The sequence below is a fragment of the Mya arenaria genome, chromosome 9 (genome assembly GCF_026914265.1).
Source record: "Mya arenaria isolate MELC-2E11 chromosome 9, ASM2691426v1".
Taxonomy (NCBI): Eukaryota; Metazoa; Mollusca; class Bivalvia; order Myida; family Myidae; genus Mya; species Mya arenaria.
In genome coordinates this window covers 69,008,111-69,080,199 of record NC_069130.1, presented here as the reverse complement: position 1 = coordinate 69,080,199, position 72,089 = coordinate 69,008,111, and the positions used below count along the sequence as shown (strand labels likewise).

Sequence of the window (72,089 nt, the reverse complement as noted above, 5' to 3'; positions counted from 1 at the left end):
CAAATTCTTAACTAGTTACGACAGAAACAAGTAACAATAATCGCAAACGTTGCTTTTTAATACATTATTGAAATGCTTTGGTTTTGATATTTGCATCGGATTCCCAGAAGGATACACGTATCAGTGCGAAGAATGATCGCCGAAATTGATAATTAATCACTGTTTGAAGTGCGGAGCGATAAGTAATAAAATATTGTAGTAACTCGGATTTAAGGCGAAATATTTATTTTTATATTGTATATGGATTTGCAATAAATATTAAACTGACACAACGACTATGATACAGGAATGTATATGTCGAAGACGTAACATGTATTTAAAAAAGACGGTTCTATGGCTGGATTGGTTGATTATTGAAGGTATTATAGTTTTTCGTTAGATATATTAATAAAAAATTATTAAGAACGTATATATAATTGTACGTGCAGTGATTATTTTTAATACAATTTGAGTTTAACATGGTCTTGTTTATCATTCGAATCTCTCTCTCTATATGTGATGTTTTCACCAATTAAAATTAACTTGTTTCATATATGTTTCCATGGCAACTGACACTCAAAGTTAGAAAATTTACAAAGGACAGATGTATTTTGCCTTTAAGATCCGCGCAAAAATGAAAAAAAAGAGATTTGTTAGTTTCTACAAACTTACAATAAGTCGTTTTGTAAATACATATTTGCATTTAAAATTAATTTGAAGATAAGTTTATACATACGTAGAGACGTCAAAAAATGTTTCAGTAGATATATGTTTATAATGTCTAGGTGAACAAACATGTGTGTTGATATATGTATATTTAACATCAACAAAATATGAATACTTTACTCAAATGTTCAGGGTTTATGCCAAAAAACGTTTTTAATAAATAACTTTCTCATGATTTTTTAAGGCAGTAATTATAGAGCTTTTGCACGGGACCGCTTAAATTAACATGTTAATAAACCGTGAAAGAAAACAAAGCATATAATTTATTATACGTTTATGATAAAAACTGCAATACATTATTTCAATTTGAAATCAAGAGCTGATAGATAGCAACCAGAGATGCATAATGTTTAAGTAAGATTTAAATACAAAATTATATAAATACAAAATTATATAAATAAACAATTTAAGATTCTTTTTTCTTTTATTTTACTTTATATGTCGCCTTCCAGCATTTCAAGCATAACGAGTAATGTATTATGGCGTGGGCATCGTGTTTTGTCGTCTCCTGTCGACTGCAGAGTTACTGCAGTTGCATGTCGATTCATAACTTCAACATTTCAATTAAAATCTTTACCACCCCGAAAGCTCTTCGTTTCCTTTTAAACGCTAAATTGAAATATATTTATCAATTTAACGTTAAACTTTACTTAAGGGTCTGCAGCGATGCAAAAGTCGAGTGAAGGAACAAAGTTTAAAATGTTTAAAAAAATCAATTTCTATTTAGTTTTGAGGTTTAATATATAACAATCATGATTCATATATCCGTTGCAACATGAAAATCTGTAATAAGGAATGAGCATTTTTTACGAAAGAATATTTTATCAGATTTCCAATAAAAAAACATTTAGGTTTTCCCGGAAATTTCTTAATGAAAAAATAATATGTTTGTGAGTCAAATTTATCAGAACTGCCAAATCGACTTGGGGCTTTATGTTGATTGCAGCTATTTAAAAAATATATTTGCATTTTTTGTAACCCGGAAATAAATTTCATCCACTACATTTCATTACTTTTCTGAATAACTTTCTTATTTGACCAGATATCATCAAGAACTATCAAGACATTGTTGAATAGATAGTCTGTGGGCATTTGGACATAAAAAAGAAATAATAATGTCGACAGACTTTTACAAAATAATGTGAATCATTTTTGATCCAAAATTCGATAAAATCTTCTTTTGTAAAATTTGTTTAACTCCTTACTTCCCCAAAACATTTGGCCAAGAATATATGTTACACTCCCCAAAAAGATCGTTCCTCAAAACTAAATAATTTGATTTCCCCACCCACTTTTGCATCGCTGCCGGCCCTTAAACCTGTTAGCAGATGAACGACAATAACCTAAAGCTTCAATAAACAGCGGTTAGTACAGCGACAAACCCTGTAGCCAAATGGTGCAATGATATATTTGATCCTCATTTTCTACCGTTTAAAGCTGGTAATCCACCTTGGGCGAACAGTCTCAAGTAGACTGACATTTAGCGTAATTAAAGCAAAGTAAAGACACTTATTCAGAGAGTGCATGTTGAAACAATTTCAGTAACTTTTTGGTTTCGTTTGGCGGCAGAAAAAAACAATTTGACTATTTAAATCTCTGTAGACAAAATATGTAAATTGAATATTAAAATACAACACTTTTGTTCTATGTCTGTTTGCTATCTATTTTAGCTCTCTTACGTTATTGCTATAACAATGCATTTTAGTCATATCCAAAAAACAAAATTCATTCAGAGCCAGAAAATTCTCGAGGTTAATATGGATATTTTACTTCGGGAATGAGTGTATTAGGTTGTAATTTGTAAGGTTCGATATATGTTTAAATCATATTTGGTTATTTGCTTTGAATAGAAATATTAAAAACCCTTTAAATTTAAAAAATAAAAACACACACTGACATATCGTAAACATTTATGGATGAAAAGGATTTACCAATTTTCTATTTTCCCGAAGTAGTTTTGTCTTAAACTATTCGGTACAAAACATCATTTGCGTGATCTATTTTTTTTAAACTACCTTACTTACATTTGACATTGAATTATGTTTTTAGTATATCACTTTGTTGTGGCATAAATAATGTAATCACGGACGAACAAATGATGGAATTGGAACATTAAACGATTTTAATCCATTAGCAAATGTTTTACTAAAGTAAATGTTGATTTATTTCAGTGTAATGCACAGACAAATCGTGAAGATCTTCTTCAAGAAAAACACATAGTTCATTCGGACTTATTTGCACAACGGTCTTGACTTTAAACTAACATGGAATCATTATCGGTATGACAACAAACGTTGCGATGCGACGATTAAATGCCATGTTTACAGAATTGTTATGGCACTTGACTATTTGGCAAGTACAAACATACCACTCATCCATTAACCTAGGTACTTGAAACTTAATTACCCAAACCGGCTTTGGTATCGTACTGGTTTTATTCCATAGTAGACGTTGTCACGATAGGATCCGGAAATTAGCCAAGAAGTAGAACAAAGGGATCCAGAATAGCGGGACTACTTGACTAACAAATCAGTGTAAAGTAAATGGGAGTCGACTGGACGCATGGATTTCATTTTAAACATGAACACAACGGCGCCAACAACGACAGTGGCTGTTCTTTCACAGCGCTCCATTCACCCACTCGACTCGTTCAGTACGTGGTATAGCCATATTCATGGATATGTTAGTCTTATAATTTGTGCGTTTGGAATATCACTCAACGTTTTTAACATTGTTGTTCTCACTAGAAAAAAGCTGCAAACACCAATAAATTTTATACTAACATCCTTAGCAGCTTCGGATATAGCTACAATGATATCTTATGTGCCATTTGCATTCCATTTTTATTGCCATTATTCAGCAAATTCCATTTCTGCAGAAAAGAACAGCTGGGCTTGGATGAATTTTCTTCTTGTTTATCTCAATTTCTCGGCTACTGCACACACCATATCAATATGGTTGGGTGTAGCCTTAGCTATTTTTAGACATAACCACGTACACTCACCTGCGAAAGGCAACTTGACACGAATACGGCGTCTTATACGCGCCAGAATAACAGTGTTTTTGATATTCATTTCATCTGTTATAATAATGATTCCGTATTATTTAAGCCATAAATTAATAGAACTGAAATTTAGTCCAACGCAATCTGGATATATATTTCAAGACTGGAAACTAGGCACGGGCAAAGAAAAACCTATAATTCTAATAAGTCTGATACTGTACAGTTGCTTTTTAAAGTTATTACCGTGTGTCCTGATCATAATCTATGGAGGATTGCTTCTCATTACTATAAATAACACACGACTCAAGAGTAAAAGAAGATTATGCCAACACGGATCTCTAACATCCAACTCCTCCCAACGAATTACAGACATGTCAAGAACTACAATAATGTTACTGATCGTAATTGTTCTTTTTTTGTTCACAGAATTGCCCCAAGGGGCTTTGATATTATGCTGTCTGTTTCTCAAAGACTTTTTCGAGAAGATCTACATCCCTCTCGGCGATGCAATGGATATCATAGCACTGATAAACAGTAGTGTTAACTTTGTGTTATATTGCACAATGAGTCAAGAGTTTAGAAGAACTTTTATTCGTTTAGTTTGTGCTTTCTTCCGCGTTAAACAACAGCAGCAGCGGACATCCCTTCATACCCATGCATTACCACAACGACGGGATGACCACAGACACACGATTGAAACAGACGTATGACAAAAGTAACAAAACATTCATACGTTTTAAAAAAAAAATGTAAATAACTGTTTAACACGTTGAAATGTAAAATAAAATATATATCTTAAATTATCAGCATTTATGTCGATCATATGTAGAGTCAATACTTTAATAGATTTAATTTTATGTGAAGTGATAATAAATTATAAGGTTACAAATGTTTGGTGCCTAAAAACTATTATCACGCGAACTTATTCAATTCCAAACTTCTTAGGCTGTTTTGTGCGTGTCTTAGAAATATTTCATTATCCTTGTATACGGTTTAGTAAGTGAGAAACATGCAGTCATTGAAAAAGATGCTTTTACACATTGAAAATGACAACGATGTCTGTTTCTTTTTGACAATTCAATTGCAAAAGCAGTCATGTGTTATCAGCATGGCTGGTGTCGTCACTTTATCTCCTTGATAAAGAGTTAAGCAAAAACGGCTTACGTACTTTGTTATTGCGTACCATAAACCATCGTGTATTTGTAGTTTAAACACTGTTATTTGCTATTGATGTTAAATTGATAAAGTGCATATTAATAATTTATTTCAATTCCGGTCTTATATCGATTGTCAAAGCGTGTGTGATAGATCGACGACTGGTCTCTGATTAGGTTTTATTAAAAATACGATGCAACACAATAATACTTTTAATAAAATATTTAAATAAACTAATGTCTTGCGTTAATTGAGTTTAACAGTCCACGTATTATGTCGACAACTACCTTGTGCTTAAATATAGTGCGGACGTCAAATAATAGCAAATTTCTACGTTAATTAACGCATGCCGTCTGCAGCCGGGGTTACAACACAAATGACCACAACTGTATGTCAGAATCTAACATTTACGTTTAGACATCAATGAGATAGGTTGTGATAACTCATGACAATTTAAGTTCTTTAACATTTGAAAGGAGGATGTCAATGACATTCTGATGACAGCATATATTTGTAAGTTGACACATATACACAGAACAAAAAAACCCTAATGATTACTAGCTAGGAATTACTAGTATTATAAAATGACTCAGGGGCGGCCATGAACCGTAATAATGTTAACAAGATGTGTTACCTATGTTAGACACTATCAAATTAGGATTCCATGCACTACAAACGGATAAAACGGTGATTTGTATACGAAAATAGAAAAGAAATAACATAACAAAAGTCTTTCTGAATTCAACAACTCAGTCTATCTAAACATACATGGACGCGTATGATTAAATCTTACTATCTATATAGTTCTTAGTTCTATATAGGTCGCATTCAATCAAGCAATGGCATACATTTTATAATATAAAACAAAATGTGCAAATTCATTGTAAAGAAGATGTTATTTCACGTTCCAACTTGTATGTTAAACATATGTGATAAGAATCTCAACCGACTTAAAGCATTTATAGTTTTCGTAAAGTTACACATTTAATACGAAGTTGAAATCCAAAACACAATTAATATGTTTCTATAAAATAACGCTCTTGATGAAACCAATGATTTACTTTCCAGATTTCGAACAAAAATGTCTTTTTTTGCCTAATAACTAACATAAACATGAATAATCACCTTGTACTTGTGCGATCCACACATGGTAAAACCCCAAATTACCAAATATGGTTTTTAAACATATGACTTCAAACCTGTTTTTAATAATATTGATTGTACAATGCGACACTAAATCTTATCTTCCAGTCTCTGCATAAATAAAGTCATTTTGTGTAGTATTTGCTACCCAAATACAGTTTTTTATGAATTAAGTTTGTATCCTTTTAATGGTCAATTGTTTGGAAGTCCCAAAACTTCTGAACTATAAAACTAAGCAGGCCTTTTAGGTTAAATCAAACTTCAAATGCAGGTGGTATATTACTGAATGTATCAACGCAATTCCATAATCGTTATTTATGGCCTTGAGGTATGTTGAAAAGTATTGACACTATTTTTTTAAAATTTATATGAGTATTTCATCCTTTAATTATTTCCAGTACTCGTTTGCATGTTATGAAATTTAAGCTTTTTTAATGTATTTGCTGCAAAGTCTGGAGCAAAAGTGAGACTTTCAAATCGGGCTCACATAAGTAACATCCCGAACATACAGAACTTTTGTGGCGTATTCGTGGTCTGGTGGTAGCACATCACTATCAATCCCTCCCGCACTTCTAAAACAAATATTAATCGTTTTCTGGGAGGGTGTTAAATGGGGCTTTCCGGTGTGACAGTACAATACACTCGTGCACGATAAATAACCAGGGTTTAATTCTGCCTGTGAGCTATGCTCCAAAAACTTGATTGACTAAAGATCATATCGGAGCCCTTGTTACACTTTTGCTTTTGGAGTATTTAGTACTAATAGAAAATGTTTATCAAATTTGAAAATTAAGATACATGACCTAAATTAAACTTTATTAAATCTAGTGTCCGCGTTTGGTTGGATTTGGTAAACATGACTTTTAATTAAGCAACAGTAGGGAATGGCAGTACGCTGTGGAATACCATGTAAATAGGAAACATGTGCCATTTTTAGCCGCAGAGGTTTCAAAAGTTGACAACCTGATGAAACGAGTTGGTCACACGAGGTGGTCACATACTGTGATCCTTTTCGTATATAACCCATACCTTTTTGAGACTGGGCGACAGAGGATTTTACCATCAGAGGATTTTGCTAAAAACCTTTTTTTTAAATTGCTTAGCGTAATACTAAAGAAGGGACACTCTGTTGATAACTTATTTTCTATTTGTATCAAGGATTGTTGTTTCCCCCTTATTATTGACTTGATCTGAAAATACGGAAAGGTGTTGAAATATAATGTAAACTGTAACACAAAAAATAATTTATAACTTACCTAGTAAAGACATATTATGTTGTAAATAAAAGCAACTTATTTCAAAGAGACATTAATAAATTCTGTATTAATCGTATTTAATGTTGCTATAAAAGTAAAAGTGAAAACGGTAGAACTTTGAAGAACTTTAGAAATAAACGTACACGTTATAACGTAATAAGATTTAAAGCCGTAGGGCGACACACTCGCCGAATCGGCTTTGCCAGAGTGCGAGTATAAAACCCCCCTCAAAAACCCGACGGAGCCTTAAGCAATCAAAAATCTAGACGCTAGACAGCTGGCGCATCCGGATATATACTTCTTTTTTTGAATACTATTATTGATTTGTTTTAATACGCATGTCACACATTATTGAATATCAAGGTATATGCTGCATGCTTTCTATACGATGTCGTTTCATGAACCGCAAGCTGTTACGATAACTAGTTCAGGTCATGGCCAAATAAAATCGCTTTCTTTCCGAAGTGTAAATTATATTATCGCATGCTGTGTTAATGAATAAATATTGACAAACTGTATGCGTGCAATTTTTTTTTTAAACACAGCAGCAAAGTACTTCTTTTTAACGTTATTAGTAGTCAAATAAGAAAACTCAACATGTATTCATGTTTTTGCCATAGCATTTAAATTAATTGTCAGTTTTCATAACAAAAAATCCATTTTTCTGTAAGTGTCTAGCTTTTGCGGTTATGTCAAAAAGTGAGATATCAAATTAAAGTAGATGGAAAAAGATGTTTGATAAACTGCGTTTTTTTAGTGCTGTCACATCTTTTCATAATACTGTTTGTCTCAATAATCAAATTAGTAATGAACAACTTTGTGAATATCGAATATTTTATTTAGTTTTGTTCTGTTTACTGAGTATCGAATAATCCCTTAAAACAGATTTTAAATCGCGTAACCAAAAATACGCCTTCTAAAGGTATCGCTACAATGCGTTTTGCATTTGTATACAGGAAGTGAATTAAAGTGACTAATTTTTCAATAACCCTCAGTTTTGAAAATATTATCAAAATTTACAAAACATTGTTGAATGGATAGTCTGGAAGTTTTTGATGAGTTTTTATATATTTATAACGGAATATATTTTTGTTTTGGATACAACAGTCATTCCTTCAAAAATGCTTAATTTTTGTAAACGCCACAACAAAGCAGCATCAAATGTCATTTGTCGCTTGTAAAAGATTACAATCATCCTCAACCTAAACTAAACTAATGATGCTTGATAAAAAATCTTAATCTTCGGCCATCAGCACTCACATGCGTATTGATGAAGGCCCTTAACATTATGATATGATGTCATCAATGCATCTTCGTAATAATTTGCATTGTTGGGGACAGTCCATGCTCGAAACTAAGGATTTCACACTAATTGAACATGTTTCTCTAATTCAATAAACGGTACCCATGTATATATATTGACTCATATACATCACAATATCAAAGCATGATGTCTTTTTTTATGCAATAGAGTTATTCGAACATAGTTACCGCGACACAATTAAACCATGACATTCATAAAGCATGTCTGTATGATTGAATTGCTTCAAAAACTCAACAGTCAAGACATTTCAAGATGGGAGCAAGTATTTACTCCATGCAATGAATATTCTAGTTATAGAACCTGGGCAAGCCACTGCAAGCAGTGGGGAATCACAAGAGGATAATTAAATTCAGAAATTTATTGTTAAACAAACTATAGCTTACGCCAAAATAAAACGAAACTACTCTTGCGACCATTGGTCTGCTACGCTTATTGGTACTTAATATTTATTTTCTAACCTTTCCTTAACAAACCGCTACCTGCGGAAAAGAACTGAATGATGTTCTAATAATTGTTTTCAAATTTCGGAGCATATAATTAAAAATGTTCCCGCGTTGTTTATTTTATCCCATAATGAATAAGCTGTTTCACGGTTGTTTGTTTACGTTTAAAACCATTTTTTACAAAACTATTGAAACTATTTATTCCAACATCATACTATATTAAATTTCATTGGAAATAGTTACTATACTTTATTAAACTAATGTATCGCGTTTGTAAATTGGCTTCCATTGCATCCGGTATTGAAATTGCGGCATTTTATTAACATCTATTTACCATGATATAGCATTGATATTGATATAATAATGGCCATGGTCTCTATTCATTTATAACATTGTCATGCCATTAAATGTTTTTTCGTCATGGATATACCTTGATATGGTTATGTTAGAACAATTTATTGACAACAATATAATTTTTCATATGCAAATAACGACACCTGATTACAACAAAAGACCGATGACTGATTATACTATATCACCGTAGAGCACTTTTGATGTATAAAGAAATAATTGATATAAAATATTAACAATTAATACAACTCTGAGACAGCAGCCAAAACTGTCTGCTTATATTATGCCTGCGAAATTCACAGAAATGAACTGAATAATTTTCAAATCTCTATTGGTCATTATCAACCTGAACGAGAAATCCCATTGGTCAATGCAAAAAAAGTCCATCAAAATAACGGAGTATCGGAAACGAGTCTTCTTAGAGCTCTGATTGTTAAAAAGCTTTAGACATTTATTTCCCCGCAAGCGATATTCTCCATGAAAGTACGATCATTTTTAAGGGTAAGCAAAAGGTGTAAAACGCTTATATAGTATACACATTGATTTCGGATTGTTTTTTTTCATTACGGTCGTGCTTTGTTTCATTTCTTTAAGACCTTCTTAACAAAGGCGTCATTTCGAGTCGTGCTAAAGTTGTGACCAATACGCTGACGATATAGAAATAGAGTGATACTGCTGTGCAATTGCTAACCATAGATAAAGAAGGGAATTCGCAGGAGTGAAATGAGAGTACTATGAAGAGTTATTGTATGTTTGATTATGTTCTTTTAGTTTGTTAAATATTTATAATTTATAGTGATATATTTTAAAGATGATTTGTTTATGTTTTATGAGATTGTTAAGTTACAAGCCACAAGGAAACTGGTTTACTACCCTTGAGGTCGATCATAATCTTAAGTCTGATCGAATGTTTTCAAGAACTTGGTTCCTGTTGGAGATATATATTGAAGCCCTACAATAAATCAAATAGTACAGCAAATGGCGTTTTGTGGATTGTTATAAACACATTTGTTAAGTCAATCATTACAATATTGTAATATTTTGCATGTTATGATATTCAAAAAGCTGCACTGACTCAGGAATTACCAATCAACAATTATACCAATACCAATCTCTATTACATTTCGAACCTTCAAACCATACGGACACTACTCATCCTGCTGGTTTTTGACGGCCGATCAATTCTTATATTTCTTATGCTTTTTCTTCATTCTTATGAATTACACTATACTCGATGATGTTTATTTCATGGTTTGCAGCTCCCGTATGCTATTTCTCTAGAAGTTCAGATTACAGGTTTTCCTATTTTAAGCAATATCGAAACCCAACCAGATGTCACGCTGTTATAATAGTGCATACACGTTCAGAAAATAAAATGATAGCCTTAAAAAAATAGTATTTTAAATGAATAAGGACCATTTAAGAGCTCAAAGCGCATTTTTCACCTTTATTCATTGTTTGTTTGTGTTTGTGTTTCGACAAATACATACTTGATGTTGTAATCCACCATATTTGTTAAAGTCTAGATTACAATGTGGTTTCAGCAATAACAATTAGGGTTGGCCAATGAAAGGATAAATATAAAAAAATGTATAGTAAGTAATTCAGGCCAGAATAAAAGTAATACATTTTAATTTGCCAATATTGCCATTCAGCTGATCTAGTTTAGGCAAATATGTTTAAACGCGTTTAAACGTTTGTTCCTTAATTGGATAGTGATTATTGAAACGCAGAGGTTAATGCGCATTATCCCAATCAATGACAAGAAAACGACCTCTTTAAATGTGTACAATACTATTATTAAGTATACATAAATGCCTATTTTATAGTATTAATGGAACAGATATGCCAAATATATTAAGTGGGATATAATGGAGTATATTGAGTGAGTCTCTTTAAATGCGTTGGTTGTTATGACATTGAGCTTGTTATGCTCAGGTATGAACATATAATCAGTATAAACTTTGATGTCTGTGAGAATAATGTCACCAAAAGACAGGGATCTGGGTATGTCCAATTGAACACAGAAATATATACAAATATTCGTCATAACAAGGGCATGGACGTGCCTGGGGAACGAAAGTTCTTGAATTCGCTGTTATTCAATCGAAGCTAATACGCTTTTTATGGAGAAAAGTGTAACATAATGACACATATATAACTGGCATTTTGACTATTAGTGTGCTAATACTTACCACTGTTTGAGTTCGATAGTAATTTTCATCTGTATCTTAATATAATTCGGATTACGCACTGGACTGCACCGATGTATGAACGACTCCATATCTTATTTTACTAGGAATAAAAATGTTACATCAACTTCACATGTTTCAAAATTGTTTAGTTATATATATAGTTTTAGCTGACATTACTAATTCAACAAAACAATATAAAAATGAACATTTGAAACATTTAATTACATAGGAATTGCTTTATTACATCACGAAATGGAATGGTTGCTACTTAACATTGCGTGCCATTGAACAAATGAAACGATTTATATTTCCCCGGATACCATTCTTGAGTGCGAAACATTAAATTGCAATAATGAGGTAATACATTTCATTTTAGACCATTTAGGAAACAAAGGAAATCGATTTGTGTGAGAAAGGGTTTTTGCAATCTCGAAGTCAGTTTCCAAATTTCGCTGAAAGCTTGGAAACATTATAATGACTTGAAGGTTAAAATGAAGAATATCTAGACAAAATTACATCAAAATATTTTATACAGCGTTATTTTTAATGGCTGACCTTTTTTAATACGACATTTAATTTAAAGAAAGGCTCTACTGCAATGGTTAGTTGGTATGATTTCTCTATCTTATGCCATCTATTTTTCAATTCAGGGATTATAACTATGACAATATATCGGTGAAAGAAAAGTGCGCTTTGATTAGTGTTTTCAACGAACGGCTAAAATGTGTTCCTGGGCAAGCCTTTAGAATACAAACGACCGTAATTCGGAGGCTTTAAACAACCGCTCTAACTATATTCAAATATTACAGGACCAATTCATTTACCAGTGGACTTTTATATTTAGTTCTTTTCAAAAAACAACAACTTTACTATGTAAAATGATATATTTACTAGTTGTTAAAGTGAACATGTGGTCAATATGAAGGTCCATTAGCGCTCACCTGAATGTAATAGATGTTATATTCATTTTTTTATTACAAAACAATATACTACATACAATCATTAAAGTCATGATTCATAAATAAAGCTGCTATGTCAGATCAAAGACCATAAACCAAACAAAACGCCGTTGTGACTTCTCAGATTAAATATTGACTCATTAACAATACATATTGGGATTTTCACATTAAAGTTTGCGCGCATATCGACCCTTAACAACATTCCATTTAACTTCCGAAATATACATTCGCTTCAACAGACTACATTTGTATATCCTTAAAATATAAGCTTTTTATATATTTTTAGCACAATAAATGTCATGATCTGACATTGCCAATTGATCTAATCCGGAACCGATAAAAACAATGGCCACATTTGTTCGAGGACAGAATTTACATAACAAACATTTACTTGCCTTTCCGCCTCCGACCAAAGAGCCTAAATAATTTAATTTAAAATAAGTGTCTGTAACATAAATCAACTTCTATTGGTCATATGAAGTAACAGAACAACCAATGCCCACGATTCTTTTAGTGCTAAAAATAAGCACTTATTACTGGGATTTCAACTTATAAGAAATGCTCCGAAGCATCATGGAGATGCGCTTTAACACAAATGTCTTTACTTACCTGAAATTCAGGACGTCTGCTCGCATTTGACGGTGTACAATTTTGCACAAAAGATTCAATGTGATATGAAAGAGAACTATGATTCTCACAAAGAATAAAGAATTTATTTAGAACGAGAATACCCCGTTAAGCGTGATATAGTGGAATGAAATGGTGTCGAAAGCTGACTTAAACTATCTTGGCAGTCTTCAATGACATCGGTACCTGTACACGAGAAACTTGCAGTATGCAGCTAGTCTCTAGCTTAATAGAACCAAATCGGCACTACTACAACGCCCTCATCAAATGTCAGTTCTTACTTCAAACAGTACCTGCTTGGCCATCAGCTGCAAATGCAAGCCCATCTTACAGATGCATTGAATTACACATTTAGAGAACACATCTTTAAACAGAAAACTTACAAATGTTCATACTATTGCATAAATCACGTATATCCCCAATACTAGTATATGCAAACACTATTATTTCATTTAAACTTTCCAAAAGAAAGAAAAAGAAACTGTGACTGTAGTCAAAACATGATAGGAAAAACCATAACGATATCATTAACCGTTTTCGCTCTGTTCCTTTTTCTATATGTTTTGATAACAGTCACATAGTCTTATGTGTGACACCGTATTGGATAACATAAGCGGCAATCTCTGAATCCGACCATTCAAGAAAAATGTCTTAATTTTATTGAGAACCAAATAATTGTCTTCAAATGTGATATGTATCTACTTATATCAGATGTTATATTGATTTTAAATTCAATCATGCAATACATCCAGAACAATGCACATCAATATTTCCTACGCAAATTGGGAACATCCATTACTTTAAGAACTATTTAAGCTTACAACGACCGGAATAACACCTTACGCGCGCACATATCGTTATTATAGACGTTTGGGAAAATTAATCGTCTCTCCCATACTAGATAAATACAGCCATCATTTTTAATAATAACTATTCGATACAGTATCAGAGGAACAGTTGCATCAGAAGTTGAAGGCAATGACTTACAGCAAGAGCAGGCCACTAAATAATATGTCGGTATATTTCGTACATACGTAATTGACAAGTAATAACCTAAACACTTTAAAAGCCAGATCAATTGATCAGCTGAATGAGTTCCTCTCCAAAGTTGTACGTGGAAATGAGAAACTACGATAAGGAATCAACAGGACGTAGATAGAGTGTACGACTATAAAATATTCACTAAACAACACAGATAATTGCTTTTACTGAAGAGGCAAACCGGCAATGATCCATAGACTGTCGTACCCAAATTGAAATAGAATACGTTAATGCTAATATAGTATGAACAACTCGATGTGTTGAAACCAGCACTAATCCCACTGGACAAAGCGATCCAGTTCTTACACAGCCAAGATGAGCTTCGGTAAGATATAGTCAATGCTTACAAACATCAGGAGAAACTATTAATTATTTCTTAAATGCATCTAAAAGAAACAACGATACAAAGAACAACAAGAAATGACCGAAAGAAGCATATTTGTGGTACATTATATGTTTTTTAATCCAACTTAATTGTGTTTGCACTATACTTCATACTCGTTTATGGTTAAGATTTTTAGAAAAGTGCTATTTAATAGGTTAAACAAATCAAGCCTTATTGCCGAGTGTGTTTTTTAAATAATGACACTAGTCGAAAACCATATCTAGATAAATCTAAGGTTGAACTGATCCTGTCATTTCTTGAATTACACTTACATATTTCTGTCATTTACTCATTAAAGTTCATGCATCTATTGAATTGGTTTCAATGCTTTGAAAAATACACTGGTAAAATGTATAATTATCAAAATACAGCAAATGTGATGTTTGATACAATCATAAGTTAATTTAGATTTAAAATTTATTGAGGCTCAATCATTCGAATTGGTGATTTTAACAGCAAATTTTGCATACGATTTGTGATTTATTTTTGGTAATGACTTTTTATAAAGCTGTCAATTAAACTATTGCTGTTTTGCTATTTGATATTACACGCAGTATGTCGATTTCTATTTCAGTGCTTAAAAGTATACTTTTCACTCAGGTTCCAAAATATTTGCCTATTATACTATTAAATCTAAATGGACAATCCCACAAACACACGGATGAAAATAATTGTGTAAATTGCCTCAAAACACATTGTGTCTGACAAATCATATCAATCACCCATATATTTGAATATGCCAACGTTGCGAATATTCATGCATTCAATAGGCATTCCATCAAATTCATAGCTTATGCCATGGTGTTATGAGCACTATGCGTAGATCCTATACACAGTACGGATTTCCACTACCCTAACATTCATTTACTGGTCATGAAACTACAACCATCAATAACAACTTCTATGATAGCAAATTGGGGAATACTTAATTGCCTAAGACAAATTAACGGACATGTGGAAATATTGCATTCTGTTTTCAACTATAATGAAAATATGAACTATAAATACGATGATGTTAAGATGTGAAAAAAGTGGCAAGATAACATTTTATTTCGAAATGATACTTTATTTTTCATTGTTTACTTATGTAGAACGTTCTCATAACATGAGAGAAAACTTGCTATAACTCGCCAATGATGACAACATTTATTTGATAATGAGGTCATAATCTTAGAAGATAATGAGAAAATAAGTCAATAACACTTGGATCATATGTATCATACATTGCATCGATCAATTGATTTTACGTCCATATAGCCGCATATTTACAGTCAATAAATTCATGAAATGGAGCACATTAAGAGTGTAAAGAAAAAAGAAGCCTTTAGCCAAGGTACAGGTAAGGCAAACTTTCTTACCAAGTTATTTGAAGATTTGTTAAAAATATGCCAGGAACTGTTAAGGCTTTGTATTATTTGATATCTAGGGTCATTTCCAATAAAACATATGACCTGCATTTTTATGAATAAGAATTATAACTAAATGCAATGATAATTTGGTGGACAAGTTGCCAACATTAAACATTGACGCACTTGAAGTCCTATGGCATATGCATATGGACACACATTCCGACCTAGAACTCAAAGTATGGCCTCTAGTGTTATGACATGATTGTTCTATTATTTCACCCAGTTACCTATAGTATAACACTACATATATTCAAATTCAAAACCTAACATCGAAATCATATTCAGACCGAAAAGACACTCGACGAGATACACTCTGTAACAAGTGAAAAGACACGGATTACATATGTGTACACAGTAAAATATCGTTAACCATAAATGTTAATCATTTTCCAAGTCTCGTTTTCATTTAATACAAGTGTTATCGCTTATGTCTCATAAAACGACTTAGAGATTAATATATGGCCGCGCGGGGCCAATGAGTGATAATAGCATTATCAACATGCCGGGGCTATTATCACTCATTGGCCCCACGCGGCCATATATTGAACTGTTTAATACACATGTTTTGACTCTAGTATTCAGTAGTCTGTCGATATGCCGATATCTAAACATGATGGTTTTATCTTGCTGGTATATTTTCTTTTGGGTAATTTTCGTGACGTTTATCAAAATGGCAACAACTACTCTACTTTTAGTTTAACTGAGTTTCAAACGGATAAATGAGTAAGAAAACGTGTTTGTTGTGAATAACTCATATGATATCGATATAGAAAATTTCAGATTTAAACAGTTAATGAAGTGTAGATTTGAATGGACATTTTAACCAGAACTTTGAATCTTGTGAGATTCTTGCATTTGAACTGTTGGAATCAGGAACCCTAGACATGCTACACTACAAGTTCTTGCCACTTTGGTTGTGACATTTTTTTGAACAACTAAGGTGAGCTTAATTCACATAATCGTACTATTCATACTGTACTACTACTGTTACTGGGAGACAGAGGTATGTTTCATGTTTGAATTCATGTTCAGTACACTGATTTACTTTTAGTTTTACCTGTTACAATAAAATACAGTATTTGGTAAACAGAACTAGGTACATTTTTCATTGTTCAGTACTGTTTAGTCTTATTGGCCAAGACCTTTGCTTCATCTCGAGAACAAGGGCAATATTTCTGGAAACTAATTAAGCGTAACTACACACTTCTTGAAATTATAACTACAGTTAGTCAGGAAATAAACAAAAGAACTTTACTACATAATTAATATAGATTTTTAGAGAAACTGTGTCCACAACTTTTAAGAAATGGAATAAATCGTTGATGTCAATGCTGTTTGAAACTGCTTTATAGATTTCTTTGTAAGACTTATTATACAATGGGACTGGAAAAGCAAATTGCAATAAAATACACGTAGCACACATTTATTTCACAGGAAGTGAAGATGAAAGAACATTTTACAACACAGAAACATGCGAAATAAAAACAATATAATAATAACAGTGGATGAATGGAATAAAAGCCCACATGTACATATATGTACAGTCAGATTAACTTTGTTCACTCATTCCAGTGCCTACAACTTAAGGAGGCAGTACCAGTTATGCATGCATACTGTATGGTTCCTAATTTCTCAAATTAATGCTGATAGGCCCATTAAAGGTGCAGCCATTAAACAGTGACTGAGTGTCCTTCATATGTTTTTGCAGGGTCAGTGTTCCACCTGGGCTTCGTTTAATGGGAAGGTCTAAATCTTGTTCAGCTTTAGCATGTGTTTTTTTTTTTACAGGAATCTCTTCATATGTTTGGATGGAGGATAGCGCTTGCTCAATTTCCTGGGATGCTGCTATAAGTTCCTCATTGTCATCATCATCAATTTCCTCCATGCTAGTAACTAGTTCTGGTTCTGGATTTGTCACTGGTTCTTTTCTCTTACACATGTGAAGAATATTGGACATGTTGTGCTGCTTTTCTATATTGTTTGTATGGTAATGATTTAGAGACATCAGATTTTTGTTACCAGTCAGCTGTGGCACCTCAGTGGGGAAACAACCGGCATCCAGCAAATTTGTAATGCATGTTTTTCTTGCAGAGTGATTAACATGCCTAGCCTGAAATCCAGCCTGCTCACTCATGGTTTTGGCCAGTTGTCCCAATTTATTTTTTCCCAGGTGTTGGTTGATGAACCAGAGATCATTTGATTCTGTTCCCTTTTTCCAAAATTTGGATTCAGGGCTACATAAAACCTTGTTTCTGGGGCGGATATCTGAGGTGGTCTCTTTTCCTTGTTAAGCTGAAACAACCTTACAGGGCAGTTTGGGTCTCCTACAAATAATTTTAAAACACATTTAGAGTACTCAATCACATATTACCTTCTTATTTACAAAATCAACATTTTAATTATTATTTTAAATGGATTTAAGTTTAAAAAGTTTTGCTAATAACTGCAATAAATGAACATCATCTGTTAACAATAGAAACTACCATATTGAAAAAGGACTTGTAATATCATACCTTGTACCCGATGGTTAGACTGTGTAAGAAATGGAAAACGGCCACAGTATTATAAGGACATGTTATATCGCATCTTGTATTCGATGATTAGTATGTGTAGGTAAGTGTGTATTGCCATAGTTTGATTAGGTCATGTAATATCGCCCTTTGTGCCCGGTGGTTTGAGTATGTAGTACTTTATTCAAAATAACTGTACACTAATAGAAGAATTGAATGTCCATTATTTAAATATTGGACAGTCATTGTTAAATAATGGACTGTCAGTAGAAAAAGTAGTATGGACTGATTAACATACCGTAGAATCAAGACGTGTGTTGACATTTGTCTTGTAATTGCTTTCAAAATTATGTAAAACTATGCACTTATTTTTATTATTAAAACACAACTTTAATATCCTTTTTATTTAGGTTACATAAACTTATAGAAATGTTTTTTTTTTATATAAAATTCCCATTTTAGGTTGTAACAGCTCAATGCCCAATGAAGATGTGACTGAGGTTTGGAATAGAAAAACGTTTATTTTTGCGAAAAATGCAAATGATAACCCATTTTGCACTTGTTATATATCCCTAGAAGTTTAATTTTAAAGATGATTTGTTTTAAATGATGAACAAAATAATTATTTTTATTCTTTATATGAATACAAAGGCATTTTTGTTTCAACTGAGAGATTCACAAGCTTAGTTTCTATTCAATGGCAGTGTCAGTGTCTAATAATTTGACAATAGTGCCATAAATTCATGATTTGGACATCGGTGTTTACATATTTGACGTAATTGAAAAGCCTCAAACTGTTCGTTATGTCAGCGTGCCTCAGATTGTTCTTTCTCTGACATAATGGGCGAGTTTCCTCCTTTCACCCTTACAGATACTAGACAGCACATGTTATTTGCACGTGTTATCAGCTGGTATCAAGAAGTATTTGTTTTTCGTAATAAGATTTGAAATATACTATTAGTAAATTGATGTGTAATCATTTTTATCGGGACATTCTGATATGAATTTTATTTGATGAATAATCAAGACCAGTTGCTATCGTAACAGATTGCCAACTGTTAAAATAGTGTCAAAACAAACACTAGTTAAGTCATCTGGGAAAATCCGAAGGCGACTCATTAAATATTTATGTTGAACCATTTATCATCTGGAACCGGCATACTTTTGCGACAGCCTGAATTTTAAAATGCTTTTAAAGCTTGAAATTTAATTTAAATGATATGATATACCTCTTTTATCCGCAAAGTGGTTTTTAACTTATTTATGACTGGTCCTTCTGGATCTTTCATTAGGCATGCCTCGGCGGTTTTATAAAGAGAATACTTTTCAAACCGGTGCTTGTAATGTATTCCTGTTTTGGCCATACTGTTATTGGATTACAATGCTAAATGCAAAAGGCAATTTGATTGGTTGCAATAAAATTGCTTTTCTTTGGAATGGCTTTCCCCAAATAATTTATACGTTTGCATATATTCTCCAAAACTGTAAAACTTGTAAATAAAGACAGTTTATAACTGGTCTTTATGTTAACGTGTTTGTTTTGTGATCGGATGCATATTCAGTTTGCTCTGTTATTGGTATTCGGCGTACCTAGCCTAGGCCAAATAAAAAAAATGTCTTGTTTCTGGTCACCCGACCGACCCTACTTTTTACCCCCCGACCGTTTTTTTTTTATAGCGTAAAGACCGTTTTTTATAATTAGCGTAAAGTGAGCCGGGATTCCCGGTCCCGGCGCCGAAGAGTAAACCGCGCTATCCGACAGTAATATTATATTCGTGACGTGTTTTTTATACGGCCGTGTCGAAGATGGCTGGCCCTGCGCAGACGACGTCTGTTACGCATTTGATAGCCATAAAAATAGACAAATGTTCGCACTTCGACGGTTGTAGTGTCATTAAAGTTGCCCATTCGCAAACAACAATAAAAAGTCTTTTCATCGATTTACATGGCGAGCGAGAAAATGTCCGACTTGAAGCTAAATGTTCGGTAAGTTGTATGGTTGTTTAGATATCGTAAAAGGGCCATCGTAAAACAAATAATGCCTCGACCGAGAATGACAGTTTTGGCACCGACATTTTCGTAATTCAAAAGACTACATGTACAAGGTTTATTTGAATCGGACGAATTAAGGCAAAATAATGCCGACGAAGCGTGAATCATTATGCTGAGTGAATGGATTTAAATACTTCGTCTCTCTCAAATACCGAACGTCATATTAAAACGTTTCATTTTTGGACCCTCGTTTTTAATGTTTTAAAGGATTAAAATTAATTTTCTGTATGAAGAACCATTGACATTACACTTAGTTGGATTTTGTCTCTGTGATGTTTAAATACCCAGTATTACGGTTTCTTCCATCCATGTTTATATTTGTTTTCTGACAAAGAATGACAATTGTTTCTTGAGATTATTTCAAATTCTAGTCTTGGACTTGTTGCTTCTTGTCATGTAATAGTGCTGTTGTTGTTCTGTTAAACTAATAAATACATAAATATGGTTATAAACTTGTGTCCAGTTTCCTTTAAGCCATATTTTATGGTGTTGTATTGGCAGACAATATTTCATCATTTTTCAAACGCTATACTATTTCATTCCAAAGGTTTGAATAAAAAAAAAAAAAAAAAAAAAAAAAAAAAAAAAAAACACCTACCTACCGACCCTGTTTTTTTTTAGGCATGTGACCAGAAACAAGACATTTTTTTTTTGGCCCTATGCATTTGGAATACATCTTCTTTTAATGAGATACTTCATTTGAGTTTTTATCCACTTTATAGCCACTCTCCTTTTTCGGCCGCCTAGCTTCCAATTTCTAATTTAGCTCTTCTGAAGAACACTCTTTGAAACGTCACGACCATTAATGGGACCAGTCATGAGAAAAATAAAGGATGAAAATCAGGACTGTAAAATTATCATTCGTGTACTCAAATGTATGACCTGTTGGTAAAATTATGCTTGTCATATTGTTTGAAATGAATTGTTATAACAATTCTGTAAAGAATGTCATTAACTGCCGCATAGAAGCATATTGCCATTGATAGCGAGATTTGTGCAAAATCTTTGAGTGAGATTCAGAGAGAAAAAGTACCATGTCTTTGTGCCGAAGTTAAAACTAACAGTTGTTAGCTAAAACTTCTGCACTTAAACATTTAACGTTTGCAAGTTGCAACTGTGCAAATTACGTTATTCAACAGTACTTGGTTTAAAGATTCACCATACATGTTTGCTGTAATAATGCAAATCCAAAAATAGTTTTATTATGTAAAACAACGTTATATAACGTACGAGGTTATATGCTTAACTTCGTTTCAAACATTTTTTCTAATGCAAGTAGTGCAAATCATCTGAAATGATCTATTTTTGATTACGTCAAAAACGTACGTCCTTTACAAAACGGTAACGTTCTGCTACAACGCTGCAGTTTGGACATAAAAGGAAGTTACAATGCATACATGATGCGTCATAGTAAGAATATTTACAGTGTCCAACATTTGAATTTGAACCAATGTGCATTGTTGATTTTGTCGTGCATCTTGTCAGTGTAGACTTAGAGTAAACTGTTAAGTCTACTGATATCAGTCCTGCCAGCATAGTATCAAAATACCTTATGGCAGCTCTGTGAGCCAGCAGTATTTGTTAGTATACTTTAGTGTCATTCATTGGTTTTCCGGCTCAATTCTTTACTAAAGAGTATCTAACTAGTGTTTGTAAATGCCAATTTATAAATCCATGGGAGACTTCCGAATTAAAGATATTCCTCTTCTGCACAAAAATGAATGGCCTATGAGGCAAGCACATGCTACCCTTGCTCTCATTGATATATAAGTAAGACTGTGAGGCGGGTACTCATTAACTGTTCTACTCTCACTATGTGAACTATTTTCATTCTCTTTTCATCTGTTTTAGGAAGTTGAATTTAACACTGTTTTTTATGTAATCCGTCTCGTTAGGCATGTATCTTTGTGTCTTGAAACAAGTCCATCCTTAGTTGTTTGTCAAATGAACGTTTTCCTAAATTGTAGAAGTATACATGCGGAATTATAATAATAAGCAAATACCATACATATCAACAGCACTGGATTTCTAGCACGAGTTCAATTAAGTTGCCTTTCTCTGTTGATTGTACTAGATAATGTCTAAATTTAACACCATTTATTTATTCCCCATCCATACTGATATGGTGTTCGGTAGAGGGGTTATTGATAAAAGTATGTAATTCATGCATTACCAGCTGTTTCTCTCGGCAAAGATATAATTGGCCGAGAAATGTCAGTAACATGGGGACGAATGATATGTAAGAGGATATAGATAGCATCGATATCTAAAATTACTTAAGAAGTATTTGTGAAAGTTATTTTTCTTTGAAAGATTTGTGTGAGTATATCAACTTTAAAAGTGTCAGTACTATTCATAAACCACAATTAATAATACTTAACATAGCCATGGTAGTGATTTACGTACATAGTACAAAACAATTAAAGGGAGTAATCGAGCGAGCTGAAAGGACAAATACTTTTGTACTCGGCATCATTTTTTGTTTGCTTAAATTGATATTCCGGTTTGATGTAATATCTCATTAACTCTATATCGATCAGTTTATCAATTATATTTGCGGTTTGGGGTTTTCATTAATCGACTTTATTGCGAATTTCTGGGCTTCCATTGCTCCCATTTGATTTTTTTTCCTGGCTCCTCTTAAAACACTCTTAAAATGTGACTAGACAATACAGGTCACATATTGAAGAAAACATAAAAGTGCTACAACGGGATTGTATAATTAACTTTCTTGTGGAAGAGTTGTATATGCCTGCTTGTCATTATTTCTGTAATTAACTTATATAACAATCATGTAAACAATGCATATAAATGCCGTAAAGCAACTTCTCGTTGTCATCTATCAATAGATCTTGATAAGTTTTGAATCCTTAAATTATCGCAGGGATGAACACATCGTGTTAAAGCTAATAACATACTGTGCTATCTTTGCATATTACATTATCAATTTGTCATTATTTACAATAAATGACTTATCATGAGCTATCGACTTTGTTATTGATATACGGGCCTATTAAACCCTAACATATTGATACCGACATGTAAACATGCAACACACATGTCATAAAAATAAGGATTTGATTTCCTTAAATGTCTGCAAATTAAAAATTGAAAAAGACTCAAAAAGATATTTATATAGTGTGTTTTATGTCAGATTTATCATATTCAGGCTCTGTTTCACGAGAAAAAACATCAACATTCTATTTTTTATTTTTCTAGCAAACGATGCTTAAAACACAGGGTAATGCATATATTATGTCGACACTAAACGTTTTTATCATATGGATATGTTCATATTTAGTGTATTCATTGAATAACGAGCATAATAATTCATAATTGGTAGGATATTTTAGAGCTGTTTTGTTATTTCAACGTTCATACGATTTGATTTGAATATTGACATGAACATCCGTTGGCGCGATAAATTGTAACTAGGAGGATATCACGGAAACAAGTATTCTACGCCACCTTGCGACCGGTATTTACATTTATACGACAATGTTGAACTGTTTTTCCGTAGGCTAAAGAAAGGACAATATTTAAAACCCTTAAAAAATACAATGCAACTTTTATTCAAAAGAATGTTTACATATAATGGCAAAATAACTGTCCTAGAGAATTAATGTAGATATAAAAGTTTGTCCCTAGAACAATTATTTGAACTTTATACAACTGGTACCCTGGCAAACTTTGAGATCCATTTTAATGATAAAAATGATCTAATGTTTATTCTGTTCCGCTTGGTCGTGCCTAGTCAAGCGGTGCATAATAACAATAACTTATGAATTTATTTATTCGGATAATCATGATTTATTATACTCAAAGTTGCTTTTTAGTCGCAATATTAGATTATATTGTCTACAATTGATTAGATGATTTAGAATGGTATAGACGACAGATTTGCACAGGTATATGTACACGTACGAATTTTTCAACCTTAAATTTAAATACGAAATTAACGTTTAATCATGAAAATACTATCTACGAATCAGATACGGACAAAGCCAACCTACAAAATATCTTTATCCAATCTCAGACTCTTTTAGATGTGCCCCTCTAGATTTCCACTGACTCTAAAATGCCAACATTACAATACTTTTCTATTTCAGATCATGACGTTATTGATGCATCAACTGTTCTAAAGACCGACAAGGCAACTGAACTAACTTAGTAAATAGCAATTTTCTACGTATGTAGAATTTGAAGATTCTTACCCAATTCTTGACCTTTTAAATTACTCACTTTGTTCTGGTAAGGTACTAACAATTGGTAACAAGCTCATGCATGTTCTTTTTGTTACAACTCCGATCCCCAAGATGTTTAATATTTTATTTGGTCTATTTTCCCTGTCGAGTGTTGTAAGTAAGGTTCGTGAACTAATTTGGCATAAGTATATATTCAATTTCTTGCAGCAGAACGACTATCTAACGCCGTTTCAATCTGATTTCTTCCTAAGAACTCCTCTGTCAACCAGCTGGTATCAATCTATCATTCTTTTTGCCACGTCGTGAAAATTATACAACAGGTTTTTATTGTCTTGAAGTTTTGAATATCAATATTGTCCTGTCTGTTCCTATGTCTGATACAGTAACAATATCGGCTGGAGTCCCTTAAGGCTTAATTCGTTAGCCTCCGATCTTTCGTGTCTACAACAATGGCATTTCTGCGATAAACAATAACGCAGATGATCCAATATTGTTATCTCTCCATCGACTGAATGATAACTTAAAAAATGAATGTGGGTTGATAGATGGCTTGTTACGTTCATTCCTGCGAAAACCAACCCGCTCCTATTCGGAGAAAGTCTAACAAGCATTTTTAACCCCAACATTCATGAATAATTCCCAAAGTATGAGTTCCATGAAATAAAAACGCATACAAATATGGGTGTCACACTCTCTGGCACCTTCTCACAGCACGATCTTGTACAATCCGTCAAACAGAAGACATTGAACCGAATTAACTTCGTACAATTTTTCAAATCCGTTCTTTATCGGTATAATGTTATATTTGTTCTCTTTATAAGGCCTCCGTTTAAATATTGCGACATTGTCACGAATAACCGGACGCAAGCTGAGGAGGATGAGCTAAAGATGCGTTGGTAATTATATCTGGTGCAGCTCGACTAGTCTTTAACCCATCTTTATGTTGAAACTGGAATCAAACCACTAAATGAAACACGACGTAAATAAAATATTGTCCTATTTTACCACATTAACATCAGCATATCTAACTTTACTGATTCCACCAACAGTTCGCGAAGTTTAAAATGTGACAAAATTAAATTGATAAGGCATTTAGAATAACAATTGCACATGTACATCAACGAAATTAAGCATTGTTTCCTTTATCAATTTACATACTTTTCCTACTGTATAGTATTGCCTGAATTTATCCATTGCTTAATTTGGTTAACATCAACAATGTATGGGTATTTTATGTATTAACTATCTATATAGCGTTTGCGTAAAATTCCTAACATTCTAACAGATATTGAGGGTCGTTCCTTATTCTTATGCTATTATCATCACAGAATGGAAACCTTCTTTTAATACACTCAATTTATTGATTCTTGTTCTAAATTTAATCACATATTTTAAAAATTTGTATGGTATATGCATAAGATAGTTTTCAAATTTATTGTTTTCTTTAATGTAGACAATATTTTTTTCTTGAGCTATTTACACTAGAAAACCAGTCATTTATAAGAAAAGTGTCTGATATTTTTGAGATACTGTTTTCTTACGCCAACATGCATTTTAAAAGTCATGACTCTGCCAAATGTTAGTGAGCTCAAATTATATAAATATTACTTTTATGTGACGTTTCCACTGAGAGTGTAATCGTCTAGGATATTCGGATAACATAAACAAAACAAAACAATAAATTACATTGGCACAGTAATTTAGGGAAAAGATGGGGTTATTAATTTAGCCCAAAAGTCAATCAACCGAGAGTTACTATCAACCTGTAATGGTTTAACGTAAGTTTCGCGACATATAAAACAGTTCGGTTTACTATTTTAATACCCAAATATATTCAAACGAATAAAGGTGAACGTTTTGAAGGGCATTATTGCTAGCATATCCCCAGCATCCACACCCATATATATGACATAAAAGGTTTAACCAACTTGTTAAAAATTAAAGGTACATCGATTGAAAGACTGTGATATCTTGCCTTTTTAACAAAAAACCTGATTTAGAAGCTTGCTTTGCAATATACTCATTATCCTTTAAAACGAACCTATTCTTTATAAAACACCTAAATATTTTTTTCGTTTACTAATTGTAATCTATCTATCTATCAATTGTAATTTATAATTCATAATTTCATTTTCGGCACCTTTTTCTCTTGTAGGCTTTTTCCATTTCAAAATAATTCTATTTAAGCATCATAAATTAAACATAATAACTAAATGCAGGCCTGCTAACGCAACTATTAGGTGAAGATTTAAAATCTTAGCCGAGATAATCGATGAAGCAAATGATACCTCGAGGGTAAGATCTAAAGGAAACACAGTATTCTATTTAAAGCCTTAAAATACATTTGTAACTCATTGTAACAAATGTCACCATGGAACTTAAGTAAAATGCCGAGCAAAAATAAATGTTGACACAGCAACGATCGTTTGAAAAATATTGATAACAACATGCAAACTAATATGTGCTACTCAATTTCATTAAAGCTTTTGGCAAAATGCCTCACTCTAGAATTCTTCTAGAGCTAGATGGGTTGTTATGGATACGAGGCAGAATAAATTCCTTTTGTGAAACAAGCCATCACATCATTAACTACTCTAGTTGGCACGATTTAACGCAAGAGTGTGGTATTTTGTTGTGGGGAGTCCGGAGTTCCGGAGGAAACCCACGTCCGCTCAGGCTGTGAATCGAACCCAGGTCGCCTTAGAGAAAAGCGAGTGCGCTAATCACTGCGCTAACTAGCCAACCATGGTTATTTGAATAACAATCAAAAGCGTTGTTCTGAGGTTGAGGGGTTGACATCTGAACTGTTGACCGGGGAATGGTTCAATCCAAGACAAATTGATAGCTTTCATTTAAAACAGCAAAACAGTAATAAATTTGTATTTATAAAACGAATCAAATAAATGTCTTTATTCTCTGGTTAAAGTGTGTTATAATTTGACTGTATGATAGCGTTCAGTATGCTTAAAATTGGTTCCTTTATAACTGCATTATTCAAATATTTCATTTGGCAGGGGACACAACTCGCTTCAAAACCGTAATGCACATTGAGAACAAAAAAAAAGATTTTAAAATGATTATATCTATAAGTCTACGGTGGCACAGTTCAAAATGTTTCAGGTACGCCCCTTGTTATAACTTCGTGTACAATTACCAATAACAAATCACTATTTTAAGATGAATTTTATTTCTAAAAATAAATCGAATCAATAGATTGTGATATCATGGAGGAAAAGGAGGAAGCAAGAGGGTCTCTTGAAATGCATTAGAGGTACTGGTTTGACGAAAGCACACAAAATTGTCACTGAATCCTGTTTGATTTATTAATGGAAAAACCTTACATCCGGAATACCGCCAAAATTATCCCGGATTTCGGCGTACTTTAAAGGGAGGAGTGGAGTGACGCCCTCAAATATAGCCTTTGATAAATAAAGCCATACTGAGTTGGTGTGTGTGGTTGTTAGCTTATTGTAGTCAAAAGGCAATGTATGCATTACCAGCCGTTCCTCTTTGCCGAAACAGAATTAACCGAGAAATGGCAGTAACATGGGGACAAATGGTACGTAATAGCATCTATCCGAATTACTTAAGATATAAGGTTGACACTAATTTTGTTTGAACTATGTGTTATAATTAGTACAACATTAACGGTGTTGCAAAAAGCACATATTATAAGATGAAACAATTTCATAATAGGAATGTACTTAGAATTAAACGAGTTCGGTGCGCATATATTACGGCTTCAAGCCATATTTCTTTTCCTTTCAACAAATCTCGGCTTTTGCTTTTTTTCTCCTCTTTATAGCCAAAGTCAGGCCGCGAATCTCTCGGTATGTTTTCTAATTTCCTCATAAAAACACACGTTCAAATGTCACGAGCAATTATATAGGTTATGTAGTGAAAAATAATCATATTTTTTGACACCGCATGATTATGTAATTAACCTTTGTGTTCTTATTTATATGGATTGGTTGTCTAATTTTGCTTGTCAATGTGATTGTAATGAACAACTATAACGAATCTGTAAACAAGGTATTTTACAGTATAGCAATTATCTTTATCATCGATCAAGAGGGTTTCGATCTGGTTGGGATCCTTGTATACATACAGAAAAGAAATGGACATAGAATGTTTTCTCGTGGAAGTAATTACAAAGGCTTTCTCTGCAATTTCAAATTGATCACCTCTAAAACGAAGGTATTTGAAACAACGGTCCTATGGTGTTTTAACGTTGCTGGATGAAAATCACCATGAAATGAAAAACAAATTATCTGTTTCGAAATGTTCACATAGAGTTGGTCAAGAAACATGTCCCTTTTTCAATAGTTAATGGACGTATTTAAGGATTAAAATATTTTCATTTCCTAAAATGGTTTCAAAATTTTAGCTATGAGATACAAAGAAATTTAGTTTTGTATAGAATTTCATTCGAAAGTAATTTAACAATTACATACATATGGAGTTGTGAAGAAAAGAAGAATTGTCCTGATTTCCAAGAACAAACAGACTCAACGATGGACTGGCAAAGGAGATAACTATAAAAAAACACGCTATATATTCTGTTTTATTATTCCCCAGCAAAAACTGTTTCAAGTGCAAAATATGTCTTCATGTTGTTGAACGTTGTCCTGAATGCCATTATCATAACTATGTTCCAGGCATATTGTTTTAAATGTCTCAATTGAATAACGAACATTGCATACTAACTTTACTATTGGCAATAGATATAAGTCTGAATTGGTATTCTAATTATCTCACAAGTTCATACTATATTTCTTATATTGCCATATAAAGCAACTGGGAAGCCGATTCGGATACAAATGTTCAACCCCACCTGGCGACACGAAAACCTATAGAAACAGAGGCGTTATTAAGTGTGGCATTGGTATTCAGCAATCTTAAACGCGGATCGATGTCGCTGTATAAGTTTGAGATATCGTAAAGTGTAACAAGGTTCCCAATGCCTTTAATTAAACCTAATTTTGTTTTATTAAAGTTAATGTGGAATAATTAGAAGTATTACACCTCAATTGAAACACATTTTATTAATATGGAATCATTACCTCTTATGTTACCTTTTCCAACACTAAGTTCGGACTTATGTTCTGTAAATCTAATAAAACAACAACAATATTTTAAGACATCGGACATCCTACTGGGCCATTTTACAGTACATGCACATCTTCGAATCATACCGAAAATGATCAGACAGACGTTATTTTCAGAAATAATATTAAACCTTATTGATACCTCGAGCACAACTTAGCTTTCTCAGAAATTGATAACAACATAACTTTGCTTGCAAGAGTTTTTCTCTTCAATCACAAAATTGACATTAAGTATTCGTTCGCGATATTTTCTCTTCTTTCTGATCTCTAATTCTGTAGACGTAGTCAGAATCCACGCTCTTGTCAATTTGACCTATATCAAAAACAGTTAACACGTCTGTAAACTAACCCACACAACTGCAATATCGTCCGCTCAGCGGGAATGAAACGTTTGAATATCGGTTTCATCACAATTGTAAAAGGCAATAAGATAGACACGTTTCTAGTTTTACTTGTTTTACCAGGTCATTTATTTCAGATCTTGGTTTTAATCTTTCGACCTTAATTTAAAGTGACACTCTTATTCAAAATCAATACAAACAACTGTATAGCAAACATCAGTTTTAACTGATAAACTGATAAATCTTTAACAATCAATAATGCATTTATGGAAAATACTTACTACTGATAACAAGATTGTAACCGTGTATTTAATAGCAGAAAGCGCAAACATATTAAATGATTGGTGAATGCTTAAAGATTTACTGTGGTCTTCTAAAGTCTCATAAGGTAGAAATTCTGTGTTTTATGCTTATTTCCTTCAAATTTAACTTGGTAGCCTTTATTAGAACCATTGTTTTCGACATTTATTCATCCGTTTTGGACTATTAAAACAATATTATTAAATGTGGTAAATCTTATTTGGGAGTAAGAGTGCATCTTTAACCATATTTTAGCACATCCATTAATTATTTGTGGTCAACTGAAGGTTAATCTAAGGGGACAAGTCGGCCAAAGAATGAATATAGGCATAAAAATGTTTAATGCCTAATTTAATTCGGGAACGTTGAAAATATTTCAGACAAAAACATTTTAACAGTTTCTTACCCGATTGATCAAGTTCATTAAAATAGATATATTTTGAAGACAATATGCATGTGCGGGTAGTCCGACACAAATTGTTAAGGAACATATATAGATGTTATTGATATTTTACACCCTTTAACATATGGCTCAAACTATAAACAGGCAAAGAGATATATACCGGTTTTCTAGTTATAATAAATATATTGAACCGCAGTGCGAACGCGCAAAACTAGTAGTGAATGATATGTCTTTCTGTTATAATTTAGAATAAAGCGAATAATAGGGCGTTTACCATGTCTAGTTTGTATTAAGGTAGTCCTTTGTAAGATAAAATTCTTTGAATTGTTAACTTTGTCCTTGTTGCTCAACGTTAAAAAAAACAACCTTACTTTTGTAAAAATGTTCGAGGAAACTTTTTTATCCGCTTCTGACAATATAATATGTAAAAAGAACTTCGTTGACTTATTTTTAATGATACGGAATTGAATAAAGTGAATATCTATCAACAATGAGGTGTAAAGTTTTAATGTTATGTAATAAATTTTAAAAAGAACAATCGAAGAACGCTTCGAACAATCTAAGATGGTTAACTTTTAAGTGTGTAAATATTTGTTTAAATATTGTGAAATCATTTATTCTCTTTGATATTCTTCACTAGTTCCTGTGAATGTGTTACGCACTTCGGTGATGAGTTCCAGAACAAACTCTTTTATTGAGATGGAACATACAATGGCAGCTCATACTGCTATTCTAAACAGTGCTTTCGATGTTTTCATTTTAAAGCCAAACTTTTTGTACTTGCCGAACGCTGTCCACTTTGTGAATGTCAACCTTTCGTATTCACCTAACAATGTCCATTCTGAACTAATGAAAATAAATAGATAATCCCAGTAGCTAGCGAATCCGGTAAAGTTGTGCCTTCAGTGTCATGTCCAATCAGAATATTGTCAAAGGAAAAAACCCGCTAGAGACGGGTTTCCTCATTTGGAAGCTTAAAACGGCCTCTGTAGTTAGCTTCAAAGGACTAAAGGTATTTGTCACTGGATGAAATTGATATTTTGCTCCTTTTATTGCACATGTATTTTACCATTAGAGAAAGTCATAAACTACTGTTCTAAAAGGAGTGAATACCAATGTAACCAACATGTTCTCTCAAAATGATAACAGAATCCTCAAGTCTGTCGGAGCATGTTTGTTTGTTTAATTTGTTTTCATTACAGTGTATTTCAGAAGCTGCATACACATGCGGAATTTGTTCAAATGGGGTTTGTACTGCAGCATATATAGCCATGATAAAACATATAACTATAAACAACTGAAGATATCAAGCAAACACAAAGTTTAAAGCATGGTTATGGTATAATTTAGTTCTTCTCGGCACACATTTGGTGGACTAATACTAAGAATTGGCGATACCAACTGAAGGAACACAAAAGCCTATTCATTATCCGTTAATTATATGTTATTGTGATCTAGATCCTGGACTTAGATGACCCGAAAATAAGACAACAAGGTAGTGACTGACAATTAAATGCAATATCATAGACAGATATACAATATAAGGTAGTGTTTATCTGTTTGATTGGTCATGTCTAAAATCGTGTATAAACGTTAATTCGATGATAAACCTAGATTTTCTCCAAAAAATAATTGCTGCGAATCGTCAACAATTCATCAAACAGCTATAGGATGTTTGAACAAGAAATATAAAACACTTATAAGGTTTACTTAATATTATAATTAATGTTAGTAGTATAACCTCATGATGAAAATTTAACGCAGATAACATAACTGAATGTTACAAAGTTACCATGGTGCCTTTCTCCTTAATAGATGGCGCCATAAAACACAACACTCCCTTTTTCAGGGATATGAGCTATAATCTTATCTCTTGAGTTTTATTCCGTTTCGTTTCGTTTTTGTAATCGGGTATCAAATATTTTCACAAGGTTACAAATAAACATTAATATCAACCAATTACTATTGCTTGTATCATATTTGCTTGTATTTATACTCCCTTAAACATGAATTTATATTTATTTTGTATTATTCATTATAGCAACAATGCGTTTAACACAAGTTTCATAACACTTAAGCTTGAGTAACACTAAGGGAGTTTGTTGAGGAAAATGTGTTGAAACTTAGATATTCACGAAACGTGGTATTATAATAAGGGTTTGGAGATACTTAGGTGTTTTTGGATGATAAACACCAAATGGTGAAGAATCCGTTGCTGTATTTCAAATATAACTGTTGATCAAACGAAGTATTGCCAAACACACGTTGACATATTAGACGGATTGGGGTGTGCGTTTTCACACATGAAACAGTTTTACCCTCCGAAATTATACTTTAATCACCATGATATATTGTTAGGCCTTTTGGGATGTTTTTTGAAAATGGGAAAATACTTCTGGATTTTACAGACATGTTCGCCTTGATTATATGCTAGTCACAAATCGGAAAATATTTACAAACACTAGTTATATACACGTATATAGTATCTTTAAAGGAGCGTGTAACATTATATTTGCTGTTTTACAATCATTGACTTTTTTAACTCACTTTTTAGTGCCACTACAATGGATCATTTCTTACCTTATATTATAATAGTTAACTAGTACAACAATGGTGTGGTGCACAAAAAATTATTAGGTAGAAGCAAAAATAATTTAGCTGTCTTATCGACCTATTCATATTATCTGAATCTACCATTCTTAAACTATACCTTAATATCTAAATAATCGGGTTCAAAAGAGGCATTTTTGGTCCTTTGCGTTTTACAACGATATGCAATTATCGAGTATCAAGTAACCTTAAGTAAACAATGTCAATGTGTATCCATAGTTGCTGTGTTTGCCTGCATACTATATTTGAAGCTTTACCCAACACTTTTTAAGTCGATACGGTTCATGGAAAAATATCCGGACTAGTTCCAATAATATAGGCGTACTTTAATTGATTTGTTTTCTTCAAGGCAATTAACATATTTGGACGCAACATATCCGATGTGTGCGGTACTAAATATTACTAAAGTTCATCATTATATTCATAAAACTAAGTTCATGCCTTAACTTGTCAGCTTGAAACTGTTAATTCTTCTAAATTGTAAGGAGATGCACATTTCAATACATAAACAACAAGGTCTATGAATAAGACAAACCGTTTTCACTTAAAACCTGGTCCACAAAAGTTAAGCATAACATAACTTGATTTTAATTTTTAATTTTTTAAAGCGAATAATTTAAAACGAAATTTATAGGTGATTGTGATAATACTCAAGGCACTTCCCTTAAAAAGCCTCAGAACTCACTTAAGTACGAATATTACAAAAAATATACTTAGCTTAGCTGTATCCTGCTATAAGTGACGATAGACTGTGGGGACATCACACATGAGCTTTGCTGTCACTGCGTTATTCAGACAAAGACGTGGATATTGTGACATAAAAGATTGATGACGTTTTTAGTCCTAATTTGACATGATTGCATTTTTCAATTACGACGATTGACTACATCTGAAAACACACCGTTTTTTTCTATACAAATATGATAATAAAATATCGCACATGCAGCGAATGTACTTTAACAGTATTATTGCACAGTCCCTTCTAAAAAACCTTTAATGGTTTGTAATACATATTTTTTGTTTGTCTGTGTGTGTGTGTGTGTGTGTGTGTTTAAATTGAACTAGGAGTTTGTGAACCAGTGACCGTAGCAAGCATTACGTTGGATTGTTTTGTTGACGTCACCCGATGGGTCTTTTCTCTTGTGTGTTATATTCAACGCAAGCCAGGTAACAACGGAATGTGGACTTTAATTACGCGCGGAATATTTAAATACATATAAATTAATTGACCTGTTTCTTAGCGATGTATGCAAGTTTGTCTTAAATTACACCATATTTTACCTTATACTTACGCAAAATTAACTAGCTAAAAGTTTTTATTGTTTACAGCTCTTCCACAACGTGTTTCATACTTTCGATTAATGTATTAAATGGAAAAGAATGTACGATTATGTTTATCAGATGACACATAAGTCGACATGTTTCTGGAAAACGTTTGAAGCTAAATTAGTAAGGCGAAATGACGTATATGTCAAGTTTATAACATACCCACAAAGTTTCCCTAACAATTGATATCGGACATGTAAACCATTTATATCGGGTTTGCGGTACTACTTTCACCAGTCTGCGGAACGTCACTATCAATGCTATTGATCGTCATTAAAGATAAATCCGCGAAATACTGTCGTTATCATAATTCAAAGGAAGTGACATGTATATCCTATGCATATTCCTTTTCCACAAATTACCTAGAAAAGGCACTGTGCATGTAAACAAAATTAAGTAAAATGTATTGTTTGCTGAAACCCTTTTGTGCTTAGTGAAAATAATTGCGTATGGATATGCGATAATTCGTGGTTGTCATGGATATGCTCGCAGTGATTCAGATTATGGAGCATATATGAACAGATGTTGAAGGGCTCCATCCGTAAGTATCTAATTGTTAACACTCCTGATGATTTGCCATACTTTATTTCGTCATAAAATGGCGTTTCGCAAAAAATGAACGAGTCTCTTTAAAATTGTTTCACTTATGTTCATGAAACCGCTGTTTCGCTCATTCACAATAATTTCCATGACATCCTTTCATTTATACTTATTCTTATAAATGTACTACATTGTTGAAATGTATCATGAACTATTTTAAACAGATGATTAAGCGGCAAAACTTAATTCTTAATTTCTTTTCTTAAATTTGGTAAATGTTTATATAAGCAAACTATTGGAATTCCAATGGGTGCCGATTATGCACCTTTACTTGCAGATCTCTTTTTATACTGCTATGAAAGTGAATATATGTTAAACTTATTTAAGTCTGGAGATCTTGCTCTTATTGATAAATTCAATAGCACGTTTAGATATATTGATGATATTCTAAGTTTAGATAATCCTGTGTTTACAGATAACATTCATTCGATATACCCTTAACAATTGCAACTTAATAAATCTAATACATCCGTTTTAAAAGCATCCTATTTAGATTTGCAACACGAAGTAAAGGAAGATATATTGCGCATCAATCTTTATGATAAACGTGATGATTTTAATTTTAAAAAAAAATTAATTACCCTTCTTTAGATGGTGATGTTCCTATTTCACCATCATATGGTGTTTTATATAGCACAGTTGATACGAATTGCTAGAATATGTACAGATGTAAAAATATTCAGCCCTCGCAGTAAACTTATGACGCAAAAACTTCTAAAACAGGGTTTCAGATATTTTAAATTAAGGAAAACTTTCTCAAAATTTGTTAATGGTCATTATAATCTCATATCAAAGTACAAGACTAGTCTTAAATCGCTCATTGCTGATAGCATTGCTCATCCCGATTTTTACCGTTACCCTGATGACTAAGCGCGCTGTCTGCAGCAATATTCTTGCAACGGGAAATACATTGAACGCTCCTGTACTGTTGTTGATAGCGCCCTTGGGTTACCTGCCTTAGCAAAGCATCCACGGGCAGCTGTCACGAGCGATGCCGATTATAGTAATATATCTTTAATCTGCGCTTACCTCACATCACCAAAAGAACCCACAAAACACAAACAAACGAAAACATAAAACTGTTGAGCAATTGCGACAGTGTGTGGTGACATAGCAGGTCCAGGAATTACGGCGACATTTCTTCGAGTATTTACGACTACTTTACAACATTGCCCTCAGCGCTTTAATTGATCGAAAATAAATCTCGTAGCCTGTATCCTAGTGCATCAGACACTTTTCCTCTGTGAAATAAGATTTCTTTGTTTTATTTTCATCTGTGCATATTATACGTCAATCCAACTTAATTTTAATAATAAAAAGCTGTTGTTGGGAGGAAGTTATACACACAAGAATTACTTCTGAGAGAAGCATCTTTTTAAATCAAATAAACCTGCGAGTAGTTATGACGTGTTTGAATGGAATCATCAGACAAACTGCTTAGAGTTTAGACAAAATAAATACAGAAGGGATTACATCCAATCCCGCTTCGTGTCGTTTCCAACGGAACACATTAAGGCAGTATACCTTGAAAGATCTAATGTAATGCGCTATTGAGGGATTTAGTTGATGGAGAGGTGTTAAAATAAGTATAAGAAAAACCTTTGGAGGGAAAGTTTAAATATTAGCATGTTATTGTTATGTGTGGTAACGTCCAAAAAATAAAAAATATCCGGTTTACTTTCAAAATATTTACATATGGAGCTAGTTGATGGCAAAAGAAATAAAAAAACAACAAAACAATAATCATAAAAGACATCCAGAATTAGACGTTGACGTAAAGTTCTGATATAGTGTTATATACTAGTCGTTATTTTGTATTAAAAATAAGTGTTGGAAATGGAAAATTTTAACGCAAATTGTCTTCCTCTCGAAAGTGTTTTGTACTTCACCATGTTATGATATCCATTTAAAGGTCTTATTTTATGCTTTCTTTTGAAAAAGTCGTTATCATAACTAGCCCAGCTTTTGAGATATTTAAGTTTTTTAAATGTGAGAATATAAATTTAGATTTGACAGTCTTATTTGAATAGACATGTAAAAACACATTGCACTGATTTAGAATTTTTTAAAGACATAAATGAAGTAAGGTAAAGCCTTAAAAAAGGTGGATACGCTAATTTAATAATTTCAACAATTAAATTAGCAGATTGAATATTTATTTCAACATTTCGAGAATCATTAAAATAAGTTGAATTAAAATTAAGGTAAAACATTTTGACCTGAGATTGTATTCTTTTACTTATTTTCATTATTACAATTGTGGCTCTAATACTAGGAAATGTGTAGACAGTTACAAAGCAAAATCGAATTCATTATATCGTACATTGCACACTGTATTGTGTTGATTTAGTTTTTGTGTCACAACGCCGTCATAAATTATCTAAACAAATAACATAGTTTCAGCGCTAAACAATTCATAAGTTAACGCGTATTTTTATGGACATGTTTGTGATCAATTTGACTCTTGTGTTGCAACCCCTAATACTTGTTCAACTGCGGAAGCATACACTCTGGAACTGGTGATATCCATTTTATATGACAATACGTGGTAAAAGATAAATGTCACAAAACATTACAACGTGTACGGTAACGTTTACAACCGTTATGGCCATACTGCACACTAGGTGGTTTATCAAATGAGAATGTTCAAATTAACTTACAAAATAAGTGTTTTAATCTTCATTGCAGAGACCAATTGTTTTCCGAATGGATCCTCATTTAGACGGTAAAAAACACTTCAGTTAACAAGAATCTTTTCAAATACTCGAATAACGCGAAAATAAAACACAGAGACCAAAATGTCTATTCAATTTTTTCATTCGTCACGTAGGCTATTCGACGTTTAAGGGCTTTACAGTAAGATGCTGGGTGCTAGGGTTAAAAGCTGCACTCTTACTACAAAATAAGATTTACCACATTTAATACAATCGTTTTATTTTACCGAAAAGGATGAATACATATAGAAAACAATGGTTCTTATGAAGGATACCTTGCTTAATTAAAAAGAAGGTGCCGAAAACACAGCATTTCTACATTATGAGACGATAATTTATCACTGTAAATCTTTTTGCACTCACCAATCATTTAATATTGTGCCATTTCAGCCATTTAATACACGGTTTTAATCTTGTTATCAGTAATAAATATGTTTCCACTGCGAGGGAACAAGAATTGTGACGTCACCACAAATGTGTGAGACCACGGCGATCTTGACACAACAAAAGGTATGGGTTTTTTATATTTTCTTTAGTAAATTGCATCAAATTAAAACAAAACCTAGCCCATGGTACGCCACATGATTTCAGCTTTCACGTGGTATACTGTCTGTCATTCTTGTGTAGTAGTTTTTGAGAACATTCAAAAAAATTTGGATTCGGCGATGCAGACGACCGCACATTTGTTAATTTTGCAAAAACAATGATACATCGGCTTGTTTTAACTGGTTCTTTACACAAAGATATATAAACAGTAAATATATGCCATTTACAATACGCTTTTCAAGGCGAAATGATGTTTTTGAAAGAAATCGTACAATATTAAATTTTGCGGACGACCACACTCCAGAATTTTAGGCGAACGACCACTTTTTTTCATCTCAGTTTGATAGGAGTGCGAATAAAGCTTTAAATACTTTACTTGTTAATATGTATGGTATATCTTTCAGATGGAGAGTCGACAACCTCAGGTCTGCAGATATTGTGGCAAGGTCCTTGCGAACATTTCCACACTGCGGCAGCACGAAACAACACATGTCGGAACGGGCAAGGGTTATATGTTCTGTGAAAAGATTTTTCACAGCAGAGCAAACTTTAACAGACACAGGTTAGTTTATACAGAATAGTTGATATTGTTTATTAGTATGACAAAATCGATATCTCGTCTATTTATCGAATAGGTAAGGCCGAAATGTTTTCAAAACCAAGTTTTCGTCGTCGGCTTTTGTTGTCGTAACGTCATAACCGTGTCTTTAACTTGATTATATTTTACACAAAGCGTTGTATATGTGTTACCAGTGTAAATGAGCCAATGTATAGCGTGGCTGTTTTTGTTCCTAGATAGAAAAAAATCTAGCAGTGTTTTTTATCTTCTTGTGTTGCTGTTCTTTAAAGGAACTATACACCGTATGATGAAATAGCGAAAAGGAAATGTCGAAAATTGACATAAACTTGGTATCGATGTTTACAATGCATTGAAACTGACTAACTGAAGTACAACATTTACAATTATTTTTTTTTCGCATTTTTTCCGTATTTTTTCATTGAAAAGATTTCTAGGTATGTAAACCTAGTAGAATTCATTCTTATGCGTGATATGCTAGTCGATGTTATCACGTGATATCACTAAGTTAGATATAAGGCTTAAATATTCCAATGGTATAGGTTAAGCCTTCGTAGCACAGTGGAAACAACACCGGACTGCAATTTTGACGACACCGGTCGACCCGGGCTCCGACTCCATGTTTTTCGTTAGAGAATAAAACTTTTGGTGCCAATCTGGTGTATAGTCCCTTTAATAAGGAATATTGGGTCAACGTTGCTTCGTTTAACGTTAAAAGGTCGACTACTTTAAATGTTCCATTCGTGTTGACATGTTCCAGACAAAGACTAGATTTAGTACATTATATGATAGAATATTTTTTAAAAAATGATATGCATTTACTTCTCAGATATCATGTGCATGGCGAGGCGAAGCCCTTTGTTTGCATAAATTGCGACAAGTCGTTTCCAACCAATGCTGATCTCCAAAAGCATATTCGACGTGAAAAAAGCAGGGGTGTAACTGTCACGAATGTGGGAAGTCTTTCTCAGAAACGTCAAACCTGAAGGCACATTTGGATATGCACAGGGGAATTCAAGCTTTAAAAATCCAGAGTGTGAAAAAGTGTTTCGGCACCGGAGCAGCCTTTCCAGGCATAAGAAGATTCACAAAAGCAACATGGATTAATTATAATATTGCTCTATTTTACGTTTGATTTTGGTTTGATTAATCTAAATACTACTTTTCCTGTAGTAACATGGTTATTAGAATAACATATTGTATTTTTTAACAATATCTTTTTTAAAGTAATCGCCGTAAGTACATAACCAGGAAGGCATTTTCAGAACTGTTTTAGTAAATTCTTACTTTTGTTTTAGCCGATGAGTTTTTATCTCGACTATTCGAAGACTAAGGAGAGCTTTCCTACTCACCCTAGCGTCGTGTCAAACCTTGTAAAAAGTTTTGCATGTAAGCACCTTTAAGTCATTATCTTAGCAAATACATGTATTGCATTGAAACTTTAGATATGTGTTCTCAACTATACATCCTAAATTATTAATCAAGCGAGATAACTCTATCTTGCATATAATGCAAATCATTGCCCTTTATTATTCGACATATAAATTCTGGTTACGGTTTTAGATAGAAGCAAAGATAGGTTACGATCTCTGCAACTACTTGATGTATTGTATTGATAATTTATTCAACGGTACTCAACGATCAAGCGTGCTAAAATATTTAAGTAAGATAACTGTATTTTGTATATTATGCAAATTATGGTCCTTTATAATTTGATTAAGAAATGCTGGTTAGGTTTTGCATGTAACCACATTTAAGTCAATATGTCAGCAAATACTCCATGTATTGCATTGGAACCTTAGACAGGTGATTCCAACTATCAAACCGACTAGATAAATCAAGTAAGATAACTATATTTTGCACATAATGTAAATTATGGTCCTCTATTATTCGACTAAAAGATTCTGGTTGATCAAAACTTAAAAGCGACGGAATAGTTGAGCGTACAGTCTCTGTGACAGCTCTTGTTATAAAAGATCATTGTACTGTGATTAATTTCATTTTTTTTTCTTTTAGAACTTTATTAGTAAATTTTTGTTTTAGTTTGAGTCGATGGCTTTGCATAAATGATTATTGTATTGTGATTCATTTCACTTCTTGTAATTTGCTATGTGATTACATTTCTATGTTTAAGTTTTGCATGTAAACAGCCTGATCAGTATAACATGCTATATCAATCTTATATTGATGTGATTTATACTCTGTGATTCTTTACTGTGATTCCTTTTGTATTTTTAAAATATGCACAATACACGTTTTCAAATCTCAGTTTTATTTGATTTATCTTAACAATTATTCCCATATAATAACAATTATTGCCATATAATAACAATAATTGCCATAAAAGTGACATGTCAATAGAGAATAATGACACAACACATATTTAATCAGAAACAACTTTGTAGTTGAGTAATGACTATCCATGTCATTCACCGGCTATAAATGAACTACCCAGTAGCATTAGAAGTTCCATATGATCATATCGATCAGTCAACATTGTATGTTTAGGAGTCCCATTTTAGATGTAACTAACGATTTCGAATCATTTCTCCTCGCCTTTTCCCATCTGACACCCAGTGCTCCTTTTTGTAATGAATTTCGATCCAAACATACTGTACCACTCTTCTTCTTTTTCGTCGAACACCTATCGAACATATGGTCCCTGAAATTGTGTGGATGAGATAAATTGAATGTATGTTTTTTATCTAATAATACAAACATTGGTGTTTTAACAAAATGAACGATTGACACAGACTAAGATATATAGTCGTCATAGGAATGGGGTGGGGTCTAGCCCTATCAAGTGTACGTTAGATCTTGGCATCCGAAAACTGCCCTAGTACTTCATTTCATTCTAGACACACATCCTTAACTGACTTCTATCAGTATCGTACTTGACAATAATCTCCTTTACAATGGTCGAATGCCTCGGAACGCATGCCACACAATCTCGGACACATTCTGGTGTTGACATGTCGGATTTGTCGAGAAGATTATACACGTGTGTGCGTCCTGTGCGGTATCCAAATGTCCTGCGACTAAAGTTAAAAAAAATGAAGTATTGTTTATAAAAGTAAAAGAGTAATTAACATAATCCGTCTAAGTAGTCTTCAACATATTGATATTATTTTTGAAGATTTCAAAATGAATATGTTAACATTTAAATCCATGTGGTTATCAAACAAATGTTTATCTATATTGACAATATAGAAAGTAATAACTAGTAGTCGTACTAGACGCCGTATTACTAGATAGTATTACCTATCAGGATCAAGCCGCGCCTGCATTTGTTCGATGGAATTGCCAACAAACTGTCCAAACTCCTCTGTGGTCATTGTTCCCTGGCCTCGTTTATCGTTTAAAGTCAACTCGGAGAAAAATGTTTCACCGGCTAAGCTACTGAATGCTCTCACATTATAGGTGCCTCCATGACAAACCGAATACAGAAGCGCCTTGGCGTCAATATGAGCTATTAGAGCCTCCCAAAGCTGAAGTGGCCAGTCATTCACATGCATTGTTATTGGTTAAATTTGCAAAAATCGAATTCTTTGAAAAGATGGTTTCTGAGCGGTTTCTGTTCCGGACTCGTTTCATGGCGGGAATTCCAACTTTGTCCTTAGACTCCCACATTAGTCGGATGTCATGGCAAAGATCAGCAGTTTTTTTCGTCCTCTAACAGTCTCATTTCACGTTCCACTTCTTTTGAAAAATGTGACGCAGCCATTGAGGAAGACATCGGATCAGTTATTTCCTCGACCATTATAGGTGTCAGCATGGTTTTTCCTGTCTTAGCAACATTTAACCAACTGATCTTGCTTGAATTGTCAAGCCCCCCTCGGCAGCACTTTCTTCGAGTTCTCGTCAGTAAATGGGTTGCGTCAATACAGTGTACTTTCAACTGTTCCCTTCTATCGCTGTATTAAGGATGATAAAACCAATTATGAATAAGACATTCTGCATTTGAAGTAAGCTGTGCTTGTGATGACCCATGTTCTTTCTATTGCTTGTATCTCTTTGGCCATATTAACTCAGCATAAGTTCTGTTCAATGCATGTTTTGTTGCGTTAGATGTAACCACTTTGGCTGCTAATTCATACAATGGTTTCATAACAGTTTTCATAGGTTTCTTTTGTTTTATTTTTGGATCTAAGGTTTTAAATATTTCGCCAGGAACAAAATTTTGTCTCTCTTTGTGGATGTATATTTGATGTCAATTCGCTTTACCTGTTTTAAGTAACGAAGAACCACAGTCAATTCAGAATTGAGAAGTTTGTTTAAAGAGTTCGTACTTTGAAAGTAGTCCATTACCGTTCTAACTGACACAGAGTCCCATTTCTTCTTCGAATTACACACTTCATCGACTCGCAGCATCAGTAATACTTGCTGTATATCTGCTTCATCTAATGATACTTCTTCAATATCACCTTGTCGCTCGGTATCACAGTTAGTATCATTACTGTTTCTCTCTTCATGTACTTCTTTGTCATCGTCAACTTCTGTTTCTAAATCTTCAGAACATTCTAAACCATCTACATGTTTAGGAACATCATTACCTTCTACTTCGAAGTTGTCATATTCAACATTTGCAGATCTGTCTACTGCATCAGACGTTGTTTCCGCATTGTTGTTTACAGCTTTGCAGTCACGACAATGGGACTTTCTCTAAACCGTTTGCAACCACACAGATAGTGTTCGAGTGAAGGTTTTGATCTCGTGTAGTCTCGTTTATGATTATTGGGTTGTGGTTGAATTGCTTCAAGGCTGTGACAATATCCGTTTTCTTCATCTTTTGTACCTCAGCCCATACATCTTTTTGGAGTTGGAGTATAGTCAGTGGTTCGTTTTTCAATGACCTGATAACAAGTCATGCTACTGACCGTCAAATGATTCGCATGTTACGTGAATGCTTGCCTCGTGACACATGTTATGCACCTGCTCTGCTATGTTTCACCTTTTGGAAACCAGGCTACCGGTCTACATTTTAACTGTTCCTTTTTCCAAATCCTGTTTTATTCTGTGCATAAGAAAACAACAGCCTCGGATGCTCTTTCCCGGGAAAGCTCATAAAAATCACTTTTTGTAGATGTTACATGATCAATTGTCGCTCTAAATTGATCAATGGATATAACTGACTCTTTGCTCATTATGTCCGTATTACACGACTTTGCTGATGGAAAAAGCCCTAAAAATTTAACCAATTTACATTGTTGTGCAATGTCATCCTTAAGCGCCTTCACTTCTTGTACAAGTTGTGTAGGCTTCTTTGGGTCATTAGTTTGGTACAGATCCATAGCCATATTATAGCCCTTTCAAAGATATTGAAGTCACGTTTCACTTTAAATGCTGAAGTGAATTTGTCCGTCCAACTTACATACATTAGCCAATAAACGTTGAGCACTTCGATTTCAGCCTGCATTGCATTGGAACATTGCAGATGATATCTCGGAGGAAATTCGGTGTGTACGCCGTACACCGGACATTTGATTTAAACAGCTACTTTTGTCGATTCAAAGGATTCACTTTCCCGAAGGCTTCCATCAGGGAAAACAACTAAAAAGGGTTGAGCGTCTTCGTCGAAATGTTGAACACAACCTTCCTCAAAGAATACTAATTTAACGGTGAATATGGGCATTATTTTGGAAATTATTGTTGCAACTGCATTTTCTTCATTTAAAGTTCCATGCTGCATGTTCAGTTTGGCTTGTTCCGATACTTCCTGCTCAGGTAAGTTGCATTTTATGTGTTCAAAGTATTCCTTTTGCTTTTTTAAGCCATCAAGGCCAAGGGCTTTGTAAAGGGTACTTCCAGTTACCTTTGTGCATTTTCTTACTTCAAACCACTTGTCTGTTCTCTGTGGTATTAATCGCGTGTTGTGTATATCTTGGATTTGCATTTTCAGTGGTATATAATTTTCACCCTTTTCGAGGTTTACATTCACATCAGAGATATAAGTTGCCCCATTAAGTGAACTCAAACACAAACAAATGCTTCTAATGCATTTCTCCGCCGTCATCAAATATTTTTCAATGTCATAGATATATCCTAACACAACACTTATAGCATAAGCGAATTTGCTCTCCTTCCAGGTAAGTCCACCGTCTTTTTCTACTAGTTTTTCCTTTGCGTATTCCTTCTTCTTTTTCAGCGCATTGGCTTGCACAATACCGGCCGAGTTATCGCGTAGTGATTTCAGAAGTATTTTCTGTAACGTTTCACGAATTCGTGCGACAAACTTTCAAGTATTTCCCGTTCCTTGCAGTTATCAATATAAAAAAGGAATACTTCGTATTCAGTTATAGCCAACTGTTAGTCAAAAAGACGTTTTGCAAAGAAGTTGAATCCTCAAATCCCAGTAGATCCACATCTCCCGATGATCGAGTTAGGCCTTAATTTTCTTGCCGTCAAATGTCAGACAAGCAGATTGCTGCTGCATATTAGCACCCATATGAACCATTATGTCACCATAAAAACCTGGTTTTCTAACAGTGACTTCAGTGTAAGGAATACATTGTCGCAATACCTTAACATCAGGTATAACAAAATTTATACGCGATGAAACGGGATCATAACGTTTGCCCAATGTCTCAGAATGGACATCGTTTTCCTCTTGTTGATTTTTATAACCACACATAAAGTTCATGAACCGTCCACCAAACATCCTCCACTCTAGTTTCCAGAAATGATTTTGATTATATTGTTTTCTGGGTGAAAGCTTGCGGGTCTAAAGTTTGCAACGCCAATTTATTTCGTTAATCAGTGAAAAACTGACCATTTTATTTATTGTAAATCAACATAAAACCTAATGATTTTAGATTTTTTTACACATGTAAGATTTTATAACAAATACTATATTTTACGGAATGCCGTTAGGACCATCGCTTGTGAATGTGTTGATCTGAAACGCGACACTCGATAGTACGTGTGAAAAAGGGAAATCACGAAACTACGATGGTGAAAATGCGACAATACGATGATGAAAACGCTACAGTACGATAACGAAAACGCGAAAATACGACACTACGATGATGATAATGCAATAAACTTTCGTTTTTTCACCATCGTTTTTTCGCGTTTTAACCATCGTACTATCGCGTTTTCATCATCGTACTGTCGTGTAATCATCATCGTACTATCGACTTCCGGTGCGCATGCGCATAGAAGAATTGACCCTCCATGTGACAAAAGTCGGTTTCAGTGGTGCCTGTATTAAGTCATTGAATCATGTCTTCAACTGAAGCTTTTATAACGCATTTTGAATAGAACTGAAACACTGTTCATTAAAGGTTTAAACAATGATTGACACAATAAAGATTAAATTATGAATTGTCTTTATACAAAACCCCCAACCAAAACAGTATCTTCGAACAGTTTTCCAAATGTAATACCTCTGAGGTCACATCATCATCATCATCATCAACTTCATCCTCATCCACATCATCATTAGCAGCAGCACCACCACCACCACCACCACCACAGAGACGTCTAATTCTTCATTCAATTTGAGTCAAGTGCATGTGGATAATTTTAGACGCTTTTTTAAGAATACAACGAATAAGACTGATAAATTACAGATACAATAGCAGCGTAAGCAATAGTAGTAGTAGTAGTAAAAGTGGTGTTGGTGGTGGTGGTGGTGGTAGTGGCGGTGGGGGTGGCGTTGGCGGTGGCGGTGGTGGTGGTGGTAGTAGTAGTAGAAGTAGTTTTAGTCGAAAAAAGTGTGGTCGTTCGCGTAAAATTATCGAGTGTTGTCGTTCGCATCATTTGATATTTTAATTTTGCCTTCAAAAGCATCAATACGCCTGGCAACGGTACTCTAAATGGTATATATTTGTTCTAATATGTGTTTCTTTGTAAATAACCAGGTGAAACTAGCCGTTTTATCATTGTTTTTGGAAGATATACAAAATGTGTGGCCGTCTGCATTGCCGATTCCAAATTTATTTTTGAATGTTCTCAATAACTACGACACCAAGAATGTCAGACAGTATACCACATTAAATCGAAAATTATGTGGCGTACCGTGTGCTAGGTTTTGTTTTAATTCGATTCAAGATAATAAAGAAAACATCATAAACATACGTTTTGTTGTCTGAATTTCTCCGTGGTCGTTTGCATTTGTGGTCACGTGATTTTTTTGCTCCCACACAGTGTGTTTCCATCATTGAATTATTAAAGGTTGATCACTCAAAAATAATGCTTGTTATACATGTGTATGTATTGATTTTAAATACGAGTGTCATTTTAAGTCAAAACACTAGATTGAGTCAGTAAAATTAATGAATAAATATATTAATTGACGAGTAATAGGATGGACATTATACGAAGTTCACGGTTTTTCTATAATGATAGTTATTTTGGTAATGATGATATCGGCTAGAAAGAGTAAAACACATTTATAATTGCATTTTAAAATCGTTCTTCCGATTGTCCTTTTACTTACTTCCATCTGTGGTTTTGTGTAATAACTTTATCCAAACCGAAAAACACAGAACACATAGAATAGCACGTCACCTCTTACTATCTGTATTTTTCATGGGATAAAAGTTTTATTGTAATTGGAAAGTGCATCGCTGTCAGAACGTGCGTATATTTAGTCCGGGAAACATTTCAAAACAGATTATATCCTGTACAAGCAATTTATCTTTCACATAAATTAGTTACAAAATATAAAGACAAAGCAAATATGAATGCTTATGGTTAAGTTCCGAATCGAGGGTCTTTTCCAAAATGTTTATGTGTTGTTAACAATAATAGAACTGTTAAGGAAAATAACTGATTATACTCAATCTGGTACAGTAAACTCCGGATAAAGCGAACTCCTCTGAACCTTTCAGATGTTTTCGTTATATCCTGAGTTCCTTATATACAAATAACGAACAAATTAATCCAGCTTGTTTAAAACGAACTTATTTATATAAGAAACAAGGCTTGTAAGCACAAGTCGCATTGAAACCATTATGTTGTTCTTTAAATAAACTTCGTGGTATCAAACTTTGCAATAACAGTTCCTTTTTTATCATTTATTTACATTTGCATGGCTTCATTTTTGCTTCCTTTTAAAGAGTTTTAAAGGCACTTGTACATGGTTTGCAAAATGCACTTATAACGTATTTTATACGAAATAAATTGTGGCAAATCAGTAGGAAATTTAAAACTAATATACCAACGGCCGGACCCTTTATCAAATGTCGACAGTTTTATAATGCGTTACCGACGCGATACAACAAAGTGCTGAAGTGTGCTTGGTTGATTGACATTACGTGATGCTACCAATGTTTACTATTAAGGTTTGAATATCCGTCAGATAAGTATGCATCCCTGTCGGCGAGTGGATCAGGTATCGGTGATCTTTTCTACTTGACTGTACCGGCTCGCGTTCGCTTCAAACTACGAGTGAAGTTTGTTTTAATATTTAAATTGCATTCTCCTGCAATTTCGGTGACGAAGAGATTAAAAATTATGATATAAGTGTTTTCAGAGGCATTACCTGGTGCCAAAACATGAGTGAACATAAAAAAACTGAAATATTCTTTATTCAGTATCAGTATGTATCACGTGTATGGAAAACATATAGTTTTCAATGTCCGCTGTAATAAAAATGCCCTTAGCACTTTGTTCAAACATCAATTTATTAACGAGTGCGTGTTAAAGATTAGGAAGTTTTTTTCAACTCTCAAGTATAAATAGTATTAAAATTATTGCTGGCTGTCACAAAAATGCATTTACTAATGTGCTCTGCGGAAATTGCATGATTTTCACGAGTCCTTGATTAATATCCCTATGTTTAATTAGTTTGTAGTTTCATGATATCATTGTGGATTGCGTAGTTAAGTATGTACGTGCCAGTCGCATAACCGGTTATTTGTGTTATTTTAGTAAATGCATAAAAAACCTCATTGGACTGAAATGTATTTGAAATGATATGTTTGGTTACTAATCACCTACTCCGCCCACAACGAGACGCTAGTCATCATGTGTGTTGTTTGTGCCACAATATGCATGAGGGCGAATTGATAGGCATTGGCTGGAAAACGTTTAGTTTTTCAAATATCTTTTATCAGGGTACGAGTTTTACATTAAGAGTATCCATGTTCATTTTTTTGCAGTCTTAAATCAAAATTTTGCTTACTTTACTCTGCTAAATCTGTTCTTCGTTCCACGTTTAAACTTCCTTGGTTTGCAATGATTGTAAAACAGTTATTACAACATTTTTATCAGTCACACTCTTTGGCATAATGTTAGGCGTTATTGTGGGCTTGTGTCGCGGGGAAACCGGAGGAAACCAAATTGTCCGGCTTGGTGACCACTTAACCAAACTCATTTTCATTTTTGTTGAAACAGCAATAAATGGTAATACATTTGAAATAATTTGTACCGAAAAATGATAAAACTGTAGATCGATGCACTAATAAAATGCATTCTGTTTAAAACCCCGTTTATAAGATGAGATAATATTTTTACTTTAATACAGTACACACGTCGATATATGTTAGCGCCTGTCAGTTTAACTACTTCAAACATTTTAAGGCGTGTATACTGTTGCGTATGCGCATGGGGATAAAACCATTACTAATATCGCCAATATACCAGATTGTTGTCATAATAACAAGTTGATTAACTTAAAGAAATGGACGAACAACTAGAAAACTTTTGCCATCCAAAAGGCTAAAATATAAGTTCGAACACTACTAGAATACTTGTGTGAAAAACTACAGAAACAAGCTCAGTAGTGTGTTCTATGTCTTTGGCGTTTACCCAGTGGCATTAAACCGGGTTTATGTTTAAACTTCTAATGATTAACCCTTTAAAAACTTAAATAGAGTCAGTATTGCCTGGACTATGTGAATGTTTACGATGATGAATGATGACGTCACTGTTCTAATAATAATTTGCATATTGCAAAACAGTCCAATATAACGTCATAATATATCTTAAAATAATACGTAATCAATGCAAAAAGTTTACACCACTCGAAAATCCTACACGTTAATTTGATCATGAATTTCGGGCCGGAATGTCTGGTGATTGTTAAATTACTTTTATTGTATATTTATTAATTCAGTTTTTATTGTTGTTTTTCGTATTGAACACTAGAATATTCGTCATCATTTTGCCCGAAATATTGGCTTGCACAATATGTTTATATCAGTAGGCCCGTTTTGATACTTCAGTACAAGTTGTTATTATGACATACGCAGATAAAGAAAAAACTCATGCTATCTGTATACTTAACAGTTTCTCATTCTGGTAACGACCGTCGTCGTGATAAATTAGGCTGTAAATCTTAATTTACATGCAAACGCTGTCTGAGTATATTATTTGTATGGACGCTGGAAATGATTTATAAACTAATTAAATCATGGAAACACAAACAGAAAAGACAGTTTATATTACATCGATATAACACCCTTTACGGGATGAACTTTTACAAGGTCGCGCTTTACATATCACGTTGATACAGTCGCATAATGTGTCTACCCGCTGTTGCCATGGTAAGCTAACGACGGAGACAGACAACCCACCCATCGGTCATATATCCCGATGTTTATGACTGTTTGTATACTGAAAGGAAGACGTTGCTGATTGCTATCGATGTTAAATATTTCAACAAATTACCTCGAATATGATTTACTATATAATGCAATTTCCCATACATAGCTCTCAAACTTGAAAACAACACCAACTCCTACGTGCGAAATAATAAATAAAGCATCTCACAAAGCAGTATTACAAATGCTTTAAGTAAGGAAATTGTTGTTGTTGTTGAGTTTATGAAGGTCTGTCCCTGCCCTTTAATGGCTGCATTATAGCTTGACCCCGTCACTTCCCCAGTAGTGACTTAAACAAAAAATTGAAGCAAACGAGTGATGGGGTATCCGCCAAAAGGTAATTTTGTACCCAAAATGTCGCGAGACCTGCGATGAATGACAGAGTGGTCCCGAACCACAGACTATTCTGGAATGTTGAGTTAGAAAAATATGTCCAGTTGTATTTATATCTACGAGGGGTATTTAAATGCAATGCTAGTTTTAAAGGAATTGACTTTAGTTGAACCCTCCTTGTGTTCAGAAACACTTGATCCTGCAATATTACATAAATAAAATGCTAGCGTTTATGCATCTTGGTATTCAGTTGGAGGACATTAAGGAGAAAATGCATTTCATTTAGTTTATTTCGTTGGATAACATATGTTGTTAATGCAACGAAAGAAACGCACTTTAACAGGATCCAGGCATAACACGACAAGTTATAAAGCTACGTTCATGAATCTCTGTTTGTGTGTAAAGGGTGATAATGCGATTGTGTTTGTCATTTAATGATTATATTGGACAAAATACGTGTTGACATGTTATGAGTAATACTGCGACTAGACCTTGGAATATCTCAAAAATAATGAAGGCTACTTTCAGGTTATGTGTTCGTTGGTCCGTAATATCTCCAAAAGGATGCATCCTAGTTTAATGATGATGTGCGTAAGAGGCAAAACGATTTTTGATTGGACAAATACTAGTCTTTCTTAGGCATTCGCTATAAAAATACCTCACTAAGGCAAAACCGTATGTACATAAGCTTCATAAAACTTACATCTAAAATATTTATTCAAATAGTAATTGTTTTTTATAAAGGCAAATATTTGCTAAAATAATGAAAATAATCAAAATATCAAACAGGGATAATAATAAAGAGTATAGTATGTCTCATGTCGAGATGAATGATGATAAATGATTGAAACCAGATAAATAATTATACAGTATTGTACATAATCGTTTGTTTGAGTTCTAAAGACAATATAGTGTTAAGTAAAGAAACAAAAGGTAATTTATATGTTCACTAGTTATCTCTGATTATTTCGAAATGGATAGTGTAATAATTAGACATAAAACAAGTAAGTGACCATTCCATGGCTTAAAGATACCTGTCGATCTTGTAACGCAATTGTGTTGTGTATGACGTTATCAAATACTGTGTGTTTTGAAAATATCAAAGCATTAAAGTTACATTCTTAACAAAAGTTTTTTATGTGAATATATATGATACTTATATATACAACTAAAGTATCAGGGTGACATTGGATATATCCGTCGCCAACTTTGGAGAAATCCAGTGCAGCGAAAGTGCCTATAGAGTTATATAGGGAAAACATGGTTAAACAGTTATCACGAATTAGTCTTTTAACATATCAAACTACTTCCTAAAAATGTGTATGGATAATTCTTGCCCTTGAAGATAGTAGTTTTGTTTTTAACAGTATTATATTTACATTATGGTCTTTTAGGGATTTTGTTGGTCACCCAGAGTTTCATTGAATTTGGGAGCTAATTTTGTTTTGCTATTTAAAGTTATTTATAGACATCCGATCGCTTAGCTTCCAGCGAAATACCATGTACAATTGTTTTCTCTTTCAAATGCACTTTTCGAAAAAATGAATTTAAAACTATTTTTGGTCATTTTTCAACATTTATGTAAAATAAGTAGAAAATCGATGCCCTGTACGAAAATGGTTTTATTGTCTCTCCTATGGCATTATCACAACAGGGTGACAAGGTTATGACACTTCGGTTATGGCATTTGCACGAAATTTGTCATTTACAGTAATACAATTATTCCATAACTATTTCCGTCCTTCTTTCGACCTGAACATAATTTGTGATTTATGCTTAACTGCTTTTATTTCATAATTTTTAATTGAAATAATGACTATCGTAATAAGACAATTAAAAAGTAACAAATTTCTTAAAAAATGATAATGTTTTAAGTTTCGTTGGCAATATTGGAAATAAATATAGGCTATAAAAGATAATAAATAAGCGAATTGAAAGGTAATAATTTGCATATCAACATGTTCATTATTAATGCTTAAGTTCTTTTTCTTAGTTATATACATTTTGGTCTACCTTTTTGCACCCAACTGAACCTGTTTATAAATATATCGTAAATAAATTTATTTTGATTTGTCTACAAATGTGTTACATGAAATTTTGTCACCATATTTTGGATACGAGTGTACTAGGTATTTATAACGTCTTTAACGACTTCAATATTCGACTTAATATGTCAAAACAGATGAGATGTCACAATCGTTATTATTCATATGTAAACATTCTAGCAATGTCTTTAATGAACATAAATTGTGCTTATTTGTTTATATTTGTCGCACAGATGTTGGAGCCTATGGCAAAATCCATAGCGGAGCGCTATTCGGGAAAACTTCAGAGAACCCTACCGGCCTGCAACGGCATAGTCTGTTATTTTTTTTTAGTTTTAACAAAATCATCTCCATAAATCAACATAGGTTTCATTGTAAGTCTATGCAACAGTATAAAGCCCTAACCGTAACCCTGCTAACTGAGCGCGCGCTCTTCAGCAATATTCTTGCTACGGGAAACTACATTGGTCGCTCTTTTAACGTACTGTTTGTTACTGTTGCTGAATAGCGCACTTGAGCTACTTACTTCAGCAAAGCACCCCTGGACAAGTGACACGAACGATGCCGATAATAATCCTATGTTCAATCTACTTTTACCCCACCTTATCAAAAGACTCCACAAAATATACACACAAACGAAAACATGAAACTATTAAGCAATTGCGACATGTCCGGGAATTACGGCGACATCTCTTCGACAATTTACGACTACTTTACGACATTGCTCTTTACGCTTTAATTTATCGAAAATAAATATTGAAGCCTGTATCTGAGTGCATCAGACCCTCTTCCTCTGTGAAATAAGATTACTGTGTTTTATTTTCATCTGTGAACATTGTACGTCAATCAAACATAGTTTTAATAAAAAAAACTGGTTGTTGGGAGGAAGCTGTACAATACAATAATTACTTCTGGGAGAAGCATATTTTTAAATCAAACGAACCTGCGAGAAGTTATTAAGAGTTTGAATGGAAACATCAGACAAACTGTTAAGAGTTCAGACAAGATAAATTAAGAAGGGACTACATCCAATACAGCTTATTGTCGTTAAACAACGGAACTCATTAAGGCAGTATACTTTGACAGACAGACAGAAATATTTATTATGACGTGTACATAGTACATTGTCTATAAACATATACATATATCATGAAATATACAAATAACATTCAGCAAGACTACATGTATGATGATATGTATATATAAATAAATATAGTAAACATTCACGTGTCAGGTAAATTATAAAAAAAACAAATAAGAAAAAAACACCAAACTAACACCCAACAAAAGCACAGAATGAACAAAAAAAAAAGAAAAAAAAAAGAAAGAAAAGAAATACTAAGAAAGGTCTATGATGCAGTTCTGTGAATGCAATGTGCTATTTAGGGATTTAGTTCATGAAGAGATGTTTAGATAAGTATAAAGAAAAAGCTTTTGGTGGAAAGCTAAACATAGGTATCTTATTGTTTTGTGTGAAAATGACCAAAACATTTAAAGATCCGTTTTACTTTCAAAATATTTACATATGGAGCAAAATATTTGACAAAATAAATAAATAAAAAAAAATATCATAGAAGATATGCTTTATTAGGCTTTGAAGTAAATTTTTTATATAGTTTTATATGGTAGTCGTTATTTTGTATTAAAAAAAATGTTGAAACGGAAATTTAACGCAAATTGTCTTCCTCTCGAAAATGTACTTCACCATGTTATGATAACCATTTAAAGGTCTTATTTTATGCTTGCTTTTGAAAATGTTGTGAGAAAAACTAGACCAGCTTTTAAGATATTTATGTGTTTTTTGAAATGTGGATATATAAATTTGGATTTGTCAGACTTATTTGAATATACATGAAAACATTATTTTTTTTGCACTATTTTTTTTTTAAAACAAACCTTAATGAAGTAAGGTAAAGACTTATAAAAGGTAATTGGATATTATAGATTAATAATTTCAACAATAAAATTAGCAGATGGAATGTTTATTTCAGCATTTCGAGAATCGTTAAAATAAGTTGAATTGAAATTAAGTTAAACTTTATGGACATGTTTGTGATCAATTTGACTGTTTTGCTGCAACCCCTAATAATATATAGTGCTCTAATTATCTACACCATTTACAGGACCATAGAACGTTCGTTAATAGACAGAACGTGACAGGTTAATATTTAATTGCGGAAGCGTACACTCTGCAACTGGCCCCAATTTCTCGAAACTCCTTAAGTGTCTTAAAACAGGATTAAGCTAAGCTGACTATTTTTTTTTAATTTGTGTTAAATTTTCTTCTTTAAGATTCTTAAGAATTTAAATAGTAATTATCTCTATGATAATTACAATAGAACAGTTTTCAATTATCTAAATCAAATTTAAGTACACATTTTGGCTTTTTGAAATAAGCAACTTAAGCCTATTAACCTTGAGATAAATGTCACAAAACATTATAGCGTGTACGGTAACGTTTACAACCGTTATGGCCATACTGCACACTCGGTGGTTTATCAAATAAAAAGTACATATTGACTAACAACATAAGCGTTTAAATTTTTATTGCAGAGACAAATTGCTTTCTGAATGAATCCTCATTTTAACGGTAAAAGAACACTTTTGTAAACGAGATGCCTTTCAATAACGCGAAAATAAGACATAGAGAGCAAATTGTTTATTCAAAGTTTTCTTACGCCACGTAGGTCGTTCAACGTTTAAAGGCTTTACAGTAAGATGTTGTGTGCTAGTATTTAAAGATGCACTCTTACTCCCTAATAAGATTTATCTCAGATAATACAATTGTTTTAATTAACCGAAAGGATGAATAAATATTGAAGACAATGCTTCTTATGAAGGATACTTTGCTTAATTTCGAGGAAAGGTGCAGAAACACGGTATTTCTACATTTTGAGACGTTGGTTGATCACTGTATATCCTTAAGCACACACCATTCATTTTATAGTTGTGCGTTTTCAGCCATTAAATACACGGTTACAATCTTGTTATCGGTTACTGATATGTTTCCATAAATGCATTATTTAATAAATAGTTAAATGTTAATCGCTCAAAAATAATGTTTGTTATACATGTGTAAAAAATGATTTTCACTTTAATTACTCTTTAAGTGAAAACTCTGGACTGAGTCGGTAAAGTTAATGAATAAGGCACTAATTGGCAAGTAATAAGATAGGCTGTTTAAGAAGTTGACGGTTTTGCTGGATTGATAGTGATTTTGGCAATGATCATATCGGCTAGAAAAAAGTAAAAAAACATATACATCTGAATTTCATCTCAAATAGTTTTGTTCTTCCGATTGACCTTTAAGTTTCCTCCACCTGTGGTTTTGTGTAATAACTTCACCGAGAACGAAAAACAAAAAAAAACACATTTCACTATCTGTATTTTCCATGTGATAACAGGTTTACTCTAATTGGAATGTGCACCGCTGTCAAAACGTGCGAATGTTGAGTCCGCCGGGAAACATTTCAAAATAGATCGCATGCTGTACAAGCAATTTATCTTTCACATAATTTAGTTACAAAATATAAAGACTGTGCAAATATGAGTGCGTTTGTTTAAGTTCCGAACCAAGTGTCTTTTCGAAAGTGTATTACAGTATGTGTTGTAGAACCGTTATGGAAAATAATTGATTATACTATATTGTGTACAGTAAGCTCCGGATATGACGAACTCCCCGGGACTTTTCAAATGTTTTCGTTATATCCGTAGTTCCTTAAACACGTATAACGAACTAATTCACCCAGAGTGTTTTAAACGACATTTGCATGCTTTCATTTTTTACTTACTTTTAAAGAGTTTTAAAGGGACTCGTTCATTGTTTTTAAAATGCACTTTTGTACGTATTTTTATACAAAATAAATTGTGGAAAGTTCAAACTAAGATACTGACTGCCCGCATCCTTCATCAAATATTGGTGCTCAAATAATGTCGTTGAAGTCCAAAGTTTTGTAATACGTTACTTAGGCGATACAACAAAATGCTGTAGCGTGATTTGTTGATTGACATTATTACGTGATGCTACCAATGTTTACTATTAAGGTTTAAATATCCGCCAGATAAGTATGTTGGCGAGTGGATAAGGTATCGGTGATCTTGTATTCTCCTCCTTTACTGGTACCAAAGAGTTAAAAAATTACGATAATGGTGTTTTAAGAGGCATAACAGGAACTAGAATTTTTTGGTGCCAAACCATGAGCAATCCCTTCAACGAATAGAACAATAACTGCAATATGTTTTTGAATCAGTATCAGTATGCATCCAAGGTATGGATAACAAATAGTTTTCAATGGCCGCTATAATAAAAAATGCCTTTAGCACTATGTTCAAACATCAATTTATTAACGAGTGTATGTTAAGGAATATAACGTATTTTTCACAATTTCAGTATAAAAGTGTATCAAAATTATTGCTGGCTGTCACTAAACTGCACTTACCAATGTGCTTTCCGAAATTTCTCAAAGTCAATGATTTATATCTCTATGTTTAAATGAGTTTGTAGATGCATGATATTATTGTAGATTGCATCGAAAAGCACGTACGTGCCAGTCGCATAACCGGTTATTTCATAAAAAAAACCCATGAAACAATCCTTAAACTGAAAGGTATATGAAATGGGTGTTTTTGCTACTTATCACTTACTTCGCCAACAAGAAACGCGAGTCATCAAATGTGTTTTTTGCGCCACAGTATGCATGTGAGCAAAGTGATAGGCACTGGCCCGGAAAACGTATTCTTTTCAAATATCATTTATCAGGACCCGAGTTTTATGTTGAGATTATTCATTTTCATTTATTTTTTTAGTCTTAAATTGAGATTTTTGCTCTCTTTTACTGAGCTCAATTTCGTTTCTTTTTTAAATTAAACATTATATATTTTACAACGATTGTGAAGAAAGCTATAATAGCTTATACTAAGTCACTCTCGTTGGCACGATTTTTTAAGTTAAGACTTACATGTTTTACAACGATTTTGATACAAGTTAATACAACATTTTTTGTCAGTTACCCTCTTTGGCATAATGTAACTCGATAGTGTGGTATTGTGTCGTTGGGGAAACCGGAGTACCCTGTGAAAACTAAATTGTCCGGCGTGGTGACCACTTAACCAAACATATTTTCGTTTTTCGTGGAAATTATAAAAAATGGTAATATATTTGAAAAAATTTGAATCGAAAAACGATAAAACTGTTGGTCGATGCATTAAATGTTTAAACACGCGTTTATAAAATGAGATAATATTTACACTTGAAGTACACACGTCGATATATGTCAACGCCTGTCAGATAAACTACATCACCCTTTTAGGGTGTCTTTGCTATTTCGCATGCGCATTGGGATAAAACCTTTACTTGTGTCGCCAATTTACCAGATTGTTGTCATAATAACAAGTTGAACTACCTTAAACAAATTGAAGAACAAACAGAGAATGTCTGCCATCCCATACGATAATATATAAGTTCAAACACTACTAGAAGTATTGTAGTCATTAACACTTTAACAACTCAACTAGGGTTAGTATTGCATGGACTATGTTTATGTCTATGATGATGAATGACCTTTTCCGACCAATTTATAATGATATCAGTCAATGTTCTAATAATAGTTTGCATAGTGCAAAATAGTCCAATACAACGTCGTAATATATCTTAAAATAATACGTAGTCAATGCAAAACGTGTATACTCGAAAACCCTACATGTTAATTTGAACATATATTTAGGACCGGCATGTCTGGTGATTGTTAAATTACCATTATTGTTTATTTATCTATTCAGGTGGTATTGCTGTTTTTCGTATTGAACACTAGAATATTCGTCATCATTTTGCCCGAAATATTGGCTTGCACAATATGTTTATATCAGTAGGCCCGTTTTGATACTTCAGTACAAGTTGTTATTATGACATACGCAGATAAAAAAAAACCTCATGCTATCTGTATACTTAACAGTTTCTCATTCTGGTAACGACCGTCGTCGTGATAAATTAGGCTGTAAATCTTAATTTACATGCAAACGCTGTCTGAGTATGTTATTTGTATGGACGCTGGAAATGATTTATAAACTAATTGTCTCAGGGTTACAAAAAAAAAGAAAAAACAATTCATTACATTTAATACAAAGCACATCAATATAAATATTTAACGGAGTTATACCAGGTCGCGCTTTACATTTCACGTTGATACAGACGCAGAATTTGTCTACCCGCTGTTTCCATGGTAAGCTAGCTAAAGAAATAGACAGCGTACGCAGTGTGTCATGCTTGCCGATGTTTATGACTGCTTGTATACTGATTGGAAGACATAACTACTTTGCTGATTGGTATCGATGTAAAAGATTTCAAAACTTTACCTCGAAGATAGTTTTCCATTTAATGGAAATTTCCATGCAGAGCTCTCAAAAGGGAAAACAACAACAACTTATGTGCAAAAGGATTAATTAATAAATTCTCACAACACAAATTAAAGATTTTTTAGTTAGTGAATTTAATGTTGTTGTTGAGTCTATAAAATTCTGCCCAAGACCTGTAATGGCTGCATTATTGCTTGCCCTGTCATATCCCCAGGTGGGACTTAAACAAACAAGCAAAGGGCTGAATTGTACCCACCCTATGTAATATGTATTCGCCAAAAGAGTACTTTTGTACCTTAAATGCCTGCGATAAATGACATCATTTTGGCATGCTGAGATAAGATAAATACTGAAGTATTTATATTTACGTAGGTCACATCACATCAAATGCTAGTCTCACCGAAGTTGACTTTGGTTGAATTCTTCGTCTCTTTGAAAAACATGATCATTCAATAGCACAATTACAAAATGCTAGCTAGGCTCATGCAACTTCTTTTTCAGTAAGAAGACAATAAGAAGACAATACGTTATGTTGCTATGCCAATGAATAAAACACACTTTAACATTATCTTGGCATTTCACAAATAATAAAGTTACGGCCATGAATTATTTTAAGAGTGGTTAAGAGCGATAATACGATTGTATTTGCCATTTGATGATTTTATTGGACAAATGTGGTTGCTTTGACATGGAATAAGATATACTGCAATTATGTAACTGGACCTCGCAATATTTCGAAAATAATTAAAGCAACTTCCATGTAATGTTGTGTACGTTGATACAGGATATGGAAACTTATGCACGTCATGTACTATCAGTTCGACAAGATTGATGTTGCTATTGCAACAGAAAAATACATAGTTGGATGTCCTGAAATATTTGTTACTCCTGTTTTATGGAATTGATGACGTGTGTAGGAGGCAATAAGAGGATTATGCAAATCACTTTTTTATTGAACAAATAATAGTCTTTCTTTGGCAACCAACACAATTTTTTTGCAAAAAACATACTTATATATATATAAGGTTCATACAACGTACATGTAAAACATATTATTTCGAAGATTATTTTTTAAAAAATGGGCAAATATTTGGTGCGATAATGAATATGATCAAAATACCAAACAGAGGTAATACTATAGAGCAAAACATGTCACAAGATCGGTGCTTAAAACCAGGATAAAGGATAAACATTGTGTATACACAATTGTTTGTTTGATTGCTGAAGACATAGAAGTATTTTGTAAAGCAACAAAAGGTAACACATATGTCCACTAGGTATATCTGTTAATTTGTAAATGGATGATGTAATGAAAATACATAAACAAGTAAAGGGTCTATTTTATTGCTTACAGATACCTGTCGATCATGTTACGCAATTGTGTTGTGTATGACACTAAAATACTGATTTTGTTGAAAAGATCAATGGATTACCGTTACATTGTAACTAAACATTAGTGTTAATGTGAATGTTAATGATACTAAGCTAATAATTCAACCCTTATAGTTGAAGGTTTGTGTTTTACAGCTGAAAAGAACAATTTTGTTTCTTCTATAAACATGACGGAAATCTAATATCATCGGAAAACGTTTCTGATAAAACAAAATCCGTTGCATGCAATGGGTTTTGTAGTGAACAGAGGGAAGGTGAAGGTTTTACAACTATGTTGAATCAAGTTGATACAACATTTGTATCAGTCACCCTCTATGGCATGATGCTACGCGATAGTGTGGTATTGTGTCGTGGGGGAAAACCAAATTGTCCGCCTTTGTGTCCACTTAATCAAACTCGTTTTTGTTTTTCGCGGATATAATCAAAAAATGATAATATATTTGAAATAATTTGCATCGAAAAATAACAAAAAATTGTAGGTCGAAGGAATAATTAAATGCATTCTGTTCATTAACACCTTTATAAGATGAGATTATATTTGCACTGCAATACATATGGTACACACGTCGAAATAAACCAGCGCCTGTCACTTTGACTACATCGCCCCTTAAGGGCATGTTTATTCTTGCACATGCGCATGGGGATAAAGCGTTGCCGTCAATTTACCATTTACCAGATTGTTGTCAGTGTAACAAGTTTATGCGTATTTACTTAGAGTTGCACTTTCACAGATTGACCATTTTAACAACTTTTTATTTTTTGTCTTGGAAAGTGCAAATATTTGCGTAAACATCTGCAAACCAATGATATAAGATTGCTGACAAAAAAAAAACAGATCGTAGATTTTCATATTTCCGTTCGAAAATTAATGTTTTATGGCTTAAACCGTTACTAACTGTTTAAGAAAAATGCATAAAACATCAGCTTTTGTACTTAGATATAAAAATCTGCGATATGATTTTTTGTCAGCAGTCTAATATAAATGGTTTTTATGGATTTTCGCAAAAATTTGCTAGTTCCAAGACAAAAAAATAAAAAAAAGGTGTCACAACGTTCAACTGTGATAGTGCAGCTTTAAAGAAATGGACGAATAAATAGAATTTATCTGCCATCGCGTAGGCTTATATATCAGTTTGAACTCTACTAGAAGTTTTCTAATCATAACCATTTTAACAAATCAACTGAGGTCGGTATTGTGTGGATTATTTAAATGCTTATGATGATGACTGACATTTTCCGACCACTTTATAATGTTGACTGATGAATGTTGTAATGCTCATTTACATATTGCAAAACAGTCCAATACAATGTCATAATATATCTTAAAATAATACGTAGGCAATGCGAAAAGTGTATACAACTCGCAAATCTTACACGTTAATTTGATCATGGATTTTGGACCGGAATGTTTGGTGATTGTTAGATTACTTTCATTGTATAATTAGGTTTTTCTGTTGGTCTTCGTATTGAACATAAGAATATTTGTCATTATTTTGCCGGAAATATTGTCTACCAAATCATGTTTATAACAGCCTGTTTGGTACAGTACAAGTATGTTATTATGACATACGTACGTATCTTAAAAAACTCTTGCTATCTATATACTTAACAGTCTTAAATTCTGGTAACGCTCGTCGTCGTAATAACTTAGGCTGTTAATCTTAATGTATATGCAAATCGCTGTCTGAGTATGCTATTTGTATGGACGCTGGAAATGATTTATAAACTATTTGTATCAGGGTTTCAAAAGACAGAAAAAGACAGTTTATTACACTTAATTCAAAGCACGTCGATATAAAACCTTTAACGGTATGGAGTTAAAGCTGGTCGTGCTTTACATTTCACGTTGATGCAGTCGCATAATGTGCCTACCCGCTGTTGCCATGGTAATTTATCGACAGAGAAAAGTGGCGTACGCATGGTGGCATGCATGCCGATGTTCATGACTGATTGTAAACTGATAGTGAGACAAAACCACTTTGCTGTTTGGAATCGATGTAAAAGATTTCAAAAAATTACCTTGAAGATGATTGACCATTTAATGGAATTTTCCATGCAGAGTTCTAAAAATGGAAAACAAGTAAAGTAGATAAATTAAATCTCACAAAACAATCTTAAAGATATTTCAGTTAGGTAATTTGATGTTGTTTTTGAGTTCTGCCCAAGACCTATAATGGCTGCATTATTGCTTGCACTGTCGCATCCAAAGGTTTAACTTAAACAAAAACGCAAAAGGCTGAATTGTACACCCACTTTGTGATATATATTCGCCATAGGAGCACTTTTGTACCCAAAATACTGCAATACCTGCGATGAATAACATCATTTTGGCATGTTGAGTTAAGACAAATGCTGAAGTATTTATATTTACGTGGGTCACATCACATGCAATGCTTGTCTCGTCGAAGTTGACTTTGGTTGAACTCTTAGTCTGTTTGAACAATTTAATCATTCAATAGCACAATTAAAAATTGCAAGCTAGGCTCATGAAACTTGTTTTTCAGTAAGAGGACAATAAGGAGACAATACATATAATTTAATTTATCTCGTCGGACACAATATATTGTTGCTATGGAAACGAATGAAACACACTTTAACATCATCTTGGCATAACACAAGTAATAAAGTTACGGCCATGAATCCTTGTTAGAGTGGTTAAGAGCAATAATGCGATTGTATTTGTCATTTGATGGTTTTATTGGACAAATGTGGTTGCTTTGACATGGAATAAGAAATACTGCAATTATTTAACTGGGGCTCGCAATATCTCGAAAATAATTAAAGAAACTTCCATGAAATATGATGCACGTTCATACAGGATATGGAAAACTTATCACGCCATGTACTATCAGCTCGACAAGATTGTTGTTGCTATGGCAACAGAAAAAGTGCATATGATTTGGATGTCCTGAAATCTGTGATATCTCCTGTTTTATGGAATTGATGATGTGTGTAGGAGGCAGTAAGAGGATTATGCAAATCACTTTTTATTGGACAAATAATAGTTTTTCTTTGGCAACCGTTAAATAATATTTTGCAAAAAAACATATTTATATAAGGTTCATAAAACTTACATGTAATACAAATTATTTAGAATATTATTATTTCTATTGTTTCAGCAAACATTTGCTAAGATAATAAAAGTTTTCAAATTACCAAACAGAGGTATTTCTATAGAGCATAATATGTCTCATATCGAGATGAATCATGATCGATGCTTAACACCAGCATTAACGATAAACTGTGTAGCAATTGTTTGTTTGAGTGCTAAAGACAAAGTAGTGTTTGGTAAAGCAACAAAAGGTAATTCATGAGTATCTAATTATTTGTGAATGTATGGTGTAGTAGTAACATCTCACGACATTTCAGCATGCGCTTCAAAATAAGTATAAAAAAGCATAAAAAGACTGAAATATCGCAACGTGATTTAAAGTTATGTAGAACTGTTTTCTCCCTGTTGACATCGACACACTAGGTACCCACATATAAATTTGCCCATAAAATAGTGATCAAAACTGTTCATCATTTTGAATATGCTTATAGTCAAAGAAGTTGCGTTTATTTCGTCAATATCGATTCATTAAAACATTAAAGCGTTAAAAGTGCATAAACGTGGATCAGTCACCAAACATTATCTAACTATATAACAATTATTCCGCAAGTCACAGACTACACAGGTCATGGTTCAACACCACGAGTGTTTACAAACAATCGCCACATTTGCAATGGATTTTATTTTTTATGATATGATAAATAAAGTGTTTAAGCGGCCTGCTAGCTCCGTCAGTAGAGAACTTGCCATGTAAGGTACTGGTTTCGAGCACAACACTTATTAGCACATGGAATCATACTTCTCCTGTCGCACATTTATTCTGTTATTGCATGCAAAATTCCTACTCTTTTCATTCTAAATATTATTTGAAAAAATATTTCGAGCAAACCAGTATGGATTTATTTAACATTTACATTTAGGGAAAATGGTTGCTGATCGTTACAAATAACGCACTTTCACAACCCGGAAATGATACATGTTTTATATCAAAATTGATATGTCTGGAAGGTCGAAAATATATTAGTTCGTAATGGCTTTGTACAATTGAATAACAAATTTCTGTCAAATCAATGTCTGAAGGTATAGTTTCATGATTGAAAATTTAATAGAGATTGTATTTTGTAGTGATTCTGACAAATGACCATTTGCAATATCTTTAATTGGGATTGTCAAGTACTTCTCATTATGCTATATGGTTTTTTTGATTTAAGGCAAACACATTGAAATCCGTCAGTTATAACACAATTTTATATTGTTTGCTTGTGGACTGGTATTGGGGTATTCTCCGTTCTTGTGTTTAAATGATATGCAGGATTTAAGTAATGTATTCAAAAGACATGTATCTTCTTTTGGCTAACGGTGAATAAATATTTGCTTTACTGACTTCAAATAATATTCACTAACATAGCCAATTTGTATGTCATATTATACCATTTCGACAACAATCAATTGTCAACTTTAAATGTACCATTCCTGTTAAAGGTTTGTTGATAATTATCAGTGCAGATGTATCATCATAATATGGCTATTTATTGTTAAACATACGTTGCTAACTTATTAGTAACATTAAACCCTTCAAACAACTTTTGTCTCCCCAATTCGGCAACCTCGTATCTATCCAGTGCTGTCGATGTATGGTCAACACATTTCAAGTTATTTTCTTATTTTACAAAATCTTGGTGTGGTCATTTTTAATGAGTGTACTTGGCAGGAGCACTTGTGAGTACATAGGGAGTAAACTATCTCTTAGATATTTCTATAAAATAATAAAAATGCACCTGAGTGTCTGTCGACCCTTATACGTCCAACTGTCAGTTCACGGAATTATCCACTGAGCAATGGCTCTAAGAGCGGTTATGTCACATACTCGTTCTTACTTTTCATATTTCCTTCCTTTTTCTATACGTGCATGAAATGAACTTCCTCCTCATATGCGGGGTAGCACTTCTAATGCTTTTGTCAAGTCATCGTGTTCTTGTAAATCTCCAGTCTGCGGTCTTAAGGTTTCTGCATACGAGTTATAGAGCACATAGCATTCATTGTTATTCAAAAACATTTTAAATTCTGCCCATTTCTTCCTTTATTGTTCTTTGTACACGGATATTTGACAAACCCTAATTCGTGATATGTCTTCATCACAGAAACTGATTCAGTTCTAAATGGATATCCTAACCTAACGAATAAGAGCAACTCCTAATATTTTTTTTTTATATTGTTTAAACTTTTTACAATACTAGAAACGCTTGTTTGTATGTTTGCTTGTTCTATATTTGTTGCTTTAATCACCATTTGTATACACACATTATTTGGTTATCTTAAGATGATATTCTGCCATTAAAAAGTTTTAATGAACAACATACGTCTAACCTTCTCATTATTCTAAAAAACGTGTAGGTTGATTCCCACGGAGAGAAACTGTACAAGCTATGCTTTCGTTTAAATCATATTAAATATTGTAAACATAAATGTTGTAAATGCATTTAATGTGAACTTGAATGATAAATAAATATATATATATATATATATATATATATATATATATATATATATATATATATATATATATATATATATATATATATATATATAAATATATAGGCAACATGTGAATATGTTTAAAACAATTAGTAATGGAATAATACGTAACAAAATGCTACAACCAGATTCATGAGCGTGATTGCGTTGTTTCTTATACCGAAATAATCAGTTTGGGTCTATAATGTACTTGACTGTCCCGTCTTTCTTATTTTAGCTAAACAAGAACTTTGCGAAAAAATAAATACACTTTCTTAATTATCTACGTGTGTATCTTATTTCCATGTTCTTTTTGCGTTTTTGCACATGTGAACTATCATAACATTTTTACTTCCTCTACAAGACCTTATCATCTGATTAACACAACTTTATATGAAAAACAAACACCTACCAAACCTTTTTTTGGCAGTGAAAACTAATTCTTCTAATATGCCTAATGGTTTGAGTCTGATAAACATGACTATGGTAGATCTACCCAGGCAACTTTTACGAAACTGGAACACATACAATTAAAATGCACATTTTACTAAGATATTGTGTAAGAGTTTCAGCGATTTAACTCTTTGTCCAAAAAGAAAAATGTATTGCTTAATGTTCCAAAGTGTCACTTTATTGTAGCTTTGTAGAAATGTTCAGCAATAAACTGCAAAAACATCATCGCTTCTGTTGCATTACTTACGCACACAGTCCTGCTGTCATATAAGAGTATAACCGTGTGTTTAACTTTGAAATTGTTCAAAAATTGTTGTAAAACTAAAAAAAAACACAGTTCTTGAAAATTGTAACTTTCAAATAAAAATAATAATATTTTATTGTGCTAACTATGTTTATATTTCATGAAGGAAAATAAAGATTGATGAAATCACAGGAGACGCTTTTCCTTGGAACTCGGAGAAATTCCATTAAACAGGGAAGAGTTAGTGTCGTGTTAGCTGCTGTTATTTTATTAACATACTAAAGTTTCGTTTATTTAATAATAGAACATTAACACTGAATTTTGCATGTAAAAATTGTTTAACATAAAACCTTATACGAAGGTTCTTCAATTTGTTTTGTGATGAATAACTTCTATAGGCCATTTTATTTATGAAAACATATTCAAACAAACTAGCTGTGTAAAGTACGATGCACTCAACTAAAAAAATAACTTTTACATTGTAAATTTTTCAAACGATGACTAAATACATTTGTCTAACCTAATATTTTTAAACATGACGTTGATGAACGTTTGTAGATAACAATCGTTAGAACTGGTCTAATAAGTTGAAATATGAAAACTTTTCTGGACGACAAAACATGTTTGACTGAAAAGCATATAGATTATGTGTAGAAGATTGGCAATGAATGATTTGCTTATAAAAGAAGAATTTCAGATGTGAGTAGTTTATGTACTATTTTCACTGTAAAACATTAATTCGCAGCCCATTCAATAAGATTGTAGTGGCATTTCTGAACAATAATGACTTTGCCCTAAAATATGTATGTTCTCTGGATTTAGGTACTTGTTACTCTGTAATATTACATAGTTTAAAAAAAGTATAAAGGTACTCATTTGGGAATGAAACATAATACCTTTGAAACATAGTGTGTTAGTACTTAAAGAAATTCCAAGGGCAGATTACTCTGACGCTTTAAGACCATATACGAATAAAAACACCTTTGTGTATAGGGGACATACTCGTATATACGAACTCGTATATCTTTGTGTTTTTACGACAGTTTATTACCAAACATCATTATATTTTTCCGAGGCCTCGTAAGTATTCAATCATGGCCGTTATTATTTGAAGTTCTAGCCAAAGGGCACGAGAGCAATGTATCATTGGCAAATCAAATACAATGAAAAAGGGATCAGAGCGTTTCAAGATTCTGTTCAATTCTGTGGACTTCAATTTATATTTTAAACGAGGCTCGAAACCTAATAAATAAGTAGTGCTTAATTGAAGCTCGAGAATGCAATTTAAATGAGTTGGAAAAAGATCAAAGACTTGTGTTGTTCTCTACAAAAACAAAGCAGTACAGCTTTTTGAAATTTCATATGTATCAATTAAATTTTTCGAAATGACTGTGTATTCAGGTAAATGTTGCTGACACGCCTGTACTTGCTAAATATCAACTTATTACCAAATTGGCCAAATTGTCATTGCGGTTTCCAAAGAGCAATAACCAAATATCATATGACCATTACAAATACAAATACAAGCCAAACGATACTGCGCCTTTACATTAAGCAATCCGTTCATAACATATGAAATTATAATTGGCGATAAACGATATGCATTCTTTTCCATTTCTTTCTTCGATGGTAATAGTTCAGATGTATTATGGCAAGAGAACTCTTGGGAATTCAAGGACTGATATTGACTTTTTAAAATAAAATTTAATGGAATATATAGTCTTATTTATAAAGCATGTATGTATCCCATGTCCTTCGCGTATTATATTTTTTTAACCAATAGAGCATTGGTTTATCGCTGCTTGAACAGTCAGTAGTCGACAGTCACACAATTATCATTCGGACATAAGAAGTATCGTCTTCTTTTTATTATTTAGGCATGGTTTTATAAGTGCTCTTTGACGTGATATGGTTATCTTTTAGCATCGATGGATGCTGTCGACATGTCGTAACAACGTTTTTCGAAGTCCTTGCCTTTTTTACAAGATAATATCAAGAGCTACTCTACATCACCTTGCTTCTCAGTCTGATTATCTTGGTAAACCCATCACTGCTTTTAAAGTTAATACTTCCATCATGGCGGAACCCAGGTTTATTTCGCGGTCATTAATTTCATTTTGTTAAGTGAAAGTGCTTAAAACACATTCTTTATTGTACACCACCACCTCACCATAGCTATTGTATGTCAGCACTCTGTGTGCTTGTATAATTTAATATCAGTGGTTATAAGTGATATAACACTTTCTACAATAACCAGGCTATGTCTGTATAAGAGAGTGGCTGTATAATACATATCGTGAGCTCATGTTAAGTTTGAAACTAAAAAAAACAACAGTATGCTGCATGATTCTGATATTAATACGTATGTATGTACATACAATATCTGCTTATAACTTTGCTCTGAAAAGAATCCATTTCCTACCAAAAAATGTTCCTCTATTTATGATGTATATTAATTTGTTTGTAACATGTTTTAGTTTAAAGGTGTATTTTAAAGACTGGAGCTACTTGTCTTTGATTTTTTTCTGATCTTGTTTTGTTTAAATATTTAATTTCGGCACACAGACAATAAAGCCAATGAATTCGCCATTGTCGGAGAGTTCCTCAATCCTGATTCCAAAAGTTTCCTTCATAATGTTAAAGTCTTCACCACTCCTGTGGATTACATGCTATAAACGATTGTACAAATAATAATGAATATAATTTATCACCTCTCAAGATTCCAACACCGACGCTTGATGAGCCCAGCAAAACAACTTTCATGCGAACACTGTGTTTGATTGAAATAAAGTGTTTGTTTAAGCATAAGGTTTTTCACTCAACCTAAAATGCCTGAAGCTTTCTAATGTTTGTATTGAATATTAGAACAATAGTGTGCACACATGCATATTTCGACGTAATGAGTAATTTTGGAATAGTTAAAACAGTCAGTTGTCTCAGTCTTACACTGATGCATATTGTTCACTTCTGAAGAAAATAATCTGTCAAAATTGAACAAAAAACTGTTTCCAGCTCATGTTGATTGAATTTGAGCATTGATATAATTTCATTTCAAGTAAAATTTAATCAACTTTCAATTTGATTTTTAGGTGTTTATGGCCTTTTGATTAGAATTTGACTGTTTTTATTCTATATTACATTTACTATAAATATCGTAGCTCTGATTACTAAGTTTAGTTTGTACATGTGACACATTACTGTTTCTTTCTCAGAAAAATCAAATGAAATAAACATGCTTGATTTTAATGTTGTTAAGAAATTTAAAGTACCATGTGAAATTGTTAAGAATAATTATGTCACTTAGTTTTGATCAAATATTATGTCTTCATGTTTAGATTCATTTATACAGCTCGGTGAACATTTACAGTAAACAGTAACTGTTATATGCGCCAATTTTAATGTTGATATTCCTATTGAAACAGAGGTGCATGGGGTTTAGTTTATATATTTTATTTATCGTATAATGTGAATGAAAAAAGGTAATGAGAGAATGAATGATCCAGTTGTTATGGTGTTCTTTCAACCAACTTACCCAAGAGGATGAGGATGCAAGCCCCACATGGAAGTACTTTCTTATGACAACTCTGTCACATCAGTGCAAATCGCTGACAAGAAAACATATTTTAGAATAATCAATCAAGCTAGATAGGAATAAACTGAACTGATATTTAGCTAAAAGAAAATTATATGATATAATATTGTGTCCGTGTCCACAATGCAAGGCATTAATTAGCCATGCTTGATTACGAATTCCAAAGTCTAAATCAAGATCATCATCACATATTTGTATAAACAAACATAATAAAATATGGTTGTATCCAAATGTTATGCTTTTAAAATCTTTGACATCAATATTACACTTCAGCGAATTTTTCGACGATTGAATAATGCAGTTTAAACCATAACTAAGGATCGGTATTGCCGTATCAGCTGGTGATGATACAGAACATAATTCCAAATAAAGCAACCAAATTATTCCATTTTTTTATTTCTTTGAACAACTATTCTGACAGGCCCAATTCGAAAATGTTATCGATTACATCGAGGCAAAGTAGATCATGCAAAATATCAAAAGCTTTTAAACATTAAACGTGTACCTGAAGCTTAGAAGTAAGACGTCTGAAAAAACTAAATGTAAAATTATATTATTTTTTAATACAATTTTAGTGTGTGATGCTAGATTATAACAAATATTTATTTTTTCTTTTTCATTTATTGTTCATGATCAGGCGTACATAAAATAACAATAATCAAAGCAATTACACGCACTGTTGCAGCACGAAATGGGAATAATTACATGCACATTGGCTTTATTAAGACTACAACACAAACAAAATGACTATTGAATATTTTATTTAACTTATTAAATAAAACAAACGTTCGAAAAATTAAAAATAGTGTTTGATGCCTCGAAATAAAGTACGACCATTCATTTGAAATTGTTATCATGACAGTGGGTAAAGCGCTACTCGAATAACAAAGTTTCAACGGAAAGTGTTACAAATTATTAACAACTATGACAAAGAAGCTTCAGAATTGGATTACAAATTAATCTATAGAGTATTCACAACAAGACATTTCCGATGGTCCCTACCGACTTTATATTGACTATCTTAGTTTGAACGTTGAAGGTCATTATAATGCAAGTAATTCTATGGAGGATTATACGGTGGTATCAATGCTCAGTGCATTTCTTAAGATTTCACCATTCTAAATCGTTTGGGGATTAAACCTGTATATTAAGTACCCTGGTATTTCTAAAATAGCCAAATTATACTCATTGTTTTGACACATCTTTCATATTTGATAAACCATATTTGGGTGTGTAATATATAAAGTGTATCCCTTTATTCCAGGCTAGGCAGAA

At 33.0% G+C, this 72,089-nt stretch overlaps 1 protein-coding gene and 1 pseudogene across 1 annotated transcript; one reads left to right on the top strand and one right to left on the bottom strand.

Annotated features, from left to right (window-relative positions):
* The first annotated feature begins 3,285 nt into the window (after positions 1-3,285).
* Positions 3,286-4,419, top strand: LOC128246309 (G-protein coupled receptor dmsr-1-like). The gene has a single exon (XM_052964500.1). The coding sequence runs from the start codon at positions 3,286-3,288 to the stop codon at positions 4,417-4,419; it is 1,134 nt and encodes a 377-aa protein (XP_052820460.1).
* A 13,708-nt stretch (positions 4,420-18,127) lies between these two features.
* On the bottom strand, positions 18,128-44,586 carry LOC128246308 (uncharacterized; annotated as a pseudogene).
* Between the last annotated feature and the right edge of the window lie 27,503 nt (positions 44,587-72,089).

What these genes read in the sequence shown, in the direction of transcription:
- LOC128246309 (XM_052964500.1), top strand. Translation starts at nt 3,286, where the DNA reads ATGAACACAACGGCGCCAACAACGACAGTGGCTGTTCTTTCACAGCGC.